The following is a 60,948-nucleotide window of genomic DNA, read 5'->3' as shown; positions in this document are numbered from 1 at the left end:
GCTTCCTTGTAAGCATTAACCCGCTATCAAGGATATCATAGGTAACGCAAGCTTTGTAATATCGTATCAACTGGGTGAATATACTTCATATGCAGGCACTGTTGGAAGTTTTGAAGAACATATATGCATGTGGTACACTTGGACACTGATATTACAAAACCGTCAACCAACTCAGTTACCTATAGTTGTTTTCATCCTCGTCCTTTGGTCTTGGGTGGATATTTGTCTCATTGCATCCTCGTCCTATGGTCTTGGGTGGATATTTGTCTCATTGCATTCTCGTCCTTTGGTCTTGGGTGGATATTTGTCTCATTGCATCCTCGTCCTTTGGTCTTGGGTGGATAGTTGTCTCATTGAATCCTCGTCCTTTGGTCTTGGGTGGATAGTTGTCTCATTGCATCCTCGTCCTTTGGTCTTGGTGGATAGTTGTCTCATTGCATCCTCGTCCTTTGGTCTTGGTGGATAGTTGTCTCATTGCATCCTCGTCTTTTGGTCTTGGTGAATAGTTGACTCATTGGCAATCATACCACGTCTCCTTATCTTTATATCAGCACTAAGACTCTAAGATAATAAACAAAACAATGGTCTGATAATTCTCTTATGGGTAGAATGAAAGCAACAAGCACAACATGAAAACTTTATCGCGGAGACCTGTCAACAGTACTGTATCGTCGCCGTTTCATTTAGAATAATCTTCATTGTGCATCCTGATGTACAAAAGTTTGGAAACATTAACAACAAAATAGATAAAATTGGTTTATAGCTAAACGATACAATGCATATATGCTGTTCATACAATGAATATAACAATAATTTAGTTGATATCTGTGTACAGCGATTGATCATTCTTTTAAAACCAATACAATAAGAAAATGAAAAGAGTGTGCAAACATGTATAAGCATCTGTTTTGTAATGTATGCCACGGGAAACAGATTTCAGGACATAATAAAACTCATTATAGATATTAGGATTAAATTTTGTACGCCAGATGCGCGTTTCGTCTAAAAACAATCTGGTCTACAAAAGATCAATTTCGAAGTGACGCACCAATTAAAAAAGTTAAATAGGCAACTAAAGTTCGAAGTTGAAGAGCATAAGGGTGAGGTTTAGGAATTTTTGTCAAATGTTCGGACTCCTTGGATATTTTCCCACGATACAGGGTAAAATATTTTGTCCCATAACACCCATTTTTCTTTTCATATAAGACTTCAATAGCTCATAAAAGGTCATTTACCAAAATTTAAGCAGATTCTAGATTTCTTTTCTTTCGATTTGAGACCCAAATAATACCAATGCGAATAACTTCACTATAAGAAAGATTTGTATGGCAATGCAGTAGTAGCTACCAGAATGGGGTGTTGAAAAGAAGGACATGAAAAAGGGCAAAGCTATTACAACAATAAGGAATAAATCGTCCATTTACCAACTTTGAATATGAACTTCTATCAACATAAAAGAAAATAGAGAAAGGTAAAAATAACCAAATTTCTAATTTTCCTATAAGATATTTAAGATAGAGGAAAAGCATAAACTGAAAACTAAGTATTTGTGTTATGATATTGTGATTATTATATATTTATTTATCTTGGCCTAATAGTTGTTTACAAAATAATGTTATAACTGTGCAGTTTAGACATCACTGGAACAATCATAGATACTGACGGAATGATTAGAACTTTCTTTTTGACTTACATAATGATTCCAGAATGATCATAATCTTCGATATGTAATTTTAACTTCTATCGTATTCTAGATGTTTCCGTTCTACAGTTTTCTAGGAGTTTCCCTTCTACAGTGTTCTAGAGATTTCCGTGACAGCTATATATACCGAAACCGAAACTTTGAGATTAGACAGTTCTTTGGAGTTGTTTGATTGACACTTTTATTTATGTTAACTACACCATACTAGATTGGACATATTCCGTACAGTTAAGAGAAGAATTCCGGATAAAAGGAAAGACAAAAGATATGACATATATCTTAACAGTTAAGTTGACATTTCAATTTGTGTAATATTTCTTGTAAAAGAGGGAAGAAAGATACCAGAGGGACAGTCAAACTCATAGATCGAAAACAAACTGACAACGCCATGGCCAAAAATAAAAAGACAAACAGACAAACAATAGTACAAATGACACAACATAGAAAACTAAAGACTAAGCAAAACGAACCCCACCAAAAACTGGGGGTGACCTCAGGTGCTCCGGAAGGGTAAGCAGATCCTGCTCCACATGTTGCACCCGTCGTGTTGCTTATGTTATTACAAATCCGGTAAATAGTCTAATTCGGTAGGTCACATTCGTGAAAAGGGAAGGGTATTGTAGTTACGACATAAGGAACATATCCGATATCATCTGTGAAACTTGTGTAAAATAAATCTTGTTAAATTTTATTATTGATTTGTGTCTTTTGTTGGCTACAATTTAAAGGTGATTTCTGGCCGTAACATTTGTCACATGTTTATAACTACATAGATATCAAATGGTGTATTGTAGGATCTGTTAGTCTTGCCCTGATAATTTTATAGCATCGGCTATTCAAAAGCTTGGTGTCGAGCGTACATGGTGATGGTTAATCAAGAAAGACTTGTCGGGCACAAGGGGTTCGGTAACACATGTTTTTGTAGATATATATAGATTCTTACATTGGTACCAATGCATTATCGGATCTATCAAATCGAGATAGTTAAATTATCGAATTGTATAGTCCGAGCCTCGGCGAGGACTTTAAAATTGATAATTTAACTATCGAGATTGGATAAATCAGATAATCCACGAGTAACTATGTAAGAATCTGTTTTTCTAATGATTATCAAATAAATTTTCATTTTTGATAAAATTTTCATGTTGTGCTTTGAGTGCCTTCCACATTTCATAAGGTTGTCAACTTTATTAACACTTGTTAGTACATTTTGATTCATTCAGTGAGTTGATAAAGGTTATATTTTTTATGACCCGTAAACTCACCCAATCATCTACTGAGATCATCGGCAACCACACGTTGATTAAATTTGTTTAATGGGTCCGGAAAGGGTTAAATTGCCACACTGTCAGAGAGAAAAATATATTAAAACAGGATGTGAATTTTCTAATCGGTTAACGAAACTACTTTGATTTATGCAATATTTATATGTCGGTCTTCTTTTCATAATCCAAAAGACGTGTTTTTTCACTATTTATTAAAATATCAGTGTGCACTATATAGGTTTCTTAAAAATTTTGTGTTCAAGTTCTTAAAGAAAAATACAACACTTTAAAAATCAAAGGAACAGAGGATAAAAGAGAGATACATAATTATATAAAAGGGTAAAAATACAACACTTTTAAAATCAAAGGAACAAAGGATAACAGAGAGATACAAAATTAAATAAAAGGGTGAAATAAAATAAAATGTGTTATTGTAGGCCAACAGAAAGAGGAATGTCACATTTGGAATGTTGTTCATATTTAATCTGTAAACATTGTATTTTATGAGATTTAAAACTTGGTTAATACATACGATAATGTTGAGATTGTTCGAATGATCATGTACATGTACACATTTACACAAATCATTGTCCTCTAGGCGAAACATTTCATGGTATATCTTTATGTGTTTTTATATTATTTACAGGATATATATATTTTTTTTAACAACAAACGACTAAAGTTTCAGACAGTATATACGATTTACAAATTGAAAATTATGCATTCCATTTGTGAAAGATCAACAACACGTAATACATAAAAATTATATAATGCTACTCTTATCTATGAAAATAACATAAACTGTGTTTTACTACTATATTAAAAAACATAACTTCCCTCGCATATCAGTTGCAACCAGGGTTTAAAGGCAAAACAGTGGCCCTTTTAAAACAAAACTAGATTTGATAAAGACTATTAAAGTCCAGATTCAGATTGAAATTTGACCTTTAAAGACAAAGCACCATGACCCGAAATAACCCCCTCAGACATCCTGGCTAACGACCGGTAAGGATTTGTATTTCTTTTTTTGTAACTGTTAGAGGATAAGAACAATTTAGTCAATCACCGATGACAAAAGAAAAACTAAAGAAAAATGAATCAAAAACTACAAAGGGAGGTCACTTGTACCCAGTTTTTGTGTTTTTATGTAATTATTTTTAAAAAGTTCAATAAGTTAATTAAGATTAAGAAAACAGCAAAAGGGATCAGTAAGAGAAAATCTAAAACGGCAAAAGGGATCAGTAAGAGAAAATCTAAAACGGCAAAAAGGATCAGTAAGAGAAAATCTAAAACGGCAAAAGTGATCAGTAAGAGAAAATCTAAAACGGCAAAAAGGATCAGTAAGAGAAAATCTAAAACGGCAAAAGGGATCAGTAAGAGAAAATCTAAAACGGCAAAAGGGATCAGTAAGAGAAAATCTAAAACGGTAAAAGGGATCAGTAAGAGAAAATCTAAAACGGTAAAAGGGATCAGTAAGAGAAAATCTAAAACGGCAAAAGGGATCAATAAGAGAAAATCTAAAACGGCAAAAGGGATCATCTAATAAGTTAATTAATTGTCATCACCGAAATCATTTATAGGTGCCTTATAGGTATAGAACCGGTCTAGAACTGAAGGACCATGCTAAGAAAGTAGTACATATTCTAAACAAAATTGTTCCTAAACATAAGTGTAACATTGGGAAGACCTATTGTATTTGTTCTGATTATTATTTTTTTCTTCCGCCAAATTTTGTTATCGCTTAAAACTTTGAGTAAACACGAACTAGCTTCTTTTTAATAAATTTAAAAATTGCTGTGGAAAGACCTTCAATTGTTCAGATTTAATTATTATTTTTTTCTTCCGCCAAATTTTGTTATCGCGTAAGATTTTTGTTTCGCAATATGTCGCTAAGATATTCCTTATATAGTATCATACAGTTTATGCGCTTTTTATTTTCACACATTCTAAGCCGAACAATTTTCTTTATAAGAGTTATGTCCCTATTCACTGTTTATCAAGTGTTTGCATCTCCTTCGTAAAAAAAAGGATATCGACAAAATTCTTTTTTTAAATTGTTCATTACATCCTCTGGAATTTTTGACTAAGTTCGATGAAATTTTAAAGGAATTATCTACCTTTACCAAATAAATTTGTCGGTATGTTTTTTAACTCATAAACTGTTAACCGTATAACCCTGGAATCTTTTTATTTGAGGTCCCTAGGTCACTACTTAGAAAATGAGGTCAAGGTCAAAGGTCAAGATCAAGTTCTCAATTTTGACTTTTCCTTGTTTTTGAATTTTCTCAAACAAGTTGAAAGACATATATGAAACAACAAGTGCAAACTGTTTGCTTTATTGTAATGAAGATATGTTACATTTGGTCTGAAACAGTCTAATGGCATCTTATAGAAGTAAGTGCCCCTGAAATGTCCAATTATAAGGGTAATTGATTATTACTTCAACTTGGTTCATTATAAAGACATCTGACCTTTTACAAAAGGCTGGATGACATATGACCTTGAAGAATTGCAACCGGAAGTGACTTTGAGAAAACCGGAAGTAACCATTTTTGCACTTTCTTTATGGAAAAGTACTCGGAATCCATATATTTTGTAATTTTAATACACTAACTTATCACTGAAGACTAGAAATGACTTTCGATAAACCGGAAGTGGCCAATTATCTCCTGGTTTACAAGCAAAAGTATATAGAAACTATTTATTTTTGGAATCAGCGTGAAAGAAACTATTATATGAGACCGGAAGTGACAATTACTTCACCGGAAGTAGCTAATCATCTCCCTTATTTCACCCAGAAGTAAATAGAAACCACTTATTTATCGCATCAGTATAAAGAAACTGATGATAAGATGCCAATTTTAAATTTGAGTAAGCACGATCTATAGCTTCTTTTCAATAAATTTAAAAATTGATGTGGAAAGACCTTCAATTGTTCTCTGAACAATTGGTTTTTAATTCTATATAAACCTGTTTACGTCTTTTAATTTATTGTTAGACGATCCTTCTGTATCAAGTTACTGGCTCAAGTTTTAAAACTGTCCGACCACAATCACTGATTTATTATGCATCCGCTGTTTGTATCATGTTCCTATTATATCACCTTTTGTTAAATATGATATCGGTTATGATCTACACTGCACTATCATTGAAAATTAATGGAAACAGAATGTCCTTTTAAACGATCTGATAAATTTATGCCGTAACTACTTAATGCGAAGTAACATCTGATTAAATTACAATAACGTCCTCTGGCTAAGTTTTGCATCCGTAACCACCGTATGTCTTAACTTTCAAGGACAGTATAAAAACATCTCACACTCCACTTTTGAGTTCTTAAGCTTTATAAGTCTACTGCACGAGGATGTTTGTTTTCACAAGTCTGCTTATCTTATTGCCAATAGTGGCTTTCTGTGGTACCGGTAAGCATTTAGCATTTGGTCTTTTTGAAATATTTTTGCAATGCAATTGAAAATTTATAACCTGCTAACTGATTGCATATACATTCTAACATAATTCAATGATAGTTTTTATGTTGAATTGATGAATTAATGAATTGGATATTACTTTATATTTATCATTAACCTATTTTCAATCATGATCAAAGTACTATAAATTTGAACTGAGAAAAAAAAACAAAAGGGTTTAAACATTTAACAAAATTTCGTTTCTTTAATTTATTAATGAAGTGCACATTTATACCCCGAGGGATTGAAGGCATATAAACAATACAATACAAATATATACACAATGCAAAAATCACAACATATTATTTATGCAGGTGTTGTGTCCACTCCCCTCAGTGCAAATGACTTTTTAATGAACGGAACAGTAAGCTGCATAATATCAAATGAAGGTAGAAGTGATTGTAATCTGTCTGTTTCAGACAATTTCAAGAATTCGGGACAAATATTATTTATGTCTTTTTCAAGATGATTACGTAAAGATTTATTAATTTTAAGAAAAAGTGGTTTTCATCTTCAACCTCATTAATATTACAATGTTTACATACTCTATTTTCTCTTTGAATTCTTTTATATCTACCCCTCTCCATTTCCAAGATAACACACACGAATTTTTCCAATTTATTTTCAATTGAAACAAACTTTATTTTTATTCATTTCCCTTCTGATTATTTTTCGAAGAAAATTAGAATCGATCATTTATTTTTCATGCCCCGCCGTAGCGAAGGGGGCATTAAGTTTTACCCTTGTACGTCCGTCCGTACGTCCCAAAGTTTGTTTCCGTTCTCTAACTTTAGTTTGCCTCCACCAAATGTTATGAAACTTGTACACAATGCTTATTACCACAAAATACAGATCAAGTTTGAATTTTGGTGGTGTCACTTTAACCGTTCTAGAGTTATGTCCCTTTACAAATGGAAAAATTGCTGAATTTTTAGTTTCCATTCTCTAACTTAAGTTTGCCTCAACCAAATGATATGAAACTAATACACAATACTTATTACTACAAAACTCAGATCAAGTACGAATTTGGGTATCGTCACTTTTACCGTTCTTTAGTTATGCCCTTTATAACTTTATATGATATGCAAGCGGGGGCATCATCTGTGACCCATGGACACATTACCCATTTATTTTTCAAATATACTTTAATAGTCCCAGCTAAAACATTGCACAATTTTAATAGTCCCAGCTAAAACATTGCACAATTTTAATAGTCCCAGCTAAAACATTGCGTACTTAGTTTAAAGTCCCAGCTAAAACATTGCATAACGGCGTGTAACTTTTTCTTTTAAAATGATTTATATTTCTCTTTCCTTTAAAATAAGAACATGCAATTTACAGAAGAGATCGTTATATCATAGATGTAATACCCACGCTAAGACAAGCGTAACTCGAATAATTGCTTCACATGACGGTGCCGCGTGAGCTATTAGTTTCAGTCGATATACACATCATCTTGAAATAATTACTAATCATATATAGATTCTGATTGGTTGCTTTATGATGCGGATGAGATACAGCAACAGCTATTGGCTTAAATGATATAAAGAATTACAGACTTTTCTCGACTCAGGATAAGACATCAAATGCCGAAAAATTAACTATGTGTATTTCAGATCCGATCAACTGTCATTAATTCATGTTCGTTTTATTATGCATATATTGCACATTGAAATTCAGTATTGAAATATCAATTATTAATACGTGTTTATTTGCTTTGTTTAACTGCAATATACATATGTTTCTATACAATGTTAACAAAAATGCATTATCTGTATTTTATAACTTCTGCAATTCTAGGCACACCTCCAGAGAGGCACATTTACAGAATACTAATTCAACAACCACATGCACACATATTACCTTAAATTAGGATAGAGCGAAGCAGTCCACAGCTTTTTAGAAAGCTCAAACTTGTTTAGTCGTTATATTCCACTGATTACTACATTCTCGCAAGTAAGAGAGATCGATTACGGGGAGGGACTGAATTATTCGGGTTAAGAAAAGCGAAGAAGCTTTCCGATTGAAAAACTTACTGAAGAATGCTCAGCGGGTGATCTCATTACATGTAGGCTAAATTATCAGATATGTGTGATAGTAATTACAACGCACATAGAACCTTTGAAGATACAGGCGAAGTTAATCTATGGGTATTACATCTATGTTTATATATTTAACATAATTTACATATTTAATAATCCTAATAGAAATGAACTATCATTTATTTTATATCTTTTAGCAAGGAGGTTATATATGAGATATACCTCCTTGGTTTTAGCATAGATGTATAGTTTATACATCTATGGTTTTAGTTTGTATAGCTGCTTCATTACTTTGGTTAATATTTAGTAGTTATTTACCACAGGCACTTGTCTCAGAAAAAAAATTTCCTATATATATACTTGTTATATTAAGGTATATATAGAATTTTTTTCTGAGACAAGTGCCTGTGTAATTTACATTAAGAAATACGGTACAACATTTTCCTTAACTTAATTTAAAATAACTTGACATTACGACTAACATTACTATAATTTATGACGGTGTCCGGATATGAACATGATATGTGCATACACATTCTGCTATTTAAATTGGAAAATGCATAAATTAAGCATTAAACATTTTCATATCAGAACACATTTTTCACTGTATATATCTTAAAGTTTTTAAGGACATGTATACTAAACCATAAGTTGCCATCATGGTACGACAGTCCCCATAAATTAAATTGAGAAATTTAACTAGTTGTCATGTACACTGTGTCACTATGCACACGACTGTGAATTGGCTTAAATTGTATTCTCTTGGATTTATCTTAAACTTGGATTTCACAGTTGTATATGTTGGTGCTACATGTACAGGTATGGAATTAATCTACTCAACAGAACTCTTTCAATTTGATCAATTAGTATCGGAGAGTTTTATTGAGATTTTGGGAATACGTCAATTGACATGGTGAAGACTATCTACCAACTTTGGTGTTGAAAAATATTAATAGATACGTTTCTGTTGATGGTAACTTTCGGACATATCATGCATATAATGACCTTTTTTTTGCATGTTTCGTTTTCTTTAAGTACATTGCAATACAGTCTGATTGAAATACATGCCTTGCTTTTAAGATTGTCCGGGTATAGACTTATAGTCATTCCTAGACTTCTCCCATCCAACAGTTTAACCCATGCTGACTATTCGGTATGGGTTTTACTCATTGTTGAAGGCCGTACGGTGACCTATAGTTGTTAATCTCTGTGTCATTTGGTCTCTTGTGGAGAGTTGTCTCATTAGCAATCATATCACATCTTTTTATTTTTAAGTTTAAAACGGGCCACCGTTTTGTTGTGCGGCATATTTAAATATGCACTTACGGTCAAAGCAGGAGACGTTAAATCCTAAATTAATGAGATGATAATAAGCTTGCATTCTACTAAACAATTTGGCAAAATAAAAGAAAAACGTTGATAATATAATAATTTAAGAAAAAAGCTTCAAAAGAAGCCTGGTGCATGAATGATGACACAAATTGGCCATACAACATTCAGTCCAACTACAGATCTCATGATTAGTTTTCGCGAGGGTTGTTTAGCCATGGTGTAATGTAAATATTTTATTTAAACAAATACGTTTCAATCTGTTTTGGGGCAAAATTGGGTCCTTACGGAATTCCTCATTTGTCTAAATATTCACCGTGCACTGAACCTTCAAAATGATTCTAAAATGAAATAACAGAGAGACTTCTTAGTCTTTTATTGATACTTTTTCATTGTAGGTTCTGTGTGGGAATATTCCGGAATCCATGGTGAGTCCACAGATATGATTATTATTTACTATTATCAATTTGAGAATATCCTACTTTAATTTCAACTTGAATTACATTTGTACAATATACACACATAGAACTTTTATGATTCCTTTTTTTACGTTGATAGTACCTATGGTTATTATTTAACATTTTCCAAACTAGACGGCATTGATTAATGAGAATCTTGTGTAAAATAAGATACATGTGGAATTTAGATGGGTAAAGAACAAATTAAACTTTACACTTTTAGTTCGTAAAATCTCCTTCTACCAAACATAATTTATGAGTATAATTTACGAATGTTTACTAAGTCTATGGTAATATTTCACCAATCAGGTCCCTCCCACTGGCACGAAGAGTATCCCGACTGTTCTGGAGTGATGCAATCACCTGTTGCCATTGAATCGAAAAAAGCAACATATGACGTCAGCCTGCTGCAGTTTGGATTTAAGGGATTTTCTGAACGAGTGCATGCAAATATGACGATGAAAAACAATGGACACACTGGTAAGAAATATATTTAAATATACGACTTTGATATACCGATGTAGAAATATTATTGTGTTATTAAATACTTTAATTAGAGTAAAATAAATGCATGTAAATTGATTGTACGTGAAATATAATCATTGGCAATCCTTACGTATAGTCACAATAGCACAGGCTTTACTATTACCTCAAAATGTACATAACGTCATGTAACGTGGGTTTAATTAAGCATATAATTAAGATACACAACACTGTATCAACACTCAACTAAATAAAAATGATAATTCCTCGAGCTGTCATTCTTTCTCATAATCATACTGGGGTAGGTTTGGAGTTCTGGCTAAGCGCTCTTTTAAGATTAAAAAAATATATCGAATTAATGCGCATTAGTTAAAAACAAAAGTCTTGTACGTAAAAAATATATTTACTATTAATGAATACTGAGGGAAAATTTTGATGCAAATGCTACTTCAATTGGAGAAACAGCTTTAACAACGTTCTTTTTGCTAATGGATTACTACTATTCGTTGTATAGTTTCAAGAAAGTTTATGATATATCTTTCAATTTTACATAAAATCAACTATTATCGATTTCAAGAGACTTGTTAAATTTTTTTATCCCACACCCAAAAGAACCAAAAAAAGAAAATATTCATACAGTTCTGGAATATATATGCGGACGTCGTTGGTTCATGTCTGTCATATTTGTTTTTCGTAATTTTTTTTTATATCTATAAATTAGGCCGTTAGTTTTCTCAATTGAATTGTTTCATATTTTTCATGTGGGGGCCTTTTATCGCCGATTTTACAGTATGGGTTAATTTTTCTCATTGTTAAAGGCCGTACGGTTGCCTATGATTGCTTACCACTTTATTTGAACTTTGGGGGATAGTTGTCCGTATTTTCATGTTGAACCTCTTTGTACAATTTTACATAATAAGTGTCTGTTTTTTCAGTTCAAGTGGACATTGTGGATACGTCATTGAGAACACACGGAGGTGGAGTGACTGGTGGATACAAGCCTGTACAGTTTCATTTCCATTGGGGAGCAGACAATTCCAAAGGCTCTGAACATGTTATTGACAACCACCATTATCCGATGGAGGTTGGTACTCCATATTATACTTTTATATACTATTTGGAAAATAAGAAACCAAATTAAAACACTATAGGCAAAACTACAACACTATGCGAGAAACAAATGCAATACTTCAGTTAAGCTCCTTCAGTTATCCTGCGTTATCACTTGTGATACCCCGTGGTTAGGCGAGGTTCGTGTTGTTTAGTCTTTAGTTTCTCTTTTTGTCATTTTTACGTTTTTTGCCATGGCATTGTCAGTTTGTTTTCGACTTATGAGTTTGAATATCCCTTTGGTATCTTTCGTCTGTATTATATAATGTTGATTTTCTAGATATGCATTCCAATAGCTTCCTGTTTGACGAATCTTACAGAATTCTCAGGTTCTTTTTTTCAGGAAAATAAATGTTTGACATTTTATCATGATTTTTATAGCTTTGGTTTGTACTACTGATTTCAGCCGGGCAGTCTCTTTATATTTGATCATACTTTGAACTTTTAAGAGAGTGGTAAAGGGTTATTTTCGTGCAACGTGTTTTGTCATTTTTATTTCACGTGCAGCCGTGAAAAAGGTTCGTCATTCACCGTGTTTCGTGAAATCGGTAAAAAGAGCAAGACATTTTTAATTGTTCGTTCATCGTGAAATGGCAATTTTATTCCGCGTTCTTCCATGCAGAAACCCCCCCCCCCCCCCCCCCTTTACGACCCTCTTTTGGTGAATATTTATCCAGGAAAACGCTTAAGTGCAACACATTTTGCGTGTTAATTTACATTTCCTACTATATACACTTTGAAATTTACATTATACAATGATATTAATTTATGTATAGTAGCTGCCATAATAACTGTACTTATAATAAAATATAACTCTTCTGAAATTAACAATATTTCAGATGCATATAGTCCATTATTCTGATAGGTTCCAGAAGATCGAAGATGCTATTGATAAACCAGATGGTCTTTTGGTCTTGGGATTTTTCTTTGAGGTAAATATTAACATATACAAAATGAAATGAATATACAAACTTACGAGTATAAACCATGCTATCATATATAATGTAAATACCAGATTGTATATTGAAAGATTATGATTGGTATTTCTTATTGGTTAGTGAATGGTATACTATAATATTGAGAGTGTTTTATTTTGTCTGCATCGGTGTTTAAAATTCGTAAATAATAAGTACTCACCAACTAAGGAAAACAACTTGAAGGAATCGAACAAACTGCAAATAGAGCACGGTCGAGAGCGCCTACATAAGGGGGGGGGGGGGGGGGGGAACTGACAGCCCTAAGAGGGGGCCTGCTCCAGTCATGCTTCAGTGATTCCCTCTATAATCAACCAAATTTTTCCCACAAAAGGTGGGGCCCGCAACCCCCCCCCCCCCCCTTTTGGATCCGCCTATGCTGGTGTTAATTCACCTTTATATAATCAACTTTCCTAGTAAATTATACTTACTGTGTTTACAATTGTAAAATCCATGACATGCCAATACACACCCCGAAAAATCTTAATATGGATATATGCGTAATAAATCAAATGGCGGCAATGTAGTTTAAGTTTGAATTCACCCTCTTTGTTTCATGGCATTGAGGGCTTTGTGCCTGAATGATTTGTGTTATTTCTTACTTGACATATACTCTTTCTATAATTTCAGATTGGGCCACATAACATACACTTTGCAGAAGTATTTAACTATCTGGAAAACGTTGCACACAAAGGTAATTAGAAAACTCATTTCAGATCGATGTTAATTACACCAGCCTAAGTCAAATTTTAGAAATTTATAATTGTTGAGCCTGCGACTTTTGTCGCAAAAGCGAGACATAGCGATCCTACATTCCGTCGTGGGCGTCGGCGTCGTCGTCATCCACAAATATTCACTGTGGTTAAAGTTTTTGAAAATTTAATAACTTTCTTAAACTATCCTGTATTTCTACCAAACTTGGACAGAAGCTACTTTATTATCATAAGATAGTATCCAGAAGTAAATTTTGTTAAACAAAAATCCTGTTTATCTTTATTTTACTTATAAATGGACTTAGTTTTTCTGCCAGTTAACATTAAATTCACTCTGTGGTTAAAGTTTTTAAAATTTTAATAACTTTCTTAAACTATCCTGTGTTTCTACCAAACTTGGACAGAAGCTTGTTTATGATAATAAGATAGTATCCAGAAGTAAATTTTGTAAAAAAAAATCTTGTTTATCTTTATTTTACTTATAAATGGACTTAGTATTTCTGCCAGTTGACATTACATTCACTCTGTGGTTAAAGTTTTAAAAATTTTAATTACCTTTCCATTTGAAAGAGATATAAGTACTTAGTTGAATTTATTAATTTGTAAGATTTCAAGTGATTAGCAATAAGTCTTGTTCCTTTGTATGACACACTGGCACACTGTTTGAGACGTACTATAATGAACTTAAAACACTTCTGAACATTGCGTGTGATGCTAGAGGCAAAAAAACATATAATCTAATGTTCATGTAGTATAGATGAAATCTAAATGTGCCTTCGCGCAAAAGCGTGATAACTTTGGGCACTGTGGATATTCAATAGCTTAATGAAGCGAAAGATATGCCTTTTATATGCTTTTATTTTTTAAACGCTTGATGAACTATAGATACAGGATGTTTAAACGCTAATTAATTTGACTATGCAAGCATGTCTAATCCCAAAAAGTCCTGTATATATACAACATTTCTTAACCGTCCTTTATATGACATTTTAATTGTCATGATAGTCCGCATTAATATTCACATCGGTTTTGCCCAAAGCTCCGAAAACTGACCCAAGAAGAACGACAGAACTTAAAACGCTGAGTAACTTGACTTTGAGACTTCAAAGGTCAATTTATTTGTGTATTTAAAAACGCATTCGAATGGCCCAGTCAAAGGACTGTTTTACCAATACATGTTATAAATACTATATATATATTTTAAATATACCTACATCATGTATAGTAAAACACGATTTTATCTTTTATCGCAGCAATATATAAAGTGACCAAGTTCAACTTGGTATGCCTTTTGAATATTATTTAAACAATGTTGATACATTTGTTTCATAGTACAACCCGTACATGTCAAACTACTATTACTTTTTCTCAGGTTCTATTTGTAGTAAATTTCGAAAATACATAATTATATAACTCAATTTACTGCGACTTATATTTTCATGTAAATATAACATTGAATTGTGATTCTTTTTGCTATATTTTGTAGATGACACTGCAGCAATCCCACCAGTAGTGATGGAGCGACTGGTACCAATAGACTTAATGCATTATTATCGATACAGAGGAAGTCTCACTACGCCTCCATGTTACGAGAGTGTTGTTTGGACTGTTTTTACGCAACCAATAACAATTTCTAATGATCAGGTACTACATTTATCACTGAATTGTATTATTATATAATAGTAAAATGTCTTTTAAAACACGCTTTAACTTAAGTTATATGAATCGAAATGGCTAAGAAAAATAAAATAAAAACAACAAACATTAGTGATTGTAATCAATTCATTTGTTTTACGTCCAGTGTTAAATATTACACGCATATTCAGGACAGGAACAAAATAATGTGATACGACGGTAATTATTACTTTGTACTAGACCGACATGCTGAACCAGATACTCAATGTGTTAATTCACATGGTAAAAGTCGACAGGAAGGCCTATTCTTTCTCTGACCTGTCTTTGCTTTTACACCTAAGTGCCGCATGGTTAGCGTAAAAGCAGTGAATACCAATGTACATGTCTTTGTTTGACCTGGCCAAGGGTCGAACCAACGACCTCTTGCACATGAAGTAAGCTAGCTTTTGAGGAATTGGGTCACATTCCTGGAACTACATATTCAATTGATTAACAAATTATATTATCAAAAAAGATTTGAACAAATTCACCGAAATCATACAATAATAATTAAATCAAATTATTTGTGATTTCCAATTTAAGAAGAGCAGAGATATATAAACTGAATATGAAGAAAATTACTGCCAATAAGCCTGTTTTTCAAGCTGTATTTTGAAATAGCAGAATCAAGATTAAGTGTTCACATTTTTTGGATGATCCGTTTTTAAGTGTTTTATGAAAAAATATAGAATGAAGTAGGTGTGTTTAGACCTTTTATGACGACGGGAAATGTCAGAACTAGTACTGCTTCCATAATTAACTTGGCGGACGAACAGTAGCCAATGTAAATACATTTTACATATACAAAAAAATTGTATTAGAATTTAAGTATAATTTCATTCTATCTTTTTGTTCTAATTTTAGATGAATGATTTTAGAAATAAAATCAAGAAGACAAAGGTAAACGATACTCACGAAGAAGACCTGGTTGATGATTTTAGGCCCCTTCAACAGCTGAATGGAAGAAACGTGTATTCAAGTTTTCCTACTCAGAATCCTTCAACTCCATCTCCACAAGCAGTTCCACCTATTGACGTTATCTGTAAACACTCACATGACGACACAAACAATGCAATCAGCACAAATTTATCTCTATTTTTAATTTTTATAGGAATATTGACCAGTGGTTTTACATGTGGTCACTAGATATGAAATTTATATAAAACAAAATTTTATACACTGAAATCCAGAAAATATTTACATGACTTTTGTATTGATATTAATTTTTTTTTCAATTTTAATTTCTATTTTGACTAAATAAGCATAATATTTTTGACATTTATCATTATTTGTTGCCTTTAATAAAATAAAAAAAAAAAAAAGATGAGATAAAACCATAGAAAAGAAGCCTGATTGTGATACTGTATTACTGACGCTTCCATTTTTACTTGTGGCTAGATTAAATCCTGGAAAGCCTCATTTTGTTTATGTTTTGAAAAGTCATAGTAGCTACACCAAAGGTTTATCACTATATAATTTATGTGCATGCTTAGTGCAAAGATGACGTGGGTATTGCAAAAAAAAAATTATATATTTATAAGTAAATGTAGATTGTATACAAATAAGTCATGCATAGAGTAAGAAAAAGACGAGGAATTCATAGTTTTCATCAATAATTGAAATGAATTGTCTTTGACAAATTTCATGTAGTACTTGCAGATTCCAGTTGATAAAAAACCAAATTAAATTTGTTATAAGTGTTCAATGCATTTTAATTGTCACGTCTATTTTTTAATAAAAATATTTTTTATAGTCATGTTTTTAAATATTAGAACTTGGTCTCAGTCAATTTATTTTCCTTCACTATGCTTTGAAGTATTGTATCAGAAAGAAATGAAGACAAGTTTAACACAATCGATCATACATGCCTGTAAATAAAAATGAGGAGATATGATAAAAACCATTATTGGCCCCCGAAATTGCAAAAATAGTAAAATTATTCAAGCCCTTACAAAAATATGTTAATTTCATTTATCCTTATTGCACATGTCTTTATTACGACATTTATGAAAAAAGTAAAATAACAAAAATTCCGAACTCCAAGGAAAATTCAAAACGGAAAGTCCCTTATCAAATGGCAAAATCAAAAGTTCAAACACATCAAACGAATGGAAAACAACTGTTATACTCCAGACTTCGTGCAGGCAAGTTTAGAGCTCCATGACATTTGTACCGATTATCAGGTTGTCTGCACACTGATATCGTAAAATATCAGCTGCGAGTCACAATAGGAAGCTTTTTGTCGAGTGAGCGCAGCGAACACGAGTTCAAAAAGGCTTCATAGCCATAGCAGCTTGTTGAACTTTGTTTGCCGAATGCCTTAGATGGCATTCCAACTGTTTTTTGTTGTTGTTGTTTTTTTTTTTACATATACATTTTTGTAGATGTGGTGTGATGGCCAATGAGACAACCTTCCACAAAAGTTTAAATTTAGTGGGTTTATAAAGCAATTATTGTAGTCCAACATACGACATTCAACAATGAGGAAAACCTATACCGTATAGTCGGCTATAAAAAGCCCCGATATAAAAAAAATGTGAAAAATTTAAAACGAGAAAACTAACTGCTTTATTTATAACTAATTAATTATTTATTAACGAAAAAAAAAATACAACAGATCTATATAACCAATGTACTACAGGCTCCTGACGTTTGACAGACACATAAAGAATTCGTCGGGATTAAACATGTGAGCCCTCAACCCTCTCCCTAACCTGGGACACTGGTGTAATAGCACAGCATGATAAAAAAAATCTGTACAGTTGCAATTGGCTCAACTCAAAATGTCGGTACAGGGCACAAAAACAATATACATAAAATATCGAAAAAGAGTAATTGTAGTAACTGATAGTTATTTCCAAGCAAATTACGACTAAAAGGTAAATCATGTTATTCAAGACTAAAGTTATCAGTCAGTATATATCCAACGGATTTAGGTAAAGACGTAATAAAACGCATGAACTTGTGCAATGCCAAATATAAGTAAACAGTATCGAGAGGATCTTATGAGTTCTGATATAAGTGTGTAATTGTTTGCACCTGTCATAAGTCAAGAATCTGATGTTCAATAGTTGTCGTTTGTTGATGTGAATCATAAGTGTTTCTCGTTTTTTATGTAGATTAGACCGTTGGTTTTCCCATTTGAATGGTTTTACACTAGTAGTTTTTGGGGCCCTTTATAGCTTGCTGTTCGGTGTGAGCCAAGGCTCCATGTTGAAGACCGTACTTTGACCTATAATGGTTTACTTTTATAAATTTTGACTTGGATGGAGAGTTGTCTCATTGGCACTCATACCACATCTTCTTATATCTATATATTGTAATAATGTTTAGCGATGTTTTTGACATCACAATAGAAAGACTGTAATGGTCGAGGAAATTAAGCATAATCTTTATACCTTAAAAATAAAAGAAAACATAATTGAAGAAAGCAAATCAGTTGATATGAAGAATTATCTCTTCATCTTTACACCTCCACATTAAAGAAACTGTACTACTTATCAACGATGGCTATAAGTTACATGTTCATTGTATACACATATTTTTTAGCCTTAATGTAACTCTATTGTATTCCATGACCCCCTTGGATCCGCCTCTGAGATTCAGGCCAAAAGCCTATAATCCATTGATTGTTTTTGATTGCTGTCTATATCAAAAATAAGATGTGGTGTAATTGCCAATGAGACAACATTTCACAAGAGATGAAACGACACAGAAATGAAATACTTTAGGTCACCTATGGCCTTCAACAATGAGCAAAGCCCATACCGCTTAGTCAGCTTCATGTATAAAAGGCCCCGAAATGACAAATGTAAAGTATTCAAACAAGAAAACTAACGGCCTAATTTATGCACAAAATAGTGAACGAAAAACAAATATATAACCACTGAATTACACGCTCATGGCTTCGGACAGGCACATACAGAATATGGCGGGATTAACAGGCAGGTACCCATCCCGCCGCCTAACCTAGGACAGTGGTGTAACCGTACATTAAATGTCGTATGGTAAACACTTTAAAAATGCTATCGAATTAGAAATCGGACGTGTGTATCCGAATGCTCAGCCAGTGATATTTGCATCTGTCGAGTTATTGTATTTTCCTGCCAATTTACACTTTCGTATAGATAAGGGAATTTTGTGTAATGATAACGAAGCGTACACAACATGAAAATAAAGCCACTTTAAAACGTGTATTTTTTTGTTTCTAGATACCACATAAACCTACGATTTTTTAAAGTTTGTTAATTTTAAATTATGAAATTTAAAAAAATGTATGTTTTAAAAACTATGAGGCACGATAAACTTTAAGTTTTGAATATTTAAAAGTACCAGGCACGTTTTATCATTGATATCGTCGTGAGTTTTTTAATGTTTGTGTATAAAAATGTCACATGTTTGAAAACCCTTTTAGTAGGTAATGAGTATTATGGCAAAGAATATATTGAAGCAAAATATCCGAATAACAGATATTGGATTTTCTTTAAAAGTATTAATTCTTCACTCTCTGAACTCAGTGGTACACAGTGTGTTCGATTCGAACGCGTCAACGTCCGGATTCGTCTGTATCGGGGTTATACGGGGCGATTTATAAATTGTTTAAAAGTGTTTACCTTTTGCTCTACGTTTGACTGGAAGTATCGTTTGACTTGAAGCATAAAACCAAAAAACAAGAACCTAACGACATTAACATTAATGACGCCAAGTCCAAATTTTCAGCACTGAAATTATGTCTATTTCATTATTTGACTGGCTCCCAGTGGCTTTATACTTACTTTACAAAAGTTGTACACAAATCAGTGTTCTGGCAAGGGGTGCACATTAGTACGGTCTGAAAAGGGATGAGTTTCTTTTTAGAAAGTAGGAGGAAGCAACTGCCAGCCACACCGCCTTTGTGTAATTTACAGCCATATTAAATAAGGCAGATACATTAGCTATTATCTATATATATATATATATATATATATATATAATTTAGCTAATCTGCAATCAATTCCATCTTCATGCCTAATATATCATGTACTGTGTTACAACTCTAGATTCTACTGACGAGGAAAGGTAACACTAGGACGAGGAAAGGTAACACTAGGACGCCGAAAGCTGAATTTTTAGTTCAGTCTAGGTGGCCAAGTGGTCTAGAGAGCTGGACACAATGCAGACGGTTTTGTCACGATATCCAAAAAGCAATTTAAAGCATGAGTTCGATTCCCGGCGAGGGAAGAACTAATTATAATTAGAGGAGTTGTATATACAGAATGTACACAGCCATGTATCACCATCACTGCTGGTGATCCGATGGAGAAATCTGTTGTAGAGTTGTCACTGGTTCAGACGTACTTATAAATATAATTATTTCTGTGACTGTATCTTGCATTAATTTGTAGGATCCTTTACAATAGATATTTCAGCTGATCTGTAACAATTCCATCTTCATGCCTTATATATCATGTACTGTATTACGACGCTAGATTAAAACTGACGAGGAAAGGTAACACCCGGCCACCGAAAGCTTTATTATTGTGAAGCCTAGGTGGTCGTGTGGTCTAGCGCGTTGGATACAGTGCAGGCGATTTGGTGTCACGATATCTCAGTAGCATGAGTTCGAATCCCGGCGAGGGAAGAACAAAAAATTTGCGAAAGCAAATTTACAGATCTAACATTGTTGGGCTGATGTTTAGACGAGTTGTATATACAGAATGTACACAGCCATGTATCACCATCACTGCTGGTGATCCGATGGAGAAATCTGTTGTAGAGTTGTCACTGGTTCAGACGTACTTATAAATATAATTATTTCTGTGACTGTATCTTGCATCAATTTGTAGAATCCTTTACAATAGATATTTCAGCTGATCTGTAACAATTCCATCTTCATGCCTTATATATCATGTACTGTATTACGACGCTAGATTAAAACTGACGAGGAAAGGTAACACCCGGCCACCGAAAGCTTTATTATTGTGAAGCCTAGCATCTAACATTGTTGGGCTGATGTTTAGACGAGTTGTATATATATATAAACGCCTGAAAAGTGTACAAAACAACACCAATAACAAAAAAAAGAAAACTATAAATGTAATTATTTATAAATATTTCGGATAACAGATATCCTTCATCAGTATGATTATGATCATGGATGTCAAATGAATCATATTATTACAATCTACTTTGATTAAACTATAACAATCTTGAAATTTATACAATAAAACAGTTAAACCGAACATCATAGTTTAGACGCTTGTACAATTCTAAAAAATTTTAAACATGACATAGGTTATATAGCTATTTACAAAATCATAGTTTAGACGCTTGTACAATTCTAAAAAAATTTAAACATGACATAGGTTATATAGCTATTTACAACAGAGACTGCAAAGATATGCTTCAAATAAAAATAGTAATGTGCGATATGAACTGGCACAATTCTAAAATTTAAAAGGTGACGACAGTTACGATGTTACAAGAACGATTGCGTGAATAAACATTCCAAATAAACAGCACTGACCGATCTAAGTTTGTACATATTTCAAATTTGACAACGGTAGAGTAATTACAACAGAGGCTGCGTATTTAAACATCCCAAATAAATAGCAGTTAAAAATATAATAATAAATTTCGACTATGGTTAAATAGTTGAACGTGACTGGGTACTTTTACATCACTCCAAAAATGAATAGAACCAAGCAATTTAAACTGATATAATTACAAAAAAATTTAGAGTTGAGAAAAGTATGGAAATAGAAGCAGGGACTGTAGTAATAAGTAATATAACCCAAATGTAAAGCACTGCGCGAATTCGAACTACATCTTTTCATTTATCCCATTTGGTGCCAAAGTTTATAATTTTCTTATCCAAAATCTTTCCCGAGTGAGTCTATCCTCCCTAGACCAAGCAGTGCTGTGGCCAATGATTGTAATGGTTAGTCGACTGAGATCTGCCTTAGTGTGGTCAGGGGATCTCAAATGTCGACTGAGAGGGAGGTCTGGCTTGCATTGGTAGTCGCTACGATGGCCGTTCATTCGTTTGTGAAATGGCTGTTCTGACTCGCCAACATACTGTTTACCACATTTACACTGTAGAAGATACACTTATAAGAAAATGTCAGAGCTGTTCGAAAAATAATTTGTGTCATGCTATTGGTTTAAAAGTTTTGACGCTAGTATGACAATAAGTTATAACACAAAGCCATTGATGATGGCGATCTTGTTGGGGCAGTGTTTCTAGATCTAGCAAAAGCCTTTGATCTTCTCAATCATGAACTGCTTATTCAAAAATTAAACAAATACAAATTTGCTTATACTTCACTACGATGGTTTACATCATATTTGGCTGACAGATATATCAGATGGTATCTATTTCAAATACATTTTCAGACGTACAAAAACAAAAAAAACGGGTGTACCTCAAGGATCCGTTTTAGGACCTGTGTTGTTTTTAATTTTTCTAAATGATCTTCCTTTGTCTACTCCTAATCATAACACCGATTTATTTGCTGATGATAGCACCATATCAGTCATTGGACAAAACAAAAGTTGTATCAGTCATAAACTTAATACGGTTTTATTTTTCGCTGGTGTGATGACAATAAAATGGCTGTAAATGTATCTAAAACGAAGGCTATATGTATTGGCTCTAAACAGAAGCTTTCAGTTACATCAAATGAAAAGGTACTAGGTATTTTTGTTGATGCATCTCTATCTTGGTCTTCTCATATAGATTATATCATAAAAAGGGTTAACTCTTCTTTAGCTTTACTAAAAAGGATAAAGAAATAATTACAAAGCCAGACAAATGTTCTATAACGCTTACGTTTTACCTCACTTAGATTATTGTTGTTCAATATCGGGAAACTGTAATAACTTTCTATTAGATAGTTTACTAAAACTGCAAAAGAGGGCAGCTAGAATAATTCTAGACGAACATGATTACACCAAACCTTCAAGCGAATTATTTCACGAATGTAACATTGTGCCGATTACACAAAGAATACATTATCATAAATCATTACTAATGTATAAGGCAAAACATGGCTTAGCTCCAGAATATATGTCCAGTCTTATTTTATCAGCTTCTGTAAACCAAAAATACAATACGAGATTTGAGTCCTCAGATAATTTTATAATTCCAAAACCAAAACACAGAGTTGTATAAGTCTAGTTTCTCGTACAATGGACCAAAAGTGTGGAATGCTCTTCCTAATTCAATTAAAAAATCAAACACAGTATTAGAATTTAAACACAACTACAAATCTACGTACTTTTAACATTACCATGATATTTGTACTGTAATGCCATATAACATGTATAATAATTGTTTATTGTATTTAAATTGTATTACATCTTTATTTATCATTATCATTGAATATGAATTGTTTATTTTTAATGTAATTATTATTGTATTAAGAGAGCCTTATTGAAAATTGGTGTAATGTTAATGAGTTACTCTCTCTAAATAAAGATATTATTATTATTATTATTATTATTATTATTATTATTATTATTATTATTATTATTATACCTAGGCGGCGTATTAATCACAACCACGCGCCGGCCGCTTCGTTCCCCCATTGTAGATAGTACTAGAACACAACCGCGAGTCAGTGACTGAATTATAGCACCAGTCCTACGACTTATTTTAAGCCTGGATTTTTAGTATTTATATTGCCATCTGATAAAGTCATGCTGATTAAAAGGTGCACAGTGTTCTCTGCTTTCAAAGTATTTCAGTTTAGACCCGTCCTGGTTTTCTTACTACAACCGAGAATGTTAGTTCATGCCGTTGAGAGCGGACGTAAACATTTTTGCAGAGAGAATTCTTTAACATCTTTGAAATTGCTTTGTCAAATTTGTTTCAGGAATCCAAGTATGTCCAAACCGGTTTTCTGTTCGTTGCCATGGCATATGTGCGGCATCCGGGAGACCTTGTCCCTTATTTAGTATATAATTGATTTTATAATTTGCATTTTCTATACTTTAAGGATGATCAAATCGGGTGAGTGTGTGTTCGTATATTTTATTGCATTGTACTTATTGTTTTGAGGAAGTTTAAGTTTCTGGTAGTAAGACCTGTCACGTCCAGGCTGGGAAAGCTCACATTAAATCTGTACCGATACAGTGTGTTAAATGTTCTCCTTTACACCAGGAACATATATACGGGGGGGGGGGGGGGGGGGGGGGGGGGGCGCCCGCTAACATGTTTAACCCCGTCATATTCTGTATGTGCCTGTCCCAAGTCAGAAGCCTGTAATTCAGTGGTTGTCGTTTGTTGCCGTATATCATATTTGTTTTCGTTCATTATTTTGTACATAAATCAGTCCGTTAGTTTTCTCGTTTGAATTGTTTTACATTTGTTATTTCGGGGGCCTTTTATAGCTGACTATGCGGTATGGGCTTTGCTCATTATTGAAGGCCGTACGGTGACATATAGTTGTTAATTTCTGTGTCATTTGGTCTCTTGTGGAGAGTTGTCTCCTTGTCAATCGTACCACATTTTCTTATTTCTATTGTTATTAATTTACCGATTTGATTTTAATTTTACCGTTTAAGATATCATTGGCTTGAAATTTAAAGTGTTGTATTTTGATTTTGTACAGCGGCCAAAATCGTTTGTTCCATTTTATAATAAATACTACTCGGATAGTTTCTACAATAATATTATGGTAAAATAGAATAAATAGTTCAATAAACTGAAATGGTCAAAATGGCGTGTTCGGTATATTATTTGATTTTTCGTTGTCATAATTTGAATATAGTATTAATGAATAGAATTTGAGGGATATGGATAACATTTAAATAAAGCTTGATTGAAATATTGGGTGGGATTTTTATTCAATTTTCAACAGAAACGCGTAACATAATCGAATTCCTTTACTGTTAAGGATGACTGGGGAATAGAAGTATGGTCACCATTGGTCTTCCTCCGACCGGCAGTAAAACCCTCGCCAAAGTGGGGCGTCCGTTTGGCTGTGCGGGATGTACAAATTTGCAGCTACATCCGGTCAGAATGGGGACGTTAAATCCGATGCCTCGTGTACAGAGAGTGCCACGCTCTTTGCACGTTAAGAACCCTTGCAACAATTCTTTAAGGAGTCCGTAGGTGACCTGTTGCAAGGCTAAATTTCTGTCCCTATCCAATATACCCTCATTTCCCGTGGTTGTCTAAATTTCTCCGACCTCAATCCCAGACGCCTCTATTACAGAACCTACCTATTGTATTTATTGTTAATTTGTTCTTGTCCTGAATATGCATGAAATATTTGCCACTGGACGTTAAGCAACCAACAATCAATCAATCAATCTATGTTGTGATGTTACACTATTGTTTCAGATAAGGGTGAGGGTTTGGTACCATTAAAACGTTTAATCCCGCTGCAAATGTTTGCACCTGTCCTAAGTCAGGAATCTGATGTACAGTAGTTGTCGTCTGTTTATGTAGTTCATACGTGTTTCTCGTTTTTATATAGATTAGACCGTTGGTTTTCCCGTTTGAATGGTTTTACACTAGTAATTTTTGGGGCCCTTTATAGCTTGCTGTTCGGTGTGAGCCAATACTCCGCGTTGAAGGCCGTACCTTAACCTATAATGGTTTACTTTTATAAATTGTAACTTGGATGGACAGTTGTCTCATTGGCACTCATACCACATCTTCCTATATCTATTATATGTCCAGTGGTAAATATAACAGTTATATCGGCAGTGCAAATGGCGGCGTTAATCTTGAAATGTTTTAATGAAATCAAAAAGTTGTTCATTCAAAGTTAAAGACTTACAAAACGCAATCTAGAAATGTTTTTAATAATCACGCGTTTTTTTTTCTAAAACTTTTTGCCTCCTTTCTGATAATAGGGAAGAATGAAAAATATTTTCAGTTTGCTTGTATTGCTATTTAAGACTTAACATAATATTTTTTTCGTTGTTATGAGCAAAGGGAAAGAAGGGTTAAGCATGAAACATGAAACACTGTTTTCTTGTTTAATTTTATTTGATCTAATAGAATGGTGTGAAATATCGAATCATATTTTGTTTCAAATAAGACTTATAATCGAGCACACCCTCATTAGTTAAATAATCTATACTAGAGTGTTACATACCAGGAAATTTATTCTAATTGTACCATGTCATTCTTATCAGACGATTCTACATCCAAGATTTATCAAACGAAAAACACACACAATCTATTAACATATATGCATAAATACTAGTTTTTGTTTCTCTCTCTCTCTCTCTCTCTCTCTCTCTCTCTCTCTCGAAATACCACTTAAAGACACAAAAAAATATCCTTTCAATCACACTACAAGAAAGACGTGCGTATCCAATGACTTACACCCAATTTACAATAACCTTGACAAATCTCACTACTAGCCTTGTTTGTAGTCTGCTGGACTGTCTTCTCTACTACTTGATTGTCTATTATTGTCCTTTGTATCCCAATGAGTTCTTTAGAAAACTATTTAGTAACGCTTCGAATACCGGGAAATTAGTTGGCTTGGCCGTATAAACTCGTCAATGAGTTGATAAGTCATTGTTATATTATAAATAGCCTCTGACTAAATTTTATTTTCTCTAACTGGTTGGGGAATAGTAGTATTCACCTTATATCAGATTTATAAATAAGCAATCATATGAAGTTCCTTTTCCCTATTATACTTTCAATAAATCTCTGTACCATCGCCCTCCCCCTAAAAAAATACATTTTTTTTATATCTTTATTCTCAATAATCAATAATTTCACAAAAGAATCACATGTACTTTGATTGAATTGATTATAAGGATATGTATAATATACTAAGTACAGCAAGTCTTTTTACAAATAACCACATCCACGAAATATAGAAATAGACTTGGACGCTGTAACTTGTTCTAGACCGTCACATACTAGTATAGCCATCTCAGTCAATTCACGTGCATAATTCATATGACTATGCAAATAGTCTCATTACTTTAAAACATACTTCACATGTATTCAAGTCTGTGTGATATAGAGGTTGATATGATAAATCTTTATGACGGTGTCCCAAAATAAATATAAGGGTATTTTCGGCGAATCTACTGTGGTGAAAGCCAAAATTGTTCATGACAACAGTACCCCCGGGACGTAAGCAATATTTTCCAAATCAATCTAATTCTTATTAAGTATTAGAAAAAGAGTCAACGAGATAAAATCCATTTGAAGGTCCACCTAAAATATTGAAATATTCTATTCCAAATGGCCCATGAAGGAGGTTTTCCGTGTGGGCGGCATTGGAAGCATATTTGTGTACCTCTATAGCCTTTTCCCCTACTGTTGAATGTCCGTAAAGTCTATTTCTAGATGAAAACTCCATAACGATGAAAAGAATATGTTAGTCCATTATGAACGTCTGTATACTAGTATCTTTATGCCAAGGTCATATATAAAATAACGTGAAATTAGCATATATAGTTTATTATCTATCCGTACACGTCCGTCATTCGTCATTGTCGTCTTTTTTTACATAGTGCACTTAATGTAGTATCTTTCGTGGATCAGAATAACTTTGTCCTTTCGATTATGGTATACTTATATATTTCAATTTGTTGCATTGTTTCTTTGAAAGACTTATATGTAGGACTCGGAGGTGCGATGGGGACGCTGAAGTGCGTTGGTCACGCTGAAGTGCTATGGTCTACGCAGAAATGCGATAGTCCGTACGCTGAAGTGCTATGGTCTACGCAGAAATGCGATGGTCCGTACGCTGATGTGCGATGGTCTATTTGACGCATGATTGCTAGTTTAAAATCTACAGACGTGCAATTATCATGAGAAGTAGACTTTTTAATATAGTATATAAATTTACATTCTTTTTGTCTATGGCTGCCCTTAATTACAGTTGCATACTAAATGCGAGATTGTCCTCTTTGATTTTCTACATGTGGACATAATTCTGCATTATCATTTTATCTGAACATTGTTTCGCTCATGAGTTCCTCGTTTACCGTAATATTGTAATGAAGAGAGTCTGTCTGCGGATCGTATGTATTTAGAGAATGTCACGCTCCATCGTACGTAAAACATAACCTTTTGTAGATATGGGAAAAAAAATCACTGCAGAAGTTTGACTTTCCACTATCTACCAATCCTCCCCTTTTCCCGTAGTATTAAAAGTTTATAAGCTCCTTATCAACTTAAAAACCTTAAAAATTGCTTTAAGATACACATTGACTTCTACATCGACATGAAAAGCATTGCAAATGTAGTTTATGTAGACCATCGCACTACAGCGTTACCACGATCGCACTTCGGCGTAGCTATCAACAAGATAGCGTAACAATGCCACCATCGCACTCAGCGTGATCAAAAACGCACTTCAGCGTCAAACCATTGCACCTCAGCGTGACCATCGCGGTTCGGAGTACCATCGCGGTTCAGAGTCCTACATATATAAAATAAGGAGAAGTGGTATGATTGCCAATGAGAAAACTGAGGGGACAACCAGTTGTTATTTTTAGGGGAAGGTGGATTTATTTCTGAAGGAAATTAATTTTCAACTTTGTACGGTTTAGACGTGCAAACATTACCTTTTACTTTTGTACACTTTTATTTACTGCATTGTGTTGGGTAAAATGTGCATTTTCATTCTGTTTGGGCGAGGTTATCTATTTTTAAGTCCTAACCAGGCCAGACTATTAATTTTCACAATTCTGCACCCCCTCCTCAGAATATCAAGTGGTCGTCCCCTCAGATACAGAGTCAAAATAAAGGTGATTACAGCTACTATAGGTAATCATACGGCCTACAACATTATTAGCAAACCCGATAGCCTGTAGTCAGTTATTAAAGGCCCTGACATGACAAAATGTGAAACAATTCAAACGAAAAAATCAACGCGAAACAAACATGCCTTCTGAGTTACATGTGATCCATTAGCAAACGAGATTAGGCAACAAAGAGTAATCAAGTAATTGATGAGCTTTATACACCACACAAACTAATTTCCCGGTATTCGAAGCGTTACTAAATAGTTTTCATTCATTAGAATTCATTGGGATACAAAGGACAATAATAGACAATCAAGTAGTAGAGAAGACAGTCGAGCAGACTACAAACAAGGCTAGTAGTGAGATTTGTCAAGGTTATTGTAAATTGGGTGTAAAACATAAATTTTGGATGAACTTAATTCAAGATCTTTTTTATATAGTAATTATTCTACTGTTCATAAATACTTCGTTAAGTGAGCTTGATCTTAAAATTTGCTTAAAATCCTAGCTGTGGATTATTGGGTACAACACGGTAAAATGAAAAGAAAACCATTGCAAAATAAAATATTTTTTTTTAAATGTTATAATCTGAAGATTCGTTCTTAATATTTAAGGTGTATTTTAAGTTAGCGAAAGTCCAAATAACTGTCCATTCCTGGGAAATAATTGGCGGCGGCCCTACGGGGAATATAATTCACAATATGTTTTCCGATGCAAATCTTGGCTGAATTTTTGTCACGGATAGTATCCAAGTGGGTAAAAACGAATATTTTCCATTGAGTCCCATTCCTCTTCTGTGCATCTACAAAATATCAAATGTGTTAACTGTGTGTGAGTCGGTAAATTCTATTGTAATATTGAACACAATAACATTATTCAATAATGAAAGTAAGAGAAAAATATATTTCACATAAAGATTTGATTTTAATTTTACCGTTTAAGATATCATTTCCTTGAAATATTTTGATTTTGTACAGCAAAAATCGTTTGTTGCATTTTTATATAATATATATATAAATTAAAATCACAAAAAATACTCGGATAGTTTCTACAATAATATTGTGGTTTAATAGAATAGATAGTCCAAGAAACCAAGAAACTTACGGAGACCTACGGGCCTCCGCTCCATTATTCCCCAGGCATGGACAGTTATTTGGACTTTCTCTATATCGTCTCTTCTGTACATCCCCAGAAAGTCTTCTGTACATCCCCAGAAAGTCTTCTGGTAAAGTGTCAAAAAAATTAATTTGGACCTCTTCTGAAGATATTCTGTAGAATAAGCAATAAAACAAAACAAAAACAAAAAACAATTTGCAGTCGAATATATCAGATTTTTTTATGTTGGATGACATAAATGACGTTTACGATGTTTTATTAGAAAATTAAGATTCGTCAATTCATTCGATAGACACGACTGTAATAATGTGCTATGTTTATCACACAGATCACATTCTATTATATCTGCATTCATAAATTTATTAATGCTATTTAGACTAAACTATCCAAAGTTCAGGTAACCAGTACGGTCTGATGATTAAATACCGGTATATTGATCCCGCCACATATAATTTCTGGAAGTAAAATAAAATGACCTGGATAGGAATGAGGGCCAAGAAAAGGTGGTGTGCCTGTCCACGTACGGATCCTGTAATTCAGTGGTTGTCGTTTCTTGCTGTATATCATATTTATTTTTCGTTCATTGTTTTGTACATAAATCAGGCCGTTAGTTTTCTCGTTTGAATTGGTTTGCATTCGTCATTTCGAGACCTCTTATAGCTAACTATGCGGTATGGGGTTTGCTCCGGCATTGTTGAATCTTGTACGGCGACCTATAGTTGTTAACTTCTATGTCAGTTAGTCTCTGGTGGAGAGTTGTCCTATTGGCAATCAGACCACATCTTTTTATTATTATATATATATGTCTCTTAATCACGAAAAAACTTCCGCCAATGTTTCATAAAATTCTTTTGCGGTATGACAAGGTTATGTATGTTAACCATTGCATTGCATTGCACACAGATATGAGGGTCTGGATGGGGTTTACAGAATAGAGAATAATGGGCGAAACGTGCAGAATAAATGGCTAAAAAAAGACAGAATAGAGTAAAATAAGCAAAAAAATTAAAGAATAAAGAATGAAGGGGTGTTGAAATCAAAATGAATAGAGAATAATGGGCTAAATTTATAAAGAACAGAGAAAAATAGCTGCATGAAAATAATAAAAAAAACAGAATTAAAAGATCTCCACCCAGACCCTCAGATATGTCCTGCTATACTATTTAAGGCGTTGCTGTTAGGCATCTTCTCTGAAGTACAGTAACTGATATTAGAATGTATGACAGCATATCATTCAAAAGTAAACAAAACACCATGCAAGACAAACTACCATAATCAATTGGTAAACTAAGCCAAAAACGATGAAATACATTATACTGTGGAGACTTAAAGTCTAGTAGCAAATATTTTACGCATATTAAAGCCATTATGCCAGTTAATCCAATCACAAAGCTAAGGAACATGTAACGAATATACAAACCACAGATTACAAAGCCATACATTAATTGTTATTTAGAAATTGTCTCCAAACATTCAAATCCAAATATTTAACACGCTATATTTGATACAAAACAAAACTGGCAGTGCTATCAGATTTTATGATAAAATTTTTTTCGGCAATCTGGGCACACGGAAAATCAAGTGATGCACGGATAAAAAGAGATGTTAGTATACGTCAATGAGACAGCAACCCAACTATAGAAATAACCGAAAAGACATATATAGGGAGACGTGTAGTTTTCAACAAAAGACAAGTGTCCTAACATTATGTCTGATAAGTGCCATCAGATTTATATATATTTGTTTTGTCAGCCAGCAGTGTACACGGAAAATTAAGTAATGCAGGAATAAAAGGAGATGTGAGGTAAACGTCAATGAGACAGCAACCCAACAACAGAAATAACCACAAGCCACCTAGAGGGAGACGTGTAAAATCTTCAATAAAATACTGGTGTTCTAACATTATGTCTTATAAGTCCTATCAGATTTATATTTACTTTTTTCAGCCAGTAGTGTACACGGAAAAAAAAGAGCGGCAGCCCGACGACAAAAATAAAAAATAAACATCTTGCTGCATACATACAGTCTTCGACAAATAGACAGTTGATACAAATTTACACAATATGTCTAGCTCTTAATTGTCTCTATTTCATGAAATATATGTATAAAATTCAACAGAAACAATCAAAGATCTGCTTTTAACACGCAATATTCTAAAGATTAAGGGGGGGGGGGGTCGGGGGCATTGCGAAATGACATATGACAACTAACGACAAAGTTTCTCACTGATATGGGACAGACTCACGTTGAGGAAAATTAAAAGTTACAGGGTTAAACTTAAGTTTAATGTATTTAAATCTCAGCCATCCCCCTTTTACCTTACAACAAGAGAGAGGGGAAAAGTGGCACCTAAGATTTAATTCCGACGACTCAATGTACGTACGGATTTCATCCAGTACCATCGAGGCTAAATATCTCAACAGAAGTAGATAGTATTAACTAAATCTGCGGGTTAGAATACAAATCTTGCTTTGCAAACTTAAATGTAAAAATTATTTGATGAAAAAGGTATGATATTAGGGAAATATTTCAAAGTTTTGCAAAATTTGTGTTTGTTATCAGGATAAAACCATGATAAAGACACATTTTATGATTGAGTCGTTGTTTAAATTTTTTTGGAACTATTAGATTTTAATCCGTGCAGATCGTAACTTCAAAAAAATACGAAAAATGGCAAAAACCTTGCAAACGTATATAATACGTATATAAACGAATCAGATTTTTGTCAATACCTTCTCTGAGGAAATTTTGCAAATTGTGTACTATATAAAGGTTTCAAACCCTTTACATCGTATGTTAACCTCTGAAAGAAGTAGCTAATTTTGTTTCGTTTTATGTCTGGAAAACATTTTTTTTAACTTTTGCTTATGATTTTTGTATTGTTGTGTTTTGCTATTGCTTTTAGAAAAAGGGGGTGCCATGAAATATACTTTTTAATGATAAACATCAGCTATAAAACTGAGATAATATTTTCAATGTTTAGTAAATAGGTATCAACTTTTTGACACATAAAACATAGAATATGAATAAAAGAAGATGACGTATAGAACTCAGAATTCGGACCCGGTGACAAAAGAACATACAAGAAAGTAGTACGTTTTGAAAACAAAATTAAAGTTCCTACGGATAGGTGTAAATATAAAACTATGTAGAATATATTTTAGTTATTAAGGTATCAAATGAAAGGCGAAGGACTGGTGATCCTTGTAGAACACACATTGACTGACAATTCTGAATAATACAAAAATGTATGATTGTAATTCTAAAATTGAGTGCATATTTTGCCTGTTGTTCAGATATGAAGTACCTAGTTTGGTGTATCCAAAGTTCCGGTAACCAGTACGGTCTAATGTTTAAATAACGGTATATTGATCCCCCTTATACAATTTGTGGAAGTAAAATAAAATGACTTGGATAGGAATGAAGGCCAAGAAAAGGTGGTGTGTCTGTCCCACGTAAAGATCCTGTAATTCAGTGGTTGTTGTTTCTTGCTGTATATCATATTTGTTTTTCGTTCATTGTTTTGTACATAAATCAGGCCGTTAGTTTTCTCGTTTGAATTGGTTTGCATTCGTCATTTCGAGAACTCTTATAGCTAACTATACGGTATGGGGTTTGCTCTTTGTTGAAGCTTGTATGGCGACCTATATAGTTGTTAACTTCTATGTCAGTTAGTCTCTGGTGGAGAGTTGTCCCATTGGCAATCAGACCATATCTTTTTATTATTATATATATATGTCTCTTAATCACGAAAAAACTTCCGCCAATGTTTCATAAAATTCTTTGACGGTATGACAAGGTTATGTATGTTAACCATTGCTTTGCATTGCATTGCATACAAATATGAGGATCTGGATGGGGTTTACATAATAGAGAATAATGGGCGAAACGTGCAGAATAAATGGCTAAAAAATAAAGAATGATAGAGTAAAATAGGCAAAAAAATTAAAGAATAAAGAATGAAGGGGTGTTGAAATAAAAATGAATAGAGAATAATGGGCTAAATTTATAAAGAACAGAGAAAAATAGCTGCATGAAAATAATAAAAAAAACAGAATTAAAAGATCTCCACCCAGACCCTCAGATATGTCCTGCTATACTATTTAAGGCGTTGCTGTTAGGCATCTTCTCTGAAGTACAGTAACTGATATTAGAATGTATGACAGCATATCATTCAAAAGTAAACAAAACACCATGCAAGACAAACTACCATAATCAATTGGTAAACTAAGCCAAAAACGATGAAATACATTATATTTTGGAGACTTAAAGTCTAGTAGCAAATATTTCACGCATATTAAAGCCATTATGCCAGTTAATCCAATCACAAAGATAAGGAACATACAAACCACAGATTACAAAGCCATACATTAATTGTTATTTAGAAATTGTCTCCAAACATTCAAATCCAAATATTTAACACGCTATATTTGATACAAAACAAAACTGGCAGTGCTATCAGATTTATATGATAATATTTTTTCAGCAATCTGGGCACACGGAAAATCAAGTGATGCACGGATAAAAAGAGATGTTAGTATACGTCAATGAGACAGCAAACCAACTATAGAAATAACCGAAAAGACATATATAGGGAGACGTGTAGTTTTCAACAGCAGCTGACAAGTGTCCTAACATTATGTCTGATAAGTGCCATCGGATTTATATATATTTGTTTCATCAGCCAGTAGTGTACACGGAAAATTAAGTAATGCAGTAATAAAAGGAGATGTGAGGTAAACGTCAATGAGACAGCAACCCAACAACAGAAATAACCACAAGCCACCTAGAGCGAGACGGACGTATAAAATCTTCAATAAAATACTGGTGTTCTAACATTATGTCTATAAGTCCTATCAGATTTATATTTACTTTTTTCAGCCAGTAGTGTACACGGAAAAAAAAGAGTGTGAAATCAGATGTGGATTATACGTCAATGGAACAGCGGCAGCCCGACGACAAAAATAAAAATTAACATCTTGCTGCATACATACAGTCTTCGACAAATAGACAGTTGATACACATTTACACAATATGTCTAGCTCTTAATTGTCTCCATTTCATGAAATATATGTATTAAATTCAACAGAAACAATCAAAGATCTGCTCTTAACACGCCATTTTCTAAAAATAAAGGGGGGGGGGGGGGAGCATTGCGAAATGACATATGACAACTAACGACAAAGTTTCTCACTGATGCGGAACACACTCACGTTGAGGAAAATTAAAAGTTACAGTGTTAAACTTAAGTTTATTGTATTTAAATCTCAACCATCCCCCTTTTAACTTACAACAAGAGAGAGGGGAAAAGTGGCACCTAAGATTTAGTTCCGCCGATTCAATGTACGTACGGATTTCACCCAGTACCATCGAGGGCTAAATATCCCAACAGAATTAGATAGTATTAACTAAATCTGCGGGTTAGAATACAAATCTTGCTTTGCAAACTTAAATGTAAAAATTATTTGATGAAAAAGGTATGATATTAGGGAAATATTTCAAAGTTTTACAAAATTTGTGTTTGTTATCAGGATAAAACCATGATAAAGACACATTTTATGATTGAGTCGTTGTTTAAAATTTTTTGGAACTATTAGATTTTAATCCGTGCAGATCGTAACTTCAAAAAAATACGAAAAATGGCAAAAACCTTGCAAACGTATATAATACGTATATAAACGAATCAGATTTTTGTCAATACCTTCTCTGAGGAAATTTTGCAAATTGTGTACTATATAAAGGTTTCAAACCCTTTACATCGTATGTTAACCTCTGAAAGAAGTAGCTAATTTTGTTTCGTTTTATGTCTGGAAAACATTTTTTTTAAACTTTTGCTTATGATTGTTGTATTGTTGTGTTTTGCTATGGCAGATAACATTCTATAATATCTGCATTCATAAATTTATTAATGCCATTTAGACTAAACGACTCCATGTTTGTTATATGCCTCTGTCGTCTAAACCACCTATTTGAAAAGAAAAGGTAGAAGAGAAACATAAGATCTTCCCAATGCAAAAAAAAAAAAAAAAACAGAAATGGACCTCTTCTTGCTCACTACTGAAGAACCAAAAAACACGCCTCTGGAACGTGCGCATTATCTTATTTTTTTAAAGTCTTTTGGTAATATTTTCATTTTTTGGGGGGATGCATTCGATAGTATAAACGGTATATAGTAAATAAAATATAAAAAATGGCAAAATAATTTATTGTACGTGCAATTTACATTTTATGACTACCTTTCTTTTTCTTTTAAATGATCGCTGAAGCCGTAACATTTGATATTGGAATTGTGTTGTTTAACACACGGTTTTCATTGCCTTTATGGTTTATTCCTATTTAAAGAACGTCAGTTTAATTGATTGTAATTTTTCAAATAGTGGTTGTTAATATATTTGCCAAGTATCATTTTCATATTTGGGACATTAAAAGTACTGAACCTATTTCATGACATGACAAAATAGAAGGAAAGATATATCACACAATTCTTACACACACCCTTTTACCAGTGATTTTAATGAAATCAAAAAATGAAAATTTATGGGATATTTTATAAATCCCTTTACTCACCTTCTTTCAGCCAAAAACTGGCTACCAGAAAACATTTAAATTGATTAATAAATTAATGATGATGTTGATATTATTTAGACTGTTTTAATAAGCACACAAAAAGCAGCAAAAAAACTGTTAAAATATAGCAAATATTTTAGCCATTTTGATAATATAATAAACTGTTGACACAGAGATATGTCTCATGTGATTATTATAGGCATATAGATAAACCAAAAGATCATGATCTTAAATAAATGATGGCAAAGTAACAAGTTATTCTTCTTCATACGATCTGCATAACCAACCTTTTTGGAAACTTAAAATCCCATCTTCTAGCTTAGACGCCATGTTTGCATCAAGTTAATGAGTTGTTGCCCCTTACTACTGAAGACGCCGAAAATAAATATGGTCGTTTAAGGTAACAAGACACTTCCGGCACCAATCTATTTCGGCACCCTGTTCCAAAGACAATTCGGCACCGTTTCTGATATCATTTTAAAAGTATTAGATCATTCCTTCTGATATATTCTATCCCTTTATCATTTAGATTGGATAAAAATTTTCACGGTCTTTCAATGCAGTGACAATCTATGCTTTACATTTACCAGTTTTACTATTTTCTATTAACATATCTGATCTTTTGGGGGAATTTTTAGTCTACAGTTACCTTTAAAAATATCGCTTATACCGTAAAATTCTCATGCAAATTATTTTACAATTAAATTCATCTGTAACTACATTTCTCACGGGGAAAGGGGCAGGGGGTCTCAACATGGGATTTTGGGTACAGACGTGGGCTGGGATTTCAAATATTGAAGGCTTGTGTAAATCACGACCCATTGACAGTTACCTTGGTGAAATTACAACCCATTGATATATTTAATGTATCATAAAGGGACCTATTCCAGAGGCACGTAGAGACCTGTGTATACCTTAATATTGGAAGACACCCACACCCTCCCCACCCCTTCCCCCGTGTCATTTCTGTAACCAGTATTGGCCTACTTCTTTTATTTCTGCAGTAATTTCTACACTTTTGCACTATGTTATTCTCTTTCAGTTTATTCTTATTTTCTCATTTATCACGCTTCATTACTTTTTTTTGCCAGTATTGTCTATTCTGTAAACCTCATCCAGATCCTCCTGTCTAAACTGTAGTAGCCTATGATATGTATAACTGTTACGTCCTGGATGTATTAAGGTGGTACATAACACTACAGGGAGATTACTCTGTAAAAATCAGCTGAACGTTTTAATCACGTTCTATTGCTAAGGAAAAATTAAGCTTCTCAATGATCAAATTTAGTGTTTGTCAAACTGCTATATATCCAATGAAATTTTTCCGATAAAGTGTGTGGTTCAAGTTTTTTGAAATTTTTATATTTTTGTCAAAGGGTCAAAGTTAATATTGTGACAAATTTTTATGAAAATTAAAATGAGCCAAATTAATTTTAGTCAAGGTGTTTGTTGGTACCACCTTAATACAGGTCCGGTTGAACGGCTTTCAGTCAATAACGCAATGATCATTGCTATTTGACCGTGGCCATTTTATATAGCCTCCAAACAATTTTGCTGATTTTGCTGAATGTTCACTGCACTTTAAAAGAAATAATCGGAAAGAGTTCCGCGGACACATGTGTCTTGCCTGCTGCAGCTGTAACATGTGTAAGTGTAGAAATGTAATATTTTTTGGCCAAAACAAGTCTATTTATCAGTAAAATATAGAAAAAATATCGGTTGCACGGAGTGCTATCTTGATCTTGATTATGGAAGCTTCCTGGGAAATTCCATGACTGTTAACTTTGACTTAGTTATTCAAGTTTGAAATCTTAAACCACAGCCTTAATACCTTAATGTTGAATAAATCGCTAAGACTAGTAATTACGTACTAGAGTAGTTTTCGTTGAGGCAACCATAACCGAGTCAACCGATATGGCCTCGGTAAAAAAATATAAAATTAATTTTTAAACAACTTCCTCCTGATGCAGCGCACTCTAGTTAAACGTTTGATTCCTACTTTATGCGACGAGCTACAGAACTATGATACTGTGCTATTATAGCTCTTCCAGTTTCATGTTTTATATTTGATTTTTTGCACAGGCACTTAAAATTGTTTCTGATTTTTTTTACCTATATGACAGGCACTTGTCTCTGAAAAAATATCTATACATAAATACCTAAATTTAAGGTATATAATAGGTAGGTTTTTTCTCAGAGACTGTGCTTTTTGTGATATTTTTTAAACTCATCTTAAAATAATGTCGGGGTCAAAGAAAAATACTCTGTAAAAGCTTACAATTTGGTATATGTTTAATCCATGCAACGCCAATGAAAGTCCCAAACGCCAGTCAGCAAAACAGTACATTTTGTTGTAGATCTAGCTCGTCAGTTATCTCCCGACTGACCGGTCAAATTAGGTGAGCAGTCAGGTAACTTATTAGACCAGGTAATCATATATGCATAACCTCTACTTCAGTTTTTATGCAATATATATGCACATTAATGTTCAAAACTTTACTTTGCAACACATAGTTCATATGCGAATTTGTTGTACAATGACAGAAACAAATTAAGACACATAAGCATAAAGAAATTGACAGAGCTCATAAATTAGACAAGTTTGAAGCTGGTGGCAATCGAATATTTGGTGCTTTGCAACCACATTTGTCATGATTGTTTTCATAATAAAAGAGGTAACTAAAGACTAGTTTCCCTCGATTAATCCCGCAAAATTTGAATAGTTAAGACCCTATATATTATGGTAAAATTATTTTCAACAATTTAACAAATTTTAGTAAAATAAGAAATATTATTCGGCCCTGTACTGTACACATTCCTGTTAAGGACACAATGAATGTTCTTTAGTAAATTTTACAATTATTTACATGTACAATTTTGCAGAGACCAACAGTCATAACTAAAAGGAATGAATGTGTATATTTGACCAACTACAACAAACAACACATGGTCAAGATAGCCTGTGTCGGTGAAGACACACAGTCAATGGGATGGGATTAATCCATGGCAGTTTTATGCGCGCATACAGACCCATCCATCCCTTATCTTATATAAACCATATGTTGCACAAAAAAAAAACCACACACACAATAAAAAAAGCTGCAAAGTGCAGCTACCAACAGAAACTGCACGAAATTTTTCGTACCCGTACCGAGTCGAACTGGTCAATGTGTTGTTGTTTGTATGTCATTAGCACAGACTGTATCTAATTTTAGAGTAAGTGCAAAATTAACCTAATTTCAACTATCAATTAAATACGAAAAAAAAGAAAAATAAAATCAATTTTTTGCTTTGGATACGGTCTTTTAATTATTGAAGATGCTGCTGTCCAAGTTTCATTAGTTATCCTCATCGGTTTTTTCTGCTTTCTTCTGTTTATAAGAACCATGTTACAACCACGTTCTTACCTTTTGGTGGATTTTCAAATAACAATGAATAAGAGATAATAATTTTTATTTTTTAAAATGAATTAAAGTGTACCATATACAAATAAGAAGATGTGGTATGATTGCCAATGAGACAACTCTCCACAAGAGATCAAACGACACAGAACTTAACAACTATAGGCCTTCAACAATGCACAAAGAGCCCATACCGCATAGTCAGCTATAAAAGGCCCCGAAATGACAAATGTAAAACAATTCAAACGAGAAAACTAACGGCCTAATTTATGTACAAAATAATGAATGAAAAACAAATATGTTACACAGCAACAAACGACAACCACTAAATTACAGGCTCCTGACTTGGGACAGGCACATACAGAATGTGGCGGGGTAAAACTCGTTTGAAGGTGCCAACCCTCCCCTAACCTGGGACAGTGGTGTAACAGTACAACATAAGAACAAACTATAAAAATCAGTTGAAAAGGGCTTAACTCATCAGATGGATACAAATAGAAAAACATCAAACAAAAACATAGAGTGGACGTGGACGGCAGGGATGGGCACGATTACTGACAAATGTAATCGATTAATAATCGATTACTTGGAGGATTTTTGTGTATTCGATTAATAATCGATTACTCTGATTTTTTTATGTAATCGATTACATTGTCAAAAGTAATTACATTACTTTTCGATTACTGTCAATTACATGCTACAAAATTACAAAAGAATAATAAAGAAAGTTAAACACAAATATGTTGTTCAACGTATGTATAGGGGAAATTTAGAACTTTATAAAAACAGCATTTAAAGCATTGTTTTCAAATTTTAAGTTGACAGTTGTTTTCTAGATGGAAGCTCTTGCTGAGGATCCGAAATATTCAAAAACTCTTGAAATATTGGTTTTCAACAGGAGTGAGTGGTGATAAAGTTCTTGCAATGACATCACATGGATTCAGTCACTTCTTTATATTTTAGGTTATTTTCTCCATATTTTGCAATTTTTAACTGTCATACTGACTTAAGTTAGGTATTTTGTATTAACTCATTTTTAACTATATTTGAATATAGCTCATTACAATGTTGGAAGTTTCCTCTGAAAAAATATAAAAAAAACTAGAATAATTAACTAGTTCAGCTAATTTCAAAAATGTAAATTTATAATTAATACATGCATGCATTAATCCTGTTGTTTGGATAACCTCCCTAATTACAGGTTATAAAACTGCCAATGGAGAACATTTTATAACCTGGGGCAATATAATGTAAATCTGTTATTAATAAGACATAATTGAAATAAAACAAAGTTGGCATCTCATTGATTAGAAGTCCTTGATCATCTGATTAGTAAAGACAAGAAGTTTGTTGAGAATTGTTTATGCTCTATTCAAAATTATAAACAATATGTATTTTTAGTGTCAAAATGGAATACATGTATCTATTTCTGAACAAGAATTTCAATGCATAGCCATTGGTACATTGTCAAAAGGATTTTGTATACTTTCTAATTTTTATATCATAATATTATGACGAATCAACTGTTTATCTATTCTAGCAAAAATTCCAACTCTTATTGATAAATACGCTTTAATGTCAATGTAGTACAGAACTTAACATAAGACTCATTTCTTATTTTAATCTATTTTCTTTTTTCAAAATAAAAGGTCTTTTAATTATTGAAAAGCATTGAAGACAGTAAAGTCAATTGTTTCAAAAGCTGGATATACAGTAAAATTTGGTGGGAGATCTGGTTGATCATAATCCAGCTTGAGACAATAGATACAAATAAGGCATTTGATAGACTCTGAAGTCTTATTAATACATTCTATTTTATATGTACTATAAAGTGAATACATACATATTTTCATTTGAAATAGGTTATATTTCATCAAACTATTTTACTAAAGTAATCGAAATTTAATCGAAAAGTAATCGATGATTACATCATCATTTTTGCTGTAATCGATTAAATTACGATTACATGTAATCGAAAATGTCTTCGATTACAGATTACTGTCGATTACTGGAAAAAATGTAATCAATTACAATCGATTACGATTACAGATTACGATTACTCCATCCCTGGTGGACGGGTACTTATACATCTCCACAACAACAAAAAAACACTAAGTACAGATCTGAGAATACTCGCAGTTACTGACAGCTAGTTCAAAGCCAATACCAACTAATAAAAAAAAAAATCATGCATCTAAGACCATGTTCTTCCAATATACTCAAGCTGTCTCAAAATATATTCTGACTTATAGAATTTTGTTAAGGAATGTGGACATAACGTGAAATGGACGTAATTTTTGCGAACAATATGGATTTTTTTTTTTCAACAGGCAAAGTTTTACCGCTATATAATTGAACAATATTGGATTAGTATTTTGTGGGGTATACTTAATGAAATCCTCTATATGGGATGCTCAATATTTTCATTTTGAATGTATCTTTGTTTATCCCTTTTTAAGCGTTCATCCTAGTCCAAATAATTAGACTACGTTCATCCTGACAACGATCACATTGATTTCAAATCATTTTAGGAAAGCACTGTGTAAGCAGACATTTATTTATAGGCAGGAGGCAACGAGTCTGCATGCTGACTGTAAATTATCTGAACAACGGGGAGCGACGGAAGACGATCGACCTCGAAATTTTCAGGTACTAGGTGCAAACATATTTAGTATAACACAAAATCTTGTATTTGTTTGGTAATTGTCGGTATCAAAAAATAAAGCAGCATATATAAGGAAGCATCATTAGTGTTAACCTCAGCAAATCGATAAAAATGGGTCAAATGAAATAAAATCGTAACCGATAGTACCCAATTACCGGTGGCGATATGTTACACAGTGAATACGTGATATTTATGTATATCTAAGAGATATTTTTCGTCAGTTGTGCTCGAAACCAAATATTAAAAATTCGAAAGTTTCAGTTATTGAAGAGAAAAAGAACACGAAAAAGCCGAAAAAGAATTCTGGTAATCGTACGCGTCGTAATAACGAGTAAGATTCGTACGTAATTCCAATATCTGAAATTTGATAAATCTCTTTTCATTCTATCCTGAAATACGTCAAAACCTGATGAAAATTGTGATGACAGCCTCTGACATTTTTATAAAATGTATAACGCGCGAAATAACGAATTAAATCAGTCATCACAGGTTTTTAGATTTGTGACCATATACTCTGCAGTTGTTATTATATGCTGATGATATTGTATTACTATCAGAAAGCAAAACTGGTTTACAAACCAGCCTCAATATTCTTAGTACATATTGCTCGAATTGGAAACTACATGTTAATGTACAAACATCAAATGTATTAGTATTTAATTCTAATGGTAAAACATATCTAAATGAGTTTACCTATAATAATAATGCCATACAAACCGTCTCCAAATATTGTTACTTGGGAATAATGTTAAAGTGTAATGGCAACTTTGATTCAGCTGTATCCTTACTTATGGAAAAAGCTAGGAAAGCATGTTTTAAGATTAAGAAAACAATTGGATTGGATAATCCTCGTAAACTTTTAGAAAAATTATTTGATTCACTAGTAAGTCCGATTTTGCTGTATTGTAGTGAGATTTGGGGTGTTTTTGATAATTCGGGAGACAATTCCATTTTGGAAAAAATTCATATGAAGTTCATAAAAGAAATTCTTGGTGTTCATTGCAAAGCAATTAATGCTGCTTGTAGAGCTGAACTTGGCAGGCTACCATTGTGGTCAAAAATCTCATTTTCTTGTATTAAATTTTTTGAACATATTTCAAGGTCTGAAAACACATTTGTATCCAAAATTTTTGTGGCAACTGAAAAAAATTACCCCTGGATAAAGAAACTTTATTCTATTTTAAATAATCTAGGATTTTCAAACCTACATTTTAGCTGGGGGAAACTTTTCTATTAAACAATATCTACCAAGTATTAAACAACGAGTGATTGATCAGGACACGCATGATCAATCATCAAAACTTCACAATTCATCCAAACTAAAATTTTATCAACAATTTCATAATTCAAATCAGCGTAGTTTTTATGTTGATGTTCTAAGTAATAAATTAGAAAGGTCATCTCTGTGTAAAATAAGATTGAGTGCACACAATCCTGCTATAGAAAAAGGGCGACATTTAGGTTTACCCATCAATGAACGAGTTTGTAATGTATGTAAATCGGGTGAGGTAGAAGATGAAAATCACTTTTTACTGAATTGTGAAAAACTTTCTAACTATAGAATAAACTTTAAAAGTATTATATTAAATATACTTCCTACAAGTTGTAGTGAGAATCAGATAAATATGAAACGTTGCATTAATAGCAATTCTTTAAAAGTCCTGAAAGTGACAAGTTCTTATATACATAAATGTATGGTATATAGAAATGAGATTTTAGCTTCTTAATTATAACATATTTCATTGTTATCATGTACTGATATATGGGCCTTTGCCAATTATTGTAATTGTGTTTGTGCCAATAAAATATTTGTAAAATATTTGTAAATTTGTTGTTATATATAGCCATGCAATTAAATACGTTTTATCAATTCATGATTTTGTTTTTGTTAAATAGTCCTAAATGGGCCTCCGGTATATTATCATTGCAAATTGATTTCGTCAATAAACTTCCTGGATCGACACTGAAAGTATGTACTTAACAATTCAGATAATCCCGTTTAAATTTCATAAGAGACATGCACAAAATGATTGAAATGCATATTATTAGTAGAAGATCATTCATGTAAATGGTCGTAATATTTTTGACAACCGTTGTTCAATGTTGTTTATATTTAACATATTTAACCTCCTTGGATATTTGTTACTCTTAGACTAGACCAAACCGAAAGTATTCATACTAGTAATACAGTATCTCATCAATAAAGATCAAGAATGAAAAACTAACGGTCAAAGGTTGAATAATATAAGAGCACATCGAGATGCTTTCAAAATTCGAGACCAGACCGAAGACCCCTCTTGGGAGACATGGAATATGTGGGAAGAGGGTTCAGGTGTAGTATGTCTCCCTGAAATCTGCACGTTTTCACATTATGTACCATTCATATCACTACATGTACCGCTATAAACAGATTGCGAACAACCCACCAAATGGGGAACTATTTCCCAAATGAGTCACAATCCCTCATTTGAGTAATCATTTCATAGTGCTAAAAATAATCTTTTCTTAACTGAGTCTTTTTACTTAAACATGTTAAAATGGTACATATACATAAAAAATGCAGCAAATTTTCCAAAAAGATGAATAGCCCTAACCTGATTTACTGAGAAGTTACAAGCCTATGAAGACTTCGCAAACTGGACATTTTTCAAGGCTAATAATTTAAAAAAAAAACAAAATAAAGCTATAGTTCTTTGGAAAAAGTTCTTCCATTTTCTACAGATTTGTCCCATTTTAATTTTTTGATTACTCAAATGAGGGACTGTTACTCATTTGGGAAATAGGTCCCCATTTGGCGAGTTGTCCCCAACCTGATAAATATATTAATTTTGACAGTGTTGGCATTCAACAAGTAGAAATAATAGAAACATTCCATGCACACATATTATTTATATACTAGTAGTTAATCATATTAATTTGATAAAAGTAGATTAAGTAAACAATATGTTGAATAATACTTATGTGTGAAGTAAATGTTTAATGAAATAAGTACATTCTTTATGTGCCTGTCTTGTCTACTGTTACAATATAGTAAAAGTGATTTCGAAAAGTCGATTGTTTGGATTGACAATCATTTATAGTATCAGCTATGACAGAACATTATTTGTTTCGGTCTGTAGACTTTTTAAAAGAAACATTCTGGTAGTTTCACTTGTAATTGTACAAGGTAATGTTTGTCTCTGTCTGTTAATGACGTCTTTACACTATAAATCCATTGGATGTTGGAGGTATACTGATTTTTATTTAAGTCATAGATACATGATTTTTTATAGGTGTTATTGGCTTTGAACTAGCTGTCAGTAACTGCGAGTACTCTCAGATCTGTACCTTGTGTCTTTTTTGTTGTTAGGGATGTATAAATACCCTGCCACGTTATTCGGTCTGTGTTTTTGTTAGATGTATTTCTGCGTTGTATCGATCCGATGAGTATAGCCCTTTTCAATTGATTTTTATTGTTTGTTCTTATGTTGTGCTGTTACACCACTGTCCAAGGTTATGGGGACAGTTGAACGCTCACAAACATGTTTAACCCCGCCACATTCTGTATGTGCCTGTCTCAAGTCGGGAGCCTGCAGTTCAGTTGTTGTCGTTGGTTCATGTCTGTCATATTTGTTTTTCGTAAATTGTTCTGTTATAAATTAGGCCGTTAGTTTCTTCAATTGAATTGTTTCATAATATCCATGTCTGGGCCATTCATAGCCGCGACTATACTGTTTGTTTTTTTTTCATTATTGAAGGCTATACGGTTGTCTATAATTGCTTACATGCATCTACTTCATTTGAACTTTGCTGGATAGTTATCTCATTGGCAATCATACCGCATCTCCTTATTTATAATATATTTAACATTGTTTTGATCGGTAATAACATTGATTTTGTTATCAATAAACTAAAATGACTAAATATGTATTTCTATACAGTTATCAACACTTCCGGTCCCACATCCTCTCGACAATTTTATTTTGGCATTGCCAAAGGTCATGTTTTTCTCAGACTATTTTGGATGTCTTTATAATAAATCCATTGGATGTTATATGATGGACATTTTGCTTGCAAAGATACTCATTTAACCCCGACACATTCTGTATGTGCCTGTCCAAATTCAGGAACCGGTAATTCAGTGGTTGTTACTTGTTGCTGTATATCATTTTGTTTTTGGTTATTGTCTTGTACATATATCAAGTCGTTAGATTTCTCGTTTGAATTGTTTTACATTTTGTCATGTTGTTGCCTTTTAAAGCTTGCTCTGTGGTATGGGGTTTGCTCGTTGTTGCTCCGTACAGTGACCTACTGCTGACTAACAAATGAATCTTCGCCATTTGGTCTCAGGTGGATATTTGTCTCACTACCAATCATACCGCATCTTCTTATCTTATATAAACTTAAACTCTTCTTGTATAGCGTTATAAGTAAACATCCGATTAATTGACTACTTTTAAAGCATTGTATACATCAGTCTTCTCTTACAGAAAACATGAGGCAGGACAAACCATTGTGGATTTAATAGACAATCTCGCATGATACGAGCTACATATATGAGATCGGTTAAATGGCAGACATGTTTGATCAAGATGATGACGTAGTTGTTGTGGCCATTGATTTTGGTACCACTTATTCAGGATGGGCATTTTCCCTTCGAAACAAATATAAAAATGATCATCTAGATATACAAACGCACAGTGGATGGAAATCGGGTGATGGATTGATTACACCAAAGGTCCCTACGTGCATTCTTTTGACAAGGATGAAAAGTTTCGCTGTTTTGGGTATGAAGCCGAAAACAAGTATGCCGAATTATTAGCGGAAGATAATGGTGACGGATGGAAATATTTTAGCAATTTCAAAATGACTTTATTCAGTGATGATGATGGTTTAGCTGAAAATTATTCTGTAAGTTGTCTTTTACGATATTTATATTTATAAGATAACTTTTGAAGCAAAATACAAATGTAAACGAGTCTTCTGTATAACCGCAAAGCACCTAGAAGGCTAAACCGGAGAATAAAAAATCAAATGATGGATTGAAACCTTAGTTTAAGACAATTGCACAATTCCAAATAGCCATTACTTCGATCGGTATTGGCATGCAAATTCAGATATTGTTTATCAAGATGCTGTTATAACATTTAGAATTAATTTCAAATTGAGGAAGGTATCTTACTCATGCATAGCTCTGTTTCCTTTAGTAGTTTTGGTTTCATCATCGCTTCAACTTTTGTATTAGGTTTTTGAATTTTAAATAGTATGGCCTCGAACACCACCGAAGAGAAATTAATTGTCAAAATGCACATCTGGTGCAGTAAAATTGGTACCTTTAATGATATCAATTATAAAGTACATTTAAAACATACCATTTAAGTCATGCATGTACAAAAACTATGGATATAGACTGATCATAGTCCTAAGAATGATTTATTGGTTGGTGTTTAACGCCACTTTTGTGCTATCTCGTGTCTGTCAGTTTTTATTGGTGGAGGAAACGGGAGTGCGCGAAGAGAACCACCGACCTTCGGTAGGAAAACTGACAATCCTAGTCAATTAAGATTAGAGTCGAGTGCACCTTCCACGTGCGGGATTTGAACTCACAACCTCAGTGTTGACTGGCTAGTGATACAGTAGTTCGACTACTAGTACTTAGACCACTACTAGGCACTATGCCACCGAGGCCATATAGCCTGAGGAATTACCAGTCAACAATCAGCGCCATCGACTCATGGTGGTAGTTGTGATAAAACACACACAAGAGATCACGGCACGCTTTTCTCGAATAAACTTTTATACATGCACTCAAGGTCAATACTTTGGTAATCCAAGTACATTAAACGTCCGGTAGAAGTAAAACAGATAGCCTAAAGTAAAACCCAACTCCGATATTCAGTTGTCTCTTGATTAAAACAAGCGATAATCCTTTGCGGAGATAAAATATTCAAATCTTTTTTGGAAACTACGGAATGCGATATATTTTCCGAGGTTCCAATGATCACATAACTCAACGAGTCCCATACTTTGTTATTACGTTTACCATTTTTTTAGAAAGCATTTCAGTTTAAGTTTTAATCCTTGTGCCTCCGTACGACCGTCTGTCCTTCCGTCTATAAGTACGCACGTACGTCCAAAAATTGGTTTCATTTCTTTAACTTTAGTTTGCCTCAACTAAATGTTATGCACATAATGTTATTTCTTATTACCATAAAACACAGATCAAGTTCGAATTTGGGTGGCGTCACTTTTATAGTTCTCTATGTCCCTTTGTAACGTTATATGCAAGTGGGGGCATCATCTGTGTTCTATGGACACACTCTTCATTTATTTATTGTTAAATTTCCTTTCGTAGTTTTCTTTTTGACCATTGTGTTGTCTGCTTCTATTAGACTTGTGATTTTTTATTCAATTTTTGTTTGTTGCTGATATTTTGCTCTCTTTGTAAAGATTTTCATACAAAATGTCATGAAACGATCAATGTGTCTATCTAATCAATCTTTGATTGATGGATGGGTGATTGTTTTAAGTCCATCGGCAAATGTTTCGTGCATTTTCAGGACAAGAACAATTCAACACTGAATCAAAATAATCAAATTCGTATAGTGGGTTGATTAGGACGAAAGGCGGTAATTTGTCTACAGGTCAATTATATGTTCCATTATCTTCTTCGTGCATTTAAAAATTGTTTTAAAGCACGGACCTCTCAAGGAGTTGTTGGAAGGGTTTTTAACGTACACTTTCGATGCACGAAACATCGGATTTAACTCTCCATTCATAACGGACATATTTGTGTATTTATACACCACAATCAAACAAAGGCTCTCTTAACATGGGTTCAACTGTTGTATGGTAGAAATCGATTTCCTGATGACAATCTTATACCCCACAGTCAAACAAAGGCTCTCTTAAGCATGTGTTCAACTATCGTATGGTAGAAATCAATTTCCTGATGACAATATTATACCCCACAGTCAAACAAAGGCTCTCTTAAGCATGGGTTTAACTGTCGTTTGGTAGACATCAGTTTCCTGATGACAATATTATACCCTACAGTCAAACATAGGCTCTCTTAAGCATGAGTTCAACTGTCGTATGGTAGAAATCAATGAATGATGACAATCTTATTACCTAAAGTCAAATATAGGCTCTGTTAAGCATGGGTTTAACTGTCGTACGGTAGAAGTCAAAGAATGATGACAATCTTATACCCTACAGTCAAACAAAGGCTCTCTTAATCATGGGTTTAACGTTCGTATGGTAGAAGTCAAAGAATGATGACAATCTAATACCCTACAGTCAAACAAAGGCTCTCTTACGCATGGGTTTAACTTTCGTATGGTAGAAGTCAAAGAATGATGACAATCTTATACCCTACAATCAAACAAAGGCTCTCGTAACTTAAGCATGGGTTTAACTGTCGTATGGTAGAAGTCAATGAATGATGACAATCTTATACCTTACAGTCAAACAAAGGCTCTCTTAAGCATGGGTTTAACTGTCGTATGGTAGAAATCAATGAATGATGACAATTTGTTATCCTACAGTCAAACAAAGTCTCTGTAATAGATTTAAGAAGATGTGGTATGAGTGCCAATGAGACAACTCTCCATCCAAGTCAAAATTTATAAAAGTAAACCATCATAGGTCAAAGAACGGTCTTCAACACGGAGCCTTTGCTCACACCGAACAGCAGGCTATAAAGGGCCCCAAAAATTAAGCATTGGTTTAACTGTCGTATGGTAGAAGTCAATGAATGGTGACAATCTAATACCCTACAGTCAAACATAGGCTCTCTTAAGCATGAGTTCAACTGTCGTATGGTAGAAATCAATGAATGATGACAATCGTATACCCCAAAGTCCAAGAAAGGCTCTATTAAGCATGGGTTTAACTGTCGTATTATAGAAATCAAAGAATGATGACAATCTTATGATGCTTATACCTTACAGTCAAACAAAGGCTCTCTTAAGCATGGGTTTAACTGTCGTATGGTAGAAATCAATGAATGATGACAATTTTATACCCTACAGTCAAACAAAGGCTCTCTTAACATGGGTTCAACTGTTGTATGGTAGAAATCGATTAACTGATGACAATCTTATACCCCACAGTCAAACAAAAGCTCTATTAAGCATGTGTTCAACTGTCGTATGGTACAAATCAATTTCCTGATGACAATATTATACCCCACAGTCAAACAAAGGCTCTCTTAAGCATGGGTTTAACTGTCGTATGGTAGACATCAGTTTCCTGATTACAATATTATACCCTACAGACAAACATAGGCTCTCTTAAGCATGAGTTCAATTGTCGTATGGTAGAAATCATTGAATTGTGACAATCTTATTACCTACAGTCAAACAAAGGCTCTCTTAAGCATGGGTTTAACTTTCGTATGGTAGAAGTCAAAGAATGATGACAATCTTATTCCCTACAGTCAAACAAAGGCTCTCTTAAGCATGGGTTTAACTTTCGTATGGTAGAAGTTAAAGAATGATGACAATCTTATACCCTACAATCAAACAAAGGCTCTCTTAACTTAAGCATGGGTTTAACTTTCGTTTGGTAGAAGTCAAAGAATGATGACAATCTTAAGCATGGGTTTAACTGTCGTATGGTAGAAGTCAACGAATGATGACAATCTTATACCTTACAGTCAAACAAAGGCTCTCTTAAGCATGGGTTTAACTGTCGTATTGTAGAAATCAATGAATGATGACAATTTTTTATCCTACAGTCAAACAAAGGCTCTTTAATAGATATAAGAAGATGTGGTATGAGTGCCAATGAGACAACTCTCCATCCAAGTCAAAATTTATAAAAGTAAACCATTATAGGTCAAAGGACGGTCTTCAACACGGAGCCTTTGCTCACACCGAACAGCAAGCTATAAAGGGCCCCAAAAATTAAGCATGGGTTTAACTGTCGTATGGTAGAAGTCAATGAATGGTGACAATCTAATACCCTAAAGTCAAACATAGGCTCTCTTAAGCATGAGTTCAACTGTCATATGGTAGAAATCAATGAATGATGACAATCGTATACCCCAAAGTCCAAGAAAGGCTCTATTAAGCATGGGTTTAACTGTCGTATTATAGAAATCAAAGAATGATGACAATCTTATCATGCTTATACCCTTCAGTCAAACAAAGGCCCTCTTAAGCATGGGTTTAACTGTCGTATGGTAGAAATCAATGAATGATGACAATTTTTTATCCTACAGTCAAACAAAGGCTCTTTAATAGATATAAGAAGATGTGGTATGAGTGCCAATGAGACAACTCTCCATCCAAGTCAAAATTTATAAAAGTAAACCATTATAGGTCAAAGAACGGTCTTCAACACGGAGCGTTTGCTTACACCGAACAGCAAGCTATAAAGGGCCCCAAAAATTAAGCATGGGTTTAACTGTCGTATGGTAGAAGTCAATGAATGGTGACAATTTAAAACCCTACTGTCAAACATAGGCTCTGTTAAGCATGAGTTAAACTGTCGTATGGTAGAAATCAATGAATGATGACAATCGTATACCCCCAAAGTCCAAGAAAGGCCCTATTAAGCATGGGTTTAACTGTCGTATTATAGAAATCAAAGAATGATGACAATCTTATCATGCTTATACCCTAGTCAAACAAAGGCCCTCTTAAGCATGGGTTTAACTGTCGTATGGTAGAAATCAATGAATGATGACAATTTTTTATCCTACAGTCAAACAAAGGCTCTTAAATAGATATAAGAAGATGTGGTATGAGTGCCAATGAGACAACTTTTCATCCAAGTCAAAATTTATAAAAGTAAACCATTATAGGTCAAAGAACGGTCTCCAACACGGAGCCTTTGCTCACACCGAACAGCAAGCTATAAAAAGCCCCGAAAATTAAGCATGGGTTTAACTGTCGTATGGTAGAAGTCAATGAATGGTGACAATCTAATACCCTACAGTCAAACATAGGCTCTTTAATAGATATAAGAAGATGTGGTATGAGTGCCAATGAGACAACTTTTCATCCAAGTCAAAATTTATAAAAGTAAACCATTATAGGTCAAAGAACGGTCTCCAACACGGAGCCTTTGCTCACACCGAACAGCAAGCTATAAAAAGCCCCGAAAATTAAGCATGGGTTTAACTGTCGTATGGTAAAAGTCAATGAATGGTGACAATCTAATACCCTACAGTCAAACATAGGCTCTCTTAAGCATGAGTTAAACTGTCGTATGGTAGAAATCAATGAATGATGACAATCGTATACCCCAAAGTCCAAGAAAGGCTCTATTAAGCATGGGTTTAACTGTCGTATTATAGAAATCAAAGAATGATGACAATCTTATCATGCTTATACCCTACAGTCAAACAAAGGCCCTCTTAAGCATGGGTTTAACTGTCGTATGGTAGAAATCAATGAATGATGACAATTTTTTATCCTACAGTCGAACAAAGGCTCTTTAATAGATATAAGAAGATGTGGTATGAGTGCCAATGAGACAACTCTCCATCCAAGTCAAAATTTATAAAAGTAAACCATTATAGGTCAAAGAACGGTCTTCAACACGGAGCTTTTGCTTACACCGAACAGCAAGCTATAAAGGGCCCCAAAAATTAAGCATGGGTTTAACTGTCGTATGGTAGAAGTCAATAAATGGTGACAATTTAAAACCCTACTGTCAAACATAGGCTCTGTTAAGCATGAGTTAAACTGTCGTATGGTAGAAATCAATGAATGATGACAATCGTATACCCCCAAAGTCCAAGAAAGGCCCTATTAAGCATGGGTTTAACTGTCGTATTATAGAAATCAAAGAATGATGACAATCTTATCATGCTTATACCCTAGTCAAACAAAGGCCCTCTTAAGCATGGGTTTAACTGTCGTATGGTAGAAATCAATGAATGATGACAATTTTTTTATCCTACAGTCAAACAAAGGCTCTTTAATAGATATAAGAAGATGTGGTATGAGTGCCAATGAGACAACTTTTCATCCAAGTCAAAATTTATAAAAGTAAACCATTATAGGTCAAAGAACGGTCTCCAACACGGAGCCTTTGCTCACACCGAACAGCAAGCTATAAAAAGCCCCGAAAATTAAGCATGGGTTTAACTGTCGTATGGTAGAAGTCAATGAATGGTGACAATCTAATACCCTACAGTCAAACATAGGCTCTTTAATAGATATAAGAAGATGTGGTATGAGTGCCAATGAGACAACTTTTCATCCAAGTCAAAATTTATAAAAGTAAACCATTATAGGTCAAAGAACGGTCTCCAACACGGAGCCTTTGCTCACACCGAACAGCAAGCTATAAAAAGCCCCGAAAATTAAGCATGGGTTTAACTGTCGTATGGTAAAAGTCAATGAATGGTGACAATCTAATACCCTACAGTCAAACATATGCTCTCTTAAGCTTGAGTTTAACTGTCGTGTGTTAGAAATCAATGAACGATGACAATCGTATACCCCAAAGTCCAAGAAAGGCTCTATTAAGCATGTGTTTAACTGTCGTATTATAGAAATCAAAGAATGATGACAATCTTATCATGCTTATACCCTACAGTCAAACAAAGGCCCTCTTAAGCATGGGTTAAAATGTCGTATGGTAGAAATCAATGAATGATGACAATTTTATACCCTACAGTCAAACAAAGGCTCTCTTAAGCATGGGTTTAACTGTCGTATGGTAGAAATCAATGAATTAATGACAATCGTATACCCCACAGTCACAGAAAGGCTCTATTAAGCATGTGTTCAACTGTCGTATGGTATAGGACAATGAACCATGAAAATCTTCGCCCAGTGGATAATCATCCAGTTTTCTTTTCAATGTAATTGGTAATTACTTTAAACATTATTTGATACTTATTCATAATTTTAACAAACCCTTGTCATAGAGGTTCTATACATACAGGCTATGTAAGACAAAACTATACTTTCACAAATATATTTTATAAAGTCCCAAATTATTGTTAAGGTCGTATGTCATTTGGTTGATAGGGGATAGTTGTCTCATTGGCATTCATTTCGCTTCTTCTAATTTTTATAGCTGATAGATATTCTGTTAGTTGAATGTTATATTTGATCGCGAAAGTAAATTAAGAAATTATGTGAGAATATATAATATTTTATCCAGAGACCTGGAGTCGGCAGCAAGAAAATTTCAAGTAAACTCATTTTGAAAGATGCGTGTGGTAAAAGCATGACAGCAATGAAAGTATTCTCAGAATCTCTTAAGTTTTTGATGAACAACTTTCTGGATATATTGAAAGAGAGAATACATTCACCTCCTATGCAGTACATTTCCTGGGTACTGACAGTTCCTGCTATTTGGACAGATAAGGCAAAGGAGTTTATGAGATTAGCATTAGAGGTAGGTTATTGCACGAAAACTTAGATATTTCTTTCTATCCAAACGAACATTCTTATCCCTATAAAAATGGATATCTTATAAAGATGAGAATCGCAATACATTCAGACAGAAATGGTATGATTTTAAAACCTGACAGATACAGGAATAAATTTTAAACTCAAAATACAAAATTTACAACTGAAGTCACGAAAACAAAAAGACGGGAGATACCAAAAAGAACAATCAAAAGTCGAAGAGAAACCAAAAAATACATGCCGACCCCATGAAGTTGAGGATAATACGAACATTTTGGTAGGAAACTAGTATGATATATGAGATGTATGAAATAAAGTTAGTCTTCAAAGTGCCTGCTGAATATGTATTAGAAATAATAAAAGCTTCAGAATATTTTACCTTCAGTAAATATGCGAATGAAGTTCCTTAAAATATTGACAATCAAAGATGTTTGATTGCCTTTAAAATCTGATGAAGGTTACGGCATATTTAGGAAAAATGAAAATATGAAAAGAAAACACATTAAACACTTCCGTATTGTAGGCGGGAATCTCCGGTACACACTTGTATGTGGCGTATGAACCTGAAGCAGCGGCATTATTTTGCAAAGAATTTACTGACCAAAGAAATGAAGCAATGTCTGCATTTAAACCAGGAGAATCCTTCTTAGTTTTGGATTGCGGAGGTTAGTTATGCATAGACGATTAACGTAAATGTCAGTTAAGTTCGATCGGGCTATTGACCTGAATTTTAGTTGAAGTGTTAGCAAGCTTATAAATTCAAATTTAGTTTATAATAACGAGAATTCTTTACCACATTTAAAAAATAGTAAAGTGCGTGAGGAGAATACTTTTAAACCACATTTATCATATGACATGTATATGCTAGTATAAATATGTGCTTTCACCAACTTAACTGCGTGTACTTATATCATATTATAATTATGATTACATATATTCCTACAACTGATAAGGTTTGTACATCTTTCCAATGTATTTTGAGTGAATATACACATTTTGCATGTATGATGCCTCAAGTTAATTTCGGTTAAATGTTCAATTTCAAAATATAGTAATGCTTGCGAGTTCTTACCGGCTTTATTGTTGTATTGAAAACTGTCTAGTTAAACCGGTAACATCAACCCCGTCAGTTAATCTGCGGGCATATACCATATTGTTTAGTACTTGCAATACCCTTTTCTCATATACATGAATGTCTAAAATTCCAGCTTATGGAACGCCACAGCTGCCTTATGATAACGATAATCATATCATAAAGGTTTGAGATATAACATGACGCAAATTGTCAATACTATTACGACATTTGACTTTACTACTCTGTCAATTAGCTATATCACTAAGATAAATTTTATATACTATAAAGAAGTTTTGATACAACATGGAGATACCATTTCAATCTATTCTGTCATTTTACTTTGTCATGAAGACATTCGTTTATACTATGAAGACATCTTGATATAACATGGAGCTACCTTTTCATACTATTCTGTCATTTTACTATACTATTATGCGATATTGCTATATCATAAAGATACATTTTATACTTTAAAGATATCTTAATATAACATTGAGCAACTTTTTTATACTATTTTGTCACCTCACTGTACTATTATGTCATGTCACTATCTTATTTCGATACATTTTATACTATAAAGACATCTCGATATATCATGGAGCAACGTTTTCATACTATTCTGTCATATAACTATCTTACGAAGACATATTTTAATATCAAGCTACCAAATTCATATACCATGATGTGTCATTTATATACCAGTAGACTATTTGATACACTACAAGACCATTTCATCGCTTTTTATAGAATTGTCTTCTGATAGTACGATGAAATGGTCTTGTTCCTTCCTTCTTAATCCTTTTTATGCCCGGAGGCACATAGGGCAAGGTCTAGATCTTTCCACTTATCTCTGTTCTGTGCTTTTGGTTTCTATTTCGCCCTAGTTGATTCCGTGGTCTTTCATTTCAGCTTCAACTGTTCTTGTCCAAGTTGTTTCGGGGCGTCCTTTCTTTCTTTTCTCCTCTGGTGTCAATCTTAGAACACTCTAGTCAAGTCCTCAACTGGTCTTCATAGAACATGGCCAATCCATCTCCATCTTTTTTTGCTTTAGTAGAGTCTCCATGTTGCTGGATTCTGTTGTTTTATGGAGGTATTTGTTAGTGATCTTACGTGGCCAGAATATCATTAAGATCTTTCTGAGGGAACCGTTGTGAAAACTAAAGCGCTTGTTGATGTCCTTTTCCTTCATTCTCCAGCATTCTGTCAAATATAGCAGCACTGCTAGTACACAACAGTAATATAGTCGAATTTTTGTGTTCTTACCGATGTCGATAGACTTCCAGATGTGACGTAGCTTTAAAAATGAAGTTCTTGATTTTCCTATTCTGGCTCTGATGTCTTTGTCTGTTCCTCCTTCAGATGTTACTATGCTGCCCAGGTAAGCGAACTATGAAGTGCATTCCAGGTGTGCCCCATTTAATTCTATTACAGGAGGCTCTGAGATGTTAAGAGGCATAACTTCTGATTTCCGGATGTTGATATTCAGTCCAATCATAATTGCATTCGTTTGTAACTTGGTGGTTTTGTCTTGCATGTGTGTTTCTAGATATGACAGTAAGACAAAATCATCGGCATTTTCCAGATCTTCTAGGTAGTTAAAAAGAGTCCACCTGATGCCTGCGTTGTTACTGTTTATGGTTGATTTCATTAGACCAATCGACAATTTTTATGAAAAGAAGGGAAGAAATAACACAACCTAACCTAAATGGTCTTGTACTGTAATGAAATAGTCTATTGGTATTGTCTTTATAGTATAAAATGCATCTTTATGATATAGCAATATCGCATAATAGTATAATAAAATGACAGAATAGTATGAAAAGGTAGCTCCATGTTATAGCAAGACGTCTCGTAGCATAAAAGAATGTCTTCATGACAAAGTAAAATGACAGAATAGATTGAAAATGTAGCTCCATGTTATACCAAAACGTCTTTATAGTATATAAATTTATCTTAGTGATATAGCAAATTGACAGAGTAGTATAATCAAATGTCGTACTAGTATTGAAAATTTGCTTCGTGTTATATCTCAACCCTGAATGATATGATTATCGTCATCATAAGGCAGCTGTTGCGTTCCATACCAACTGACTAATAATCACACCATTTTGTAGGTGGAACGGTAGACATTACAACCTATCAGGTAATAGAAAACGGTAAATTGCGAGAGCTACATCAACCTTCAGGAGGACCATGGGGAGGTACGATGATTGATCAGGCTTTTTTGAAATCCATGGAGGGCATATTTGGAAAACCAGTTTGGAGTAATTTTGTGAAGAATTATATCAGCGAATTTCATGATCTGAAAAGGCATTGTGAAGCAAAGAAAAGAACAGTTGGTGAAAACAAGGAAAGAAAAACTGAGTTCCTAACCATTCCTCGAAGTTTAATCGATGTTTATGAGGAAATAAATCATACAAAATTCGAATCTGCTATGGACATTAAACGAGTGAGGGACAAACTTAAGGTTCCAACAGAAGTCCTGGTTACACTTTTTGAAGAGACAACCAGTCTAATTTCCGATCACGTTTGTAAACTTTTAGAAAAGCCAGGTTTATCAAATGTGAAAACTGTTCTTATGGTAGGTGGGTTTTCGGATTGCTCATTACTTCGTCGCAAAGTAAAAAAATACCTTTCAGATATGTCAGTTATTTGCCCCGATGATGCAGGTTTGTCAGTTGTAAAAGGTGCTGTAATTTTTGGAAATACTCGGGAATGGATCCAGGAACGTATTTGCCCGCGTACATATGGAATCGCCTGCAATGTACCGTATAACAGTGACAGTGAACAACCATATATCAGTTTGGAAATGTATGATGGTCAAACAGTGTCAACACATGTCTTTAAAAAGCTTGTTCGATAGGGGGATCCTATCTTTATAGAGAAAAGCAAATTTGATTCCACATTTAGTCCCACAACAGCTAGCTACAAAAAAGCTACAATCGGGATATACTATTCATCGGAGCAAGATCCTTTATTTACCATTGGTGTGAATGTCAAAAAGCTTGGAATTCTAAATCTAGATATTCCGGATATAATGAAGGGAAAAGACCGAGAAATTGTCGTTACATTATCATTTTGTAAATCAACAGAAATTGAGGTTGTTGCATACGAGAAAGGTACAAGTAACAGAGTAAGTCGAAAATTTAGTTGTCTGGAATGAGTGACTAGTTACATCACGGTGACCGCCATTGTAGTATTGTATTGGTCATGTGATATTACTTCTAGAAAAAAGTAACTTAATCCAATAATTCGAATCTCGGAAAAACATTCAACGAGTAACTGAACCACATTAATTCAAAATATCGCATTAGTTACTTGTGTTTCTATGTTTATTTTTTGATAATGTATTCTTTAATGTCTTTGATTTGTACTTGTTTTAATGTTGATAAAATGGAAAATGTAAAGAGTTAAAATTATTCGGGCAAATGAGTTTAGAAGTAAGATAAATTGATTTTCTTGCAATTTGCCCAAATGGGAAATTGGAAAATGATACTATTGTGTGGTAGAGACTATGATATTATAGCCGCACGTGAAACTCGCCTGAATTTTCCCGATTCCGTTGATAGATGGAGAGTACCGGTCTACCGAAGAATTGCCTATTGCCCCCTAATGGACTGTAAGGGTTACATTAGAAAAAAAAATGGAATTGTAATTGTTTTTGAACTTAATAATTCTTCAAAAATAACATGCCAGACAGTTGTTTAGTACAAGTTATTCCAGTCAGAAAAAAAAATTGAAATTGCGACCATCATTATTCAAAATTTATCTGTTCTGGCAGATTTTTCACAAATTTAATAATTTTCAATACTTGTAAACTATAAGTATCTATCTTCTAATTTTTATATATACAATAAATTAACAAATTTAAAATAAAAGGCACTTTTATTATTAGGTGACGCAATGACTAACCAACTACTGATTGGACTTTAAATAGGTGTTCGTTTGACTTTTCATGTATAGGTGCAAATTACACTTGAATCCCGGAAATAAAAGTCCTGTTCCGAAGGCACTTTGGGAATGGACCCCCTTTTTCAAAATATTTACTGTTTTTGTGTTTTAATTTTTGACTTTTTCGATGTGTTCTTGCTTTTATCCGTACAATAACAGTTATTTATATTTGACGTCCCTGTATAAGACTGAAAATTTAGATAGCGTAATCTGCTCGCCTCCACATTAAATGCATCATGTGTTTATAAATCAAACAAATTAGGACATATATCAATGAAAAAAAATACTTACCTTTTCATTTTTGTTGGGGTTTTTTATGTAAAATCATTCATTAACTTCCATTAAGATATCCTCCTGAACTAAAGATTAAAAAACCAGTCACAGCTTCATCATCTCATTTTTAGAAACAAACCTCAGTCTTCCGTGGTAACATCAGTACCAAAGTCTATGACAAACGATCATTTTACCATCAATAGATTACATTTACTCCTGTATTGTAAACATTTCTAAACGCTTACATCCACGATATTCAAGAGCCTGGAACTGCTACTCAGACTTGTAAAAATTCATCTATGTCTGAGCAAAAAAATAATGAGCCAGGGTTTTGTCTAAGAAAATGTTGTCCTGTCTCTAAAAAAATTCATTGGGAAGAACCGATACCTAATAGAATAATTATCAGTGTCAACTTGCCAAATAAAGCATGATGGTCTTGCGTTATAGTTTTTAGGTGCTGAAGCTGTGTATCATTTTATTTACCTTTGAATTTCTTAGTTGTAATTTTAAGTGTTCATTTTTTGTAATCATGATAGAAGGACCCTTATAAAGGCTTGGCAATTGCCCATCTGGCTTTAAGGGTTTTTTCTATAGGTGTTTCGGACGCA

At 33.5% G+C, this 60,948-nt stretch overlaps 1 protein-coding gene across 1 annotated transcript; it reads left to right on the top strand.

Annotated features, from left to right (window-relative positions):
• Window positions 1-6,320: 6,320 nt before the first annotated feature.
• LOC127711990 (carbonic anhydrase 2-like) lies at window positions 6,321-16,422 on the top strand. The gene is made up of 8 exons (XM_052218150.1): window positions 6,321-6,389; window positions 10,204-10,233; window positions 10,573-10,743; window positions 11,682-11,830; window positions 12,696-12,788; window positions 13,461-13,524; window positions 15,030-15,187; window positions 16,082-16,422. The coding sequence occupies exons 1-8, from the start codon at window positions 6,332-6,334 to the stop codon at window positions 16,361-16,363; spliced, it is 1,005 nt and encodes a 334-aa protein (XP_052074110.1). The 5' UTR covers window positions 6,321-6,331; the 3' UTR covers window positions 16,364-16,422.
• The last annotated feature ends 44,526 nt before the right edge of the window (window positions 16,423-60,948 follow it).

This window comes from Mytilus californianus, unplaced genomic scaffold (genome assembly GCF_021869535.1).
Source record: "Mytilus californianus isolate M0D057914Y unplaced genomic scaffold, xbMytCali1.0.p SCAF_8, whole genome shotgun sequence".
Taxonomy (NCBI): domain Eukaryota; kingdom Metazoa; phylum Mollusca; class Bivalvia; order Mytilida; family Mytilidae; genus Mytilus; species Mytilus californianus.
The sequence above is the reverse complement of the archived record's forward strand: the minus strand, read 5'-3'. Positions and strand labels throughout refer to the sequence as shown.

Coding starts and splice junctions, on each gene's coding strand:
- LOC127711990 (XM_052218150.1), top strand. CDS start 6,332: ATGTTTGTTTTCACAAGTCTGCTTATCTTATTGCCAATAGTGGCTTTC. Junction 10,744..11,681: donor GAAAAACAATGGACACACTG/GTAAGAAATATA, acceptor CTGTTTTTTCAG/TTCAAGTGGACATTGTGGAT. Junction 15,188..16,081: donor TAACAATTTCTAATGATCAG/GTACTACATTTA, acceptor TTCTAATTTTAG/ATGAATGATTTTAGAAATAA.